The 69,758-nt window shown below is 38.3% G+C and overlaps 1 protein-coding gene across 1 annotated transcript; it reads right to left on the bottom strand.

The window, feature by feature from the left end:
- Positions 1–9,516: 9,516 nt before the first annotated feature.
- On the bottom strand, positions 9,517–51,561 carry MAP3K2 (mitogen-activated protein kinase kinase kinase 2; the record flags this gene model as incomplete). The annotated part of the gene is made up of 15 exons (XM_080689081.1): positions 51,448–51,561; positions 48,942–48,982; positions 46,786–46,885; positions 40,643–40,756; positions 40,092–40,179; positions 35,578–35,708; positions 33,170–33,249; positions 29,177–29,244; positions 28,932–29,024; positions 24,878–25,084; positions 21,505–21,653; positions 20,994–21,125; positions 18,263–18,392; positions 12,995–13,172; positions 9,517–9,742 (listed from the first exon to the last, which is right to left on the bottom strand). The coding sequence occupies exons 1-15, from the start codon at positions 51,538–51,540 to the stop codon at positions 9,517–9,519; spliced, it is 1,830 nt and encodes a 609-aa protein (XP_080545207.1). The 5' UTR covers positions 51,541–51,561.
- Between the last annotated feature and the right edge of the window lie 18,197 nt (positions 51,562–69,758).

Here is a 69,758-nt window from a genome sequence, read left to right as displayed (position 1 = left end):
AGACAGACAGATGGGAGGGAGGGAGGGACGGAGGAAGGGAGGGAGGGAAAGAGGAAATAAAAAACAGGGCTGTATAGCTCAGAGGTAGAATGCCCTTGGGTTACATCCCTAGTACCACAAAAACATTAAATAAATAAATGATCTCCAAAACCTTTGAGGGACCACTTCTTATATTCAGCAGGTAAACAGTAGGTCTGGTGTTCGTGTTTAATCACTATTAAGTTTGGATTTGGGTAACCATTATGTGCAGACAAAAATATACTAGAGCAAGCCATGCATGGTAGCTGATGCTCCTAATCCCAATACTTGGGAGGCTGAGACCGGAAGATTGCAGATTTGAGAACAGCCTTACAAATGTAGCAAGACCGTTTCAAAACCAAAAGGGCTGGGGTATAGCCTGGTGGAAGAATGCCCCTGGATTCAATACCTAGTACAAAACACACACATGGAACCTGAGTGGAACATTATAAGTTTAAAAACTGGAAAAGATACCGCTTAGTTTCTAGTGTCACTGATTCAAGCAAGAGGGGACATCTGCAAACACATTGTGTTTAAGAACATATTGAAACGTACCCATCACAATGGAAATAAATACCAGCTTTATTAACACTCAAAGTGCCATTCACTTATGGTCATCCCATAGTCCAGGTTGCTCAGAGTATGCCTTTGCACCACAATCTTTAAAAAAAAAAAAAGGAACTAAGTAAGAAAAAGTAATTTTTGTTGTGCTAATTATTGCAAGCCTTCATGCATGATAAATCTAAACAAAAATGTATACCAACAATATACAAATTTCCATATAAACAAAGTCATTGATCACTAACAAAATATAAACATGGTTTCTTTTATATTAGATTTTTAAAAGCTATTTACCAGCAAAAAAAAAATAAGTATATAATAAAACTCAAGAATTTTACACATTTTTACAAGCACAATTTGAATGAACAACACAAACTCAAAGTGTGCATATGTGGCACATACCACACCATATCTGGCTTCCGGTAGGTTCTAATTACACCAGTTCCTTTCAACATAATCATCTTAGTGACATTCAACTTCAACACTGGACTTTACTCTTAACAGCAATTTTACGTAGTACCGCATATTAAAAAAAGGTCTTTAAATACAATAATATCAAATTGGAAACCTAATTTCCAATTCTTTTTCTGCCAGTTACTTAAAACACAGTACAGTATAAAGACACAACAATGTATGTTTGGACATTTTTAAACCAATTTATAATCAATTACAGAGAATCACAATATGCCAATATAATGTTTATAAAGCCAGTCTGACCTTGCCCAGTAAGCGAAACAAAACAAAACAAAAAAAACCTCAAAGTTGAAGTCTCTGGGGGTAGAATAAAGGAAATATTCAAAAACAACAACAGGATTTGCCTAAAGCAACTGGAGATATAAAAATCTTGACATTTCTTCAAAACAATTTAGTTTCTCACATATTTTTTTCAGGAGCTCTGAAAATTCAAAGGCCATGTTAGTGGACAGTATGTTTTTGCTACTGCTCAAAGCCTGTTTTTCTCTTAGTTTGCATTTCACAGAACTGTTCAAAGAGAATTCAATGCTTCTCCTTCCAAGAGTATTTTAATTGATCTCTAAGTATAACTGTGTCCAATTCTGGAAATACAAATACATCTTAAATGGTTAGAAAGAAAATTAAAAAAATAGTTTTAATCAGCCAGCTGAAAATATATTCATATAGTAAATAATCTCTCAGAAAGCTCTTATATATAATTATCCTAACTAAATAGTACCCTTATAAAACAAGTTCATAAAAATGTAGAAATGAAATCAAAGGAAGAATTCACTGGGATATATACATGTGCCTACAAACAGAAAAGGCATCTCCATACAAACACACATCCTCTGCTACACCAAGTTACAAAGCATACTTTCAACTTAGTAATGGATTTTAGAATACATTATAAAAGTAGAAAGTAATGTTGAACTCCTGAGTTCTTCCACAAAGATAGAACCATTGATAAGTATACTTTGTAAAAGCAAGAAGGTCCATTTAAGTAAGTCAGCAGTGCAGTAACTGATAGCTACATCTTGAAAGAAGTTAAAACAAAGAAACACAGACAGTAGTTCAATGCACGCATTCATGATGTTCATACACTCAACAAATTATTGGTCAGAGTAGTAAAATCAGTGTACAAATGAAACATTTAAAAAAATGTGCAAAAAGTCAACCTGAATAGAAAACAAAAAACCCTTTATACATAATTATAAACTGTCCAGCATTCAACAGAGATTAAAAATGTTTACTGAGAGAAACCAATAGGATAAATATAAAGAATGTAATGGCTACATTTAAAAATGTACACTAAGTCAAAGGGTAAATTTACAAACTGGTAATCAGCGTTTTTAACAATTAAAAGTTTATTTTCAAATTTACCCAAGTTTATTTTTATTTACAATGAATAAGAAGAACCATGTGACATGTAAGAGGTGTCAGACATTAAAAGTATTTTTGGTATTAACTTTTTATAATATTTCAGAATGCAGGGTAGCAAATTTTAAAACAACAGCAATAGAAAAATGTAAACCTTTTACTTACTAATAAGATTGTATTAAAACAATAGTTTGCATTTAAATAAGTATTCCTATCCCTAGACACTGTACTTTTAATTGAAACAAGTATTGTAAAGGTTTGTCCCACTTTTCTTTTGCCCATAAGCCTTTCCAGCTCAAATGTTTCCACTATTGTATTCTTATTCCAGGTGGAAAAATTTCTTTGGAAAAATAAGAATATGTCAAATCCATTCTGGAGTCTAAGTATCTAATAGAGTTTAAAATGTAGTTTTATAGTCAGGCAAGGTGTCTCACACCTGTAATCCTAGTACTTGGGATGGCTGAGACAGGAGGATAGGGTTTGAGAACAGCCTCAGCAAGTAGTGAGACTCTCATCAACCTAGTGACCCTGTTTCCAAATAAGTAAAATTGGGTTGGAGGTGTAGCTCAAAGATACAATGCTTCTGGGTTCAATTCCCAGTATCACACAAAAAGTAATTTCATTACTTATATCTCCCCTCCAAGCAATTCTAATGCTAAAATTTTCACAAGTTACATATGGTTTTTAAAAAGAAGATCCAAAAATATATATAAATAAGTGAACACAAAAGTGCTTAGTCCTAAACTCTGCCCTTCTCAAGAGATTTAGAAATCCTTATTTGGGGACAAATTCTGCACATGTACTAAAGAGTGGACACTTCCTTAGGTTCCAAGATATTTATGGCACAAAGGAGACATCAGTTCATCACCTACTTTTCTTCACAGCTTTGCTGAAATGCCTCTCAATTCAACACAAGCTCATAAACGTTAAGACACTACAAAGAAAACACCACCAACCTGAGGCATTAGACGTCAACGTGTACCTACATGCATCTATGCTCAAGTGACAGTAATAAGATTGGCACGCATCTAAGCCTAGGTTTGTAATGTCTAGATAGCTCCTTAATAGAGTAAATTCCGCGTGTCTAAATGCAAACACTAAGCACCTGTCCTTTTCTTTGAAGGATAGATTGGGATATAAATTCTACTAATATGTGCTGTATCTTTTATACTATTAGCTTACAAGTGGACAGACTTAACAGTACTAATCATTTTGGCTATGTGTGCAGGGAATATAAAAGCTTTGGTTTAAAGTGATTATGATAATACAGATAGTGATACAAAGAAGAAGTCATCAGGCAGAGGGAATAATAGTATTCACTGACTTAATGTCTTTGTTATCAAAAAATACCATACCACTGTCCAGTAAAATGCACAAATATAAAAAATGAAGAATATAGGCAATGGATACAATGTATTTTCTTTATTCCAGCTGTGTCTTCTCCCTTGCCTTCCTGAAGCTCAACCTTGACCACTGTCATTTCCACTTATAAAATGATCTCTATGCTCCTGAGGGCTCACCTACAGATCTGAAAGGAGAGAACAGAGAGAGATGGGCGGCCCTGATTACCTCCCACACCTCTCATGGCATCCTGCCCAGACCATGGCACAAGTCAAGCAAAGCTACAGACAAGTATGGAGTAGGAACAGTGCATTCACAGCACACCTCCCTAGCTAACCAGAAAGAGGTAAAAGAGAATTTTCTTTTGAATACTTGGTAAGCTAAGGAAGATTGTTTAACTAATGTCTGGCAGAAATATGAAAAAGAATTATGTAAGATCAATTACTTTCTATTTAAGAATTATATATAAACTCATTATTATACACACAAATTGATTTTTTGCCTACTTTTAGCAACCAAGAGTTTGGCAATTTACAATAAATACCTTTGTTTAAAGTCACTTATACTAGCTACATATAAAACACGTACTGGCGTTCCTACTAGAGGATGATTATTCTCATCCATCATTAGCAGGTCTTCCGTTTTTGAGTTGTTCATCCAAGAACACAGATTGATCTAATTACTGAACATTCATACCTTTCCTTCCTTCCCACCCTTACCTCAACTTCAGAACACACACACACACACACACACACACACACACACACACACACACACTTTCACAGAAAAGTAAGCTAGAAATCTAGTCCAAATGTTAGTTAAAATCTAAGGATTAGAATTCACTATCCCTGTATTTCTTGCTCACTAACCCAAGTCTCATTGCCTCAACACCTGTAAACCGTTTAAATGACCTCTTTAGGGCAAGAACCACCACTCTGGCTATGAAATCACAACTGAACCAGGACATACACAGAACTTGAACGATGCCAATGTGACTGAAAATCAAGTAATCAACCCAGAAAACAATCATCTTTTGTGTTTCATTAGAATATTTCCTATGCTTATTTTAGGAATTCATGTCTAGTGTGCCTACATTGAAAAACACTAATGTTTCTTCACACACACACACATACACAAAAACACATACACATATAAAAAAAGGAGGTAGAAAAGGATAAGGGAGTAAGCAGGCATTAAGAAACATTTAACGGCCAATACATACTTTAAAGCCAAATGAACTTTTGAAACCTATTGATTTGGGGAAAATCTTCATGATTCGAATTTGTAACATAAAGTAAAATTAAGGCATACAGAGAAAAAGGCACTACTAAAATTAATAATTGTTTTACATTAACATTTAACTAATATTAAAATTCAAATAGATATAAATATTATATTTAAAACAAATGCCAAACTTAAAGATAATATGATCTTAAGAAACTGTCCTAATCTTAGCATAACTAACACTATTGGCAGAGTTCAATTTCTATCAAATGTTCTGGGTATTTTCACAAGTTAGATCCAAAATTTTTTTTTTCTTTTAAAAAAGTTGCAGGGGGAAAAAACACTATGTTATGGAATAAATGCCCCCTGACCCTGTCTGAGTGGAGGCTGTATTTTAGAGTAAGAGGGGTCCTGAGAAAGAGACTGTCTGACCTGGCAGGCAAAGGCCTCCAATTTGGGGATACTTTTACTTGAATCCCTGTTGTTTATGACATCTCAGTTTATATAGCCAATAATCATCCCACATTACTTTCCCCTTACTTCATAAAAAATAACCGTAACATTTTAAAATTACATCACTGCTGCTAGGCTTTCAGAGTTGGGGGTATGCCATAAAGTATGTAGTAACTGTTTGCCCATGTTCCTCCTAGACTGTGACCTCTATGTTAATTTAGGATCTGACACAGTAAGTCACAATTGTTGAATAAACAAATGAAAAAAAAATCACCTATCTTAAAGAAAATGGATGAATGTGTGCACTTCATTGACACTAGTGGTTTCATATCAAACTCTTGCTTCCCAGACTCCAAATGAAATTGTTAGCATAGAACTCTGCCCTCGGCCGGGAGTCTGCATCTGGCTTTCTCATACTGCTAAACTACCCAGATTTGTTTTGATTTTCTTAGTGATTTCACATGTAACAATCCATCTCAAACATTCTATAGATAAGACCTGACCTATGTCAGAGCTATAGTCAAAGAAAGCTACTCTAAAGAAGTATTTTCACCCCTTTTATATAGTTTCTATTGGGAATAAGGTAAGAACTCTCAAATGAAAGCCAATTCAATTTATTCTGAAATCAAAGTGTTCATTTCTTTTTAGAAATTATTTAGAAATTGTAGTTCAGCATGGGCATCAATATTCAATCTCTTACATAAATCATGTACGGGTGAGTATGCCTTTTAAGACCCTCTAAGGCAATGGTCTTAGTTGGTTTTTAAGTTAAAAACATGTTTTGTAAACAAGGAAAAGTGCTAAAATTTTTCAAGATATGCATCCCGAAAAATTTAAAGTCTGTATACCTTTAAGTATATTTTAAAGAATTACCAACCCATCACAATTTCCTTTAGTAATTACGATATTTCCCAACCTTTTTTATTCAATACATTTTGTTTGCAATATGAAAGATGTTCTATTTGGTCCAAGCCTAAATCATGTCACTTTGAATTTCTCAAGGCCTAAGTAGAAAGGTATTTTCTGAAAAGCACATATAAGCCTGCTAGTGAATCTTCTCCAGCACCAGGAGTCTGCCACTGTCAAAGCAGAATGCATTTTAAAGGCACAAAGTCAGCAGTCTGGCCATTTTCTAGCCTCATCAAAGAAATATTACAGTATAGAAGAATCAATTGTGCATTTTAAAAACAAAGTACATTTAAAATCATCTTTAAATATTCAAATTCCATTTGTTGATCCATACCATTATTAGAAGAAAAATGGAGTGTAATATTTAATTCTCCTGATAAAGATGTTTCTTCCCAAATATTTCTTTTATTAATTTACTTTTAGTCTTCCATACCCATACCCCCATTTCAAGTTTTCTTGTTTTAGTTGTGTGTGTGTGTGTGTGTGTGTGTGCGTGTGTGTGTACACACATATATATGTATATTAGCTTTTATTGTGGTTTTTGGTACCTTTACAACTTGTTTGAAATAAATTCACATCAGATTCTAAATAATAACTATTAAATAAGTCTATTTTTAAGTCTTTACACAAAGAACACTACTTTTCCACAGCTAATTTTTTAAAAATACAGTATAGGTCTTCTGTAGTAGTGTTTAAGAAGTAGTTTCTTTTCAGGTGCCCTCATTTTCAGTTACATTTGGAAAAGAAAAAGGAAACTTGTAAAAAGGCAAATAATCTTGATTTGAGTTCCACATTCTCTTCAGATTTCTCTCTAAGGAGCATTTGCCTTGTACTCTGCACTGCTGGTCACCCTAACAGACCAAAATTAAGCCAAAGAGCAAGCGCATGAGACAAAGAAATAAAGGGGAAACCACTGGTCTAGATACCATGATCTTGCTCTAGTAGAAAAGATGTCCTCAACTGTAAAAATATTTTTTTAAATGATAGTAAATCCACACCCTTGAGGATTACGTTTCTAGTATAATATTAGGCAGTTGATTTGCCAAAGTAAGAGGCACCTAATCTTGTTCTTTTTGTAAAATGCTTCCTTTGATTTTCAGAGTACAGGAGAAACATTAACTAACTTTGTGCTTTGACTTCTCAGAGTAGCTAGTGGAATTCCAAATATTCCTACAGGGGAATGCCAGGTAGGACCTTGATGCAGTAAGCCAAGATCTACCTCACTTCAAAACAAAGTCCCTAAATGAACATACCTGGTGGCAGAAAATAAAAGTATCTTAGTCCCATACAAATCCATGAAAGGCATTACATTTAGGGCTTCCTGAAAGAATAGTATTTTCTAGACCTTTAGAAATAAACTACTTAGCACTTGCTTTAAATATACTGAAAAAAAATTTTCGAGTAGCCAAATTACTAATTATCCTCATCTTCTTTAGTAGCACAATCCCTTTAGAGATAGTAGGATCTTTCCACATAATTACCATCCCTATTCTTAGTGGATACCTTATACTAGAAATAACTGACAGTGTGTTAGCATTCCAGTTGGTAGAAAGCACTTTATTTTAATATGCTTTGCCCACAATTATGAACTGGCTTTTAAGTAAATAATATACACCAATGCTGAGTTCAAAAGCCTTGGCATTTAAATTTGTTTTGTTTCTAGAAAGGAAGAATTACTGATTTGGCTGCAATATGTAGCTGGTAAGGAAGTGATTACTATTTGCTGTTTCTTGAGATCATTCACCCTTGGCTTAAACACAGTGGTATCTGCTCTTAGAAAACCTTCATTTTTAAATACACATTCTCTCTTTGAAACTCACTATTTGCACTTACTGCTTTGTAAATAGCTCTTTTCAGTACATAATTGGAAGCTGTCTTTACCTCAGACAATTTGGGGGTACAGGGATGCTATTCTTGGGTACCACAGTCTACTTAGTAGCACTCCTGGCTTGAACCCAAAAGATGCTAGTAGTATCTTCCCAGTTCTAACAACCTGAAATGTCTCCTGGTTGCCAAGCATCAACTGAAGTGAAGTGACCCCCAGCCCACTGCTGACAGCTTCGCTGTTCCACATGACAGGTTTTCCTGAAATGCCCTGGTATTCTGTGCTCCCAAGACCAAGGATGTCATGACACTAGATTTAGCACACAGATACCCCAGGCTGGACTCTTCATTTCAAAAGACTGTTACATATGGGAAATCAGGAGCTAGAAATAGGAAGATAGTACACATGATTTTTATTAATTCTCAGTTTCCTTAATTTTGGGACTTTCCCCCCTCAAACAAAGAACATAGTTTAAAATATGCTAAATAACACTCAGGTTGTTTTTTTTAATTATTTCTGCTTACTGGCAAACATGGTCTCTTCTATTGCTCACATATTTGATGAGAGCAATCTTCTGTCTTTTAGTTAGGTTTACTCACTGACTTCCCATATCTGCTTTTAAATAAAATAGTATCTTTTTTTTTCTTTTTAAGCAGAAAGCAATCTCTCAAAGTTTATAGATTCCAGTAACATGGATCTATTATAGTGTATTTGCTTACTATACTGTTTAGGATTAACAAATAAACATACCTCTTAGAGATTTGTATCTTCTATCAAGAATCCTACTGAGCAAAAAAGCTTGGTAGACAGAGGTTAGGATCTAAAGAATACAGATATGAGAAGAAATCTATATTCTTTAAGTTGAGTACCTACCCTAAACTCAGGTTTAGGGCTCAACCCCACAAATGAGGATCTATTTTAAATACCATCACTAAAAACTACAAATTGTACATCACTTTCTTCTTCTTGTCTTCCATATCTCCCTATAACCACTAATATGTCAGTGATACAGGGAAAGATTCTATAATCTTTAGGTATTCCAAATGATCTGTTTGTAGTAAGAAGAGAGACTGTGTACTAAAGTGCTTTATCTCTCTGAACCACATCAGTACATTATAAAAATTAAAAAGAAATACTTTCAAGTTCTTGTAAGGGAAAAAAAGGTTAAATATAAAAAATTTAGGTCACTATTATTATTAAACAAATTTAACCAAGAATCAAGAGAAATATTTTTCCCTCTTGTCTTTTTTCTCCCCCATCTCTCTTTCTTATAAAAAAAGAAAAGTGCAGTCAGAGAGTAGGTGAACGCACAGGCGGGAGCAGGGTGGAGGCACAGGAGAGGTTACTGGCTGCTAGTGATAATGCACAAACATGTGCCTCAAGAGTTCATCAGCTGAAGGTCTCAGTTTGGCCTCTACAAAAATCCTTTTGAGGAAGTCTCGGGTATACTCTGAGACGTGAGGTGGCAACTTTGGGTTTGTTGGCTGAGTGGCAATCTTAAAGATGGCAGCCATTGCTTCAAATTCAGCCCAAGGAGGCTTTTCGGTTAGCATTTCTACAACAGTACATGCTACACTCCTGAAAGGAAATAAAAAGAAATACATTACACAGAATAATATCAGGAGAGAAAGCTGATTAGACAGAAAACGAGAAACAAGTGAAATCTACATATATTTAAATATGACTTGATTTCAACCTCAGAGATTCATTAAAAGGTTCTACTTACATAAATTAATTACCACAATTTAAATATAAAAATTTAAAGTATAATTATCACTTAACTTATATAGTTACTCAAAGAACATTATTCACTTTGGTAACTATTTTATATAATTTTCTAACCTGACTTTAAATAAATAAATAAATATATATATGTGTGTGTGTGTGTGTGTGTGTGTGTGTGTGTGTGTGTGTGTGTTTTCATACATACATACATTTTTTTTATATTTTTGTGGTACTGGGGATTAAACCTAGGAGTATTCTATCTCTGAGCTACACCTCTAGTCCTATTTTATTCTTTATTTTGAAACAGGATCTCACTAAATTGCAGAGGTCCTCATTAGTCGCTGAGGCTGGCTGCGAACCTGTGATCCTACTGTCTCAGCCTCCCAAGTATATGCATGTGCCACCAAGCCTGGCTAAAAATAATTGTCTTCATGTTACAAAGTATACAAGCATAAGAAAGTGTCTGCCTTCAGGTACCTAAAATAAGTATTTATGAAGACTTTTTCTGGGTGGGAAGTTTGAATGAGCATTTTATGTTCTAATTAAAAATTATTAAGCAATTTAAGATTAAATGAATTTTTAAAACAATAAAAATAATTACTTTTCAACTTGTCCAGGGAAATAAGACAGTTATTAGATACGAAGATTTGAAGCTATACATGGTGGCACATGCCTATAATCCCAGTACTTAGGAGGCTAAGACTGAAGGATTGCAGGTTCACAGCCAGCCTAAGGCTCTCCACAACTTAGCACGACCCTATTTCAAAATAAAAATAAAGTCAAGAGTGGTGGTGCATGCTTGTAATCCTAGTACTTGGGAGACTGAGACAGGAGAATCACAGGTTCACAGCCAGCCTCAGCAACTTTTGAGGTCCTCTGCAATTTCGTGAGATCCTGTTTCAAAATAAAGAATACAAAAGGCCAATAGAAACATGAAAAGATGTTCTACATCATTGGCCATCAGGGAGATGCAAATCAAAACTACACTGAGATTCCATCTAACCCCAGTCAGAGTGGCAAGTATAAAGAAATCAAACAACAACAAATGCTGGCGAGGATGTGGGGAAAGAGGAACTCTTTTACACTGTTGGTGGGAGTGCAAACTAGTTCAGCCACTATGGAGATCTGTGTGGAGATTCCTAAGAAAGGTGGGAATAGATCCACCATACGATCCAGCTCTACCACTCCTGGGTATTTTTCCAAAAGGGTTGAATCCAGAGAACTATAGCAACATATGCATACCTATGTTCATAGCAGCACAATTTATAATAGCCAAAATATGGAACCAACCCAGGTCTCCATCAACAGATGAATAGATTGCAAAACTCTGGGAAATACACACAATGGAATTCTACGCAGCCATAAAGAACAAAATAATATCATTTGCAAGAAGATGGAAAGTCCTGGAGAGCATTATGTTAAGTGAGATCAGCCAAGCACAGAAGGAGAAGGTACCTATGTTCCCTCTAAAATGCCCAAACTAGGAAACATAGAGGATACCAGTGGGACTCCAGGTAATGGAGAAAAAATACCAGCAAAGCTTGAATGGAAAGATAGGAGAGGAGGAAGATTGAACTTGAATAATGAGGGTCTACATCTGAATATGTGTAAAATTATGAATATGGCATGGTTACCCTGGACAATCATTGGTGGGAGGGGGAAAGGGAAAACAGGGGCCGAGGTGGGGGGGCACCAAGTATAGTTTAAATGTATAACATTTATGTTCAAAAATAAATAAATAAATAAATAAATAAATAAATAAATAAATAAGAGGCAAAAAAAAGTATTATTCTGAAAAAAAAAAAAAGAAAGAATAAAATCAGCCAGGCTAAGTGGCACAGGTTTGTAATCTCACTTGGGAGGCTGAGACAGGAGAATGGCAGATTCGTATAGCCAGTTTCAGCTACATGAGGCTCTCAGCAATTTAGTGAGACCCTGTTTCCAAAAGTTACAAAATAGGGCTGGGGGTTAGCTCGGAGATAGAATACCCCTTGGTTCCATCTCCAGTTCCACAAAAGAAAAAAAAAATCAGGCTGAGGGTGTAGCTCAGAGATTGTAGAATACAATACCCCTGAGTTCAAGTCCCAGTACCACATATAATAAATAAATTAATTTAATTAAATAGTAACCCAGGCATGGTGGTGCATGCTTATAATCCAAGTACTTAGGAGGCTGTGACATGAGGATCAGAGGTTCAGAGCCAGCCTTAGCTACTTAGTGAGGTCCTCTACAACTTAGTGAGATCCTATTTCAAAAATAAAGAATAGCCGGGCATGGTGGCATACACTTGTTATCCCAGCATTTGGGAGGATCGCGGTTCACAGACAGCTTCAGCTACTTAGTGAGTCTCTTTGCAACTCAGTGAGACCCTGTTTAAAAATAAAGAATAAAAAATAGGGCTGGGGGTGTCGGTTGGAGGTAGAATGCCCCTGGGTTCCATCCCCAGTACTAAAAAAAGAGGAAGGGGAGAGGCAAAGAGGGGAGGAGAGAGAGGAGAGGAGAGGGGAGAAGAGAGGGGAGAGGGGAGAGGGAGGAGAGGGAGGAGAGGGAGGGGGGGAGAGAGAGAGAGAGGGAGGGAGGGAGGGAGGGAGGGAGGGAGGGAGGGAGGGAGAGGGAAAGGGAAATAGGGCTGGGATTGAGATTCAAAGGTAGAATGCCTCTGAGCTCAATCACAAGTACAAAAAAAAAAAAAACTGAAGAAGATAGGTTCAAGCACTCCAAATAGTCAATTATAAGCCTTAATAAGACATCATTAAGCCAGGCTTGGTGGCACATGCTTGTAATCCTAGCATTTGGGAGGCTGAGACAGGAGGATTGCTGTTCATGACAGCCTCAGCTACTTAGTGAGGCCCTTTGCAACTCAGAGAGACACTGTTTCAAAATAAAGAATAAAAAAATAGGGCTGGGGGTGTAGCTCAGAGGCAGAATGTTCCTAAGTTCCATCCCCAGTATCACACACAAAAAAGATATTGAATGGTGTTATCTGTTATAATTCATACATCCTATTTCAAAAGTTCGAAAATCATTTAATTCTGGCTAATTCCCATTCTGAGTAGAAATACCTAAATAGATACATTTTCAGGTATATCTCACAGGATAACCTACCAGATATCTGCTTTCCTGCCATAGCCTTCTCCACTGATGACTTCAGGGCTCATCCAGTATGGTGTGCCTGTGACAGACTTCATTCCTGTTCCCGAGAGACAGATGGTCTGAAGCCGTTTGCTGGCCCCAAAGTCTCCTAGCTTGACGTTGCCTGTTGAATCTCGCAGGATATTTGCACCTAAAAATAAGAATAAGCCTCATTTCGTTAATTTTACTGGCATTCTAGAATAGAGCACAAAAGAACAAGGGCAGAGAAATACTTAATGGATTCCTAAACCTGTCCCCCAACTGAGGCTGCTTTTCATCTTCAGAGCATAGTGCCAGTCACACAGAGCTCATAAGAATTTGCTGTGTGAACACTAAATTTTTAATCAGCAGTGTCTGTTTTAGGACCTAAGAAGGTGCTCCTACTAAAAAGCATAGGGTTGGGGACAGGCTACAAGTGAAGCTCAGCAAAGCACCAAGAAAACAGTAGCATGCTCATGGCCCCATTTCTCCATCATATAGAATAAAAAGCATGGTTGAAGATTATTTCCCTGAGAAGCCTGCTTCTCCTCAGGAACTTCCTAAGGGACCTTCAGAATCAAAAACTTCTCAGCCAGTTATGTTGGTTCACGCCTGCAATCCCAGTATCTGACAGGCTGGAAGATAACAGACATGAAGCTAGCTTCAGGAATTTAGTGAGGCTCTCAGCAACTCAGCAAGACCCTGTTTCCAAATAAAAAATAAAGTTGGCTGGGGGTGTAGCTCAGAGGTAGAATGCCTTTGGGTTCAATCCCCAGCACCCCCCTAAAAAAAAGTCTCTAGCACTTTCCCCTCATGGTACTTAAATATTAGTTACCCTGTTTTTGCTGTTTTGAGTGGAAATGGGGATTGTACCCAGGGGCTTTCTACCTCTGAGCTATACTCCTATCCCTATTTTATTTTTAAAATTTTCTTTTTCTGTGTGTGTGGTACTAAGGATGGAACCCAGGGGCCTTCGACCTCTGGGTCTCCCAGACCTATTTTTATATTTTATTTGGAAACAGGGTCTCACTAAATTTCTGAGGCTGGCTTCAAACCTATGTGAACCTTCTGTCTCAGCCTCCCAAGTACTGAAATTACAAGTGTGCACCACCTTGCCCAGCTATTTTTAAAATTTCAAACAGGGTCTTACTAAGTTGCTGAGGACCTTGCTAAGTTTGCTGGGGCTAGCTTCAAACTTGTGTTCCTCCTGTCTCCGCCTCCCAAGTACTGGGATTACAGGTATAAACCAACATGCCCAGCTGTTATATTGTACTTTAAAGTTTTTCTTAATATTAAATTTTGTCTTATATTAAAATTATATTTCTCAATTTCTATCTATCTATCTCTATATTTTTTTGGTACTGGGGATTGAACCCAGGGCATTCTATCTCTGAGCTACACCCCCAGCCCTATTTTTGGTTTTGGGTTTTTTTTTTTTGTGTGTGTGTGTGTGTGTGTGTGTGTGTGTGGTACTGGAGGTAGAACCCAGGGGCATTCTACCTCTGAGTTATACCCCCAGCCTTATTTTTTATTCTTTATTTTGAAACCAGATCTCACTGAGTGCAAAGGGCCTCACTAAGTAGTTGAGGCTGTCCGTGAATCCTCCTGTGTCAGTCTCCCAAATGCTGGAATTACAAGCTTGCAATATGCTCGGCTTCCTCCAGCTCTATTTTTTATTTTTTATTTTGAAACAGGGACTCTCTAAGTGGTAGAGACCTCACTAAGTAGCCGAGGCTGGCCAAAACCTGTGATCCTCCTGTCTAAGCCTCCAAGTAGTGGGATTACAGACAGACGCCACCACAGCCAGCTTCTATCTATATTTTAAATGTACTTTAATTAAGCTTTGAGGTTTTCATCCATTTTAATTTTTCATTAACTGTTATGAACTTCTTATTTTGGACAGTCTCTTTTTTATGTGTGTGTGTGTGGTAATGGGTATTGAACACAGGGGTATTCTACCTTGAGCTATACCTCCAGAGTCTCACGAGGTTGTTGAAAGTCTCACTTAAGTTGCTGAGACTGGTCTCAAACCTGCAATCTTTGTTTTGACCTCACAAGTACTGGGATTACAGGCACGCACTACCACACCTGGGCACTATCTTAGGTGATAGTAATAGCTGTTAATATTCAGTGTCTACATGAGTTGACAAATGATTGCAACACATACTATCCTATCATTCCTTCTTCATTTGTTAGCCAAAATACTTCTATAAAGCAAGTGTCTTTTCACCCACTATTTGGTCTTCAATGGTATAGTTTGTTAAACAAACAAACAGAAGCATATGCTTTTGAAATAACAAGTTGGTTCACTAGCAACAATGATCAACTCCCCCCGCCCCCAATATTGTAGACTAAGCCCTGGGATGCCCTACCACCTATACCCCTGTTCCTTTTTATTTTTTATTTTGAGACAGAGACTTGCTAAATTGCCATGGCTATCCTTGCAGTCCTCCTGCTTCAGCCTCATAAGTAGCTGGGATTACAGGTATGCACTACTATGCCCAGCTAATCAGTTCATTTTTGTCCTGGATTTTTTTTTTTTTCGGGTCTAGGGATGAAGTCCAGGAGCATTTGACCTGAGCTACACCCCCTGCCCTATTTTTTTTATTCTTTATTTTGAAACAGGGTCTCACTAAGTTGCAGAGGGCCTCACTAAATTGTGATCTTCCTGTTTTAGCCTCCTAAGTACTGGGATTATGCCCGGTTTATCTGCCCTATAATGTTTTTTTTTTTTTGGGGGGGGGTTGTGTGTGTGTGTGTGTGTGTGTGTGTGTGTGTGTGTGTGTGTGTGTGTTTTTATGGTGGTACTGGGGTTCCTGGAAGCCCTTCTACGTCCGGGCTACACTCCCAGACCTATTTTTTTATATTTTTATTTGGAAACAGGGTCTCTTAAGCCAGCAAGGCTGGCTCCGAACCAGCACAATCCTCCTGTCTCCGCCTCCCAAGCGTAGGGATTACAAGCGTGTGCCACCACACCCGGCTATATATATATATATTTTTTTTTATTTGGAAACAGGATCTCCTAAGCCAGCAAGCCTGGCTATGAACCTGAGTTCGATCCTCCTGTCTCCGCTTCCCAAGCACGGGGATTGTAAGTGTGCGCCACCACACCCAACAGAAAGAATCCTTAATAAAGTAATTTCTCTGAGTTCTTTATTTATCAGGGAACGGGGTGTGTGTGTGTGTGTGCATGCGTGTCTGGGGACTGAACCCAAGGGCATTCCACCTCCGAGTTATCAGGGAAGGGTGTGTGTGTGTGTGTGTGTGTGTGTGTGTGTGTGTGTCTGTCTGGGGATTGAACCCAAGGGCATTCCACCTCCAAGTTATACCCCCAGCCTTTTTAATTTATTTTCTGTTTTCAAACAGGGTCTTGTAGGTTGTTGAGAGTCTCATTGCTTTGTTGAGACTGTTCCCGAATCTGTAATACTCCTATCTTAACCCCCCAAGTACTGGGATTACAAGCGTGCGCCACCATGCTCAGTATGTTGATTGGGTTTTACACTTAACTCCTGAGGTCTTGCTAAAACTGAAAGAATATGGGGCACATCCTCATCCTCTCACATTCAACCTTGTTCTGGGTACATGTGATCTGCCTCAGGCATGCTGCAGATCTACTATATCACCAGAAACTGGTTAGGAACGTTCTCTTTGGCCTAAATATGGCCCAGAGTCAGAATGTGCCACACCACAGGGAGGAAGCAGAAAGCCAGCAAGACTAATGAAGACGGTAGTTATACACACATACTTACATTTACTAAACTAATATTTTTATTGCTTGACTGACTGATAAACTCAGTTTTTACAGACTCAGACCTCCAGGTATGCTTCACAGTATATTTTAAAGCAATCTCAAAATTTATGCAACCTTACCACTCACTTTTGTGGTTTAGACAACTTTAATTACATGTGATCTTTAAAAACAGCTGAGTTAGGTTTTTTGTTTGTTTGTTTGTTTAGGGTTTTTCTTTCAGTACTGTGAATTGAACCCAGAGGTATTCTACTTCCAAGCTACACCCCCAGCCCAATTATTTATTTATTTATTTATTTTTGCAGTACTGGGGATTAAACCCAGGGACATTCTACTTCTGAGCTAAACCCCCAGGACTATTTTTTATTCTTTATTTTGAAACAAGGGCTTGGCAGTGAACCACAATCCTCCTTTCTCCGCCTCCCAAGTACAAGGATTACAAGTGTGTGCTACCATGTCTAATAGCTAAGTTTTTTGTTGTTGTTGTTGTTGTTGTTGTTGTTGTTTTATTTAAAAAGCTATTTTAACTGAGTTGGGAGTTCATCAAAACTCAGTCTTGGGCTCTTTTTATCCCTATAAATGAGACATTTATTTATTTATTTATTTATTTTATTCTGGAACCCTTCTACCTCTGGGCTACACTCCCAGACCTATTTTATATTTTATTTGGAAACAGGGAACCTGCACAATCCTCCTGTCTCTGCCTCCCAAGTGCAGGGATTACAAGTGTGCGCCACCACGCCCAGCTAAATAAGCCATTTATAATGACATCCTTTTTCTTTCCTTTTTTTGGTGATACTGGGGATGAAACCCAGAAATCTTTTACTTCTAGGCTACATGCCCAGCCCTGTTTTATTTTTTATTTGGAAACAATCTCACTAAGTTGCAGAGGTCCTCGCTACGTTCCTGAGGCTGGCTTCAAACCTGTGATTCTCCTGTCTCAGCCTCCCAAATACTGGGATTACAGGCATGCAACACCATGCCCAGCTTTCCTTGACTTTAAACATGATCTCAACATCAAATACATCAATATATATAATTTTAAGTGCTTCCTAGGTACTAGGCACCATTCTAAGTAAATTATGCACATCAGCTCATTTAATCCTTATAAGAATTCTCATGTAAAAGAATCTGTGGCATAGAGAAATTAGGTGAACTGTCCACAGAGTCATAGAATCAGGGGAATTGAACCCAGGGCCTCACACATGCTAGGTGCAGGTTCCTAGTTTCCAAATAAAATATAAAATAGGTCAGGGAGTGTAGCCCAGGGCCTCATCCCCAGTCCTTGAATTCTACTGAGTCCATGAGCCTATACAATGGAGCTATTCATTTGTAGACCTAAATATCATGATGAATCTGAGGACAGTGACAAAGTCCATGAGAAACAGAACTGTGTCCCTGTGATATTTTAGAGGTGGATGATTAACTTAAATGTCACATGTCTTAGCCATGTCACTTGTTTCATTCACACAAAGAACTGTGTACTTAAAAGTAAAAGAAACCTCATTACTTACCTTTGATATCTCTATGGACAATCATATTACTGTGCAAATAATGGACACCCTCCAGAATCTGACGTGTATATTTCCTGGTCACATTCTCAGTAAGAGCTCCATATGCTTTTAATTGGTCCTTAATTGAACCCTATGATAAAAGAAAACAAAAACTATGGTTTGAATAAAAACTGTATTAAATATTTTCAAGAAAGTCCTAGAGTTCATGATTAGGAATTTAGAGTTGGAGAGGGCAGGAATTCTTAGTAAAGATATAACATGCCATGCAATGGAACATAAACGTCCTTTATGTTCCCTGACTATAAATGTGAGAGTAAGTGCCTAGCTGAGAGAAGCTATCAAAACTACATTTTCACTGATGTCCTTGTTGCTATGACTATGTTGGTTCCAACTGCCTCCTATTCCTTACAACCCTGTTTATAAAAATTCCACAGTACTTGCATCTTGCTATTTTTGCCCTAAATATGTTTTTGTTTTCCTAACTATCCATCTAAGAATATCCTACTTGAATTTTACTTATTTTGTTCTTACTCTGTTTTTAAAACTGTATTAATGCCAGGGATGATGGTGTACACTTGTAATCTCAGTACTTAGTAGGCTGAGACAAGACAGCCTCAGCAAGTAGTGAAACTATCATCAACCTACAGAGACACTATTTCAAAACTAAAATAGAGCTGGGGGTGTAGCTCAGAGATGAAATGCCCCTGAGTTAAGTCCCCAGTACCCAAAAAACAGAATAAAGTAAAACTGTGTTTATTGACTAATTTATTTCTCTGGAGAAAAAAGGGTTATGATTAGAAAATCACAACATGAAAGAATTTCAGTTTTTACTTCATTCAAATCCTAGTTAAAAACATGAGAAAATATCTTAAAGGGGGAATTTCAAATTTTAAATGTGCTTTTTAGGCCAGAATAAGGTGCTTCTTTCTGAGGATGTTGAAACAGTCTGAAGTAAGACATAGGCATTTAAATTTTGAGAAAGTTTTCCTAGCGATTCCAATGTTTAGGTCTGATTAATTATTATCATTTTAATAGCTGGTACTAAAGCTTCCCGGGGGGGAAATATATCCCAATATTTTTGCTTTTCCTTAAATGTTGGGAAACTATGTACTGTCTGTTTGGCCATTTTCTGTTTCCACTGTTCATGAGTGTTCGCTGCAGAGGAGCAGGATCTCCTGATGGGATGCAACAGAAAGTGCAGAGCTTCATCTGTGATGTTATCACATGAAAAAGAGTGAACTGTAGCTGGGTGTGGAAGCACACACCTGGAATCCTAGTGCTTGGGAGGCTGAGACAGGAGGACCACATGTTTAAGGACAACCTCAGTAATGTAAAGACTCTCAGTAACCTACTGAGACCCTGTTTGAAAACAAAAAATAAAAAGGGCTGGGGGTGTAGCTCAGAGGTAGAAAGTCCCGAGATTCAATCTCCAGTAACACACACACACACACACACACACACACACACACACACACACACACACACACGGAGTAAACTGAGATCTTGAGATCTAACTTATTCGAGTTTAGATCTAATTTAGAGTTTTATTCAAAATAAAAGAATAAAGGAACAAATTAAACAACATCCACAAGGGCACAATTAGAGAAACCCATGAGACTGGCCTGGTGAAAGAATAGGTATCCTGGTTTTATTATAAATCTACATGTAAAAATGAACTGCTGTAAGGCCAGGCGTGGTGGCGCACGCTTGTAATCCCAGCATTCGGGAGGCTGAGACCGGAGGATCGCGGTTCGCGGAAGCCTCAGCTACTTAGTGAGGCCCTCAGCAACTTAGTGAGACCCGGTTTCAAAATAAAAACTAAAAAATAGGGCAAGGGGTGTAGCTCGGAGGTCGAATGAATGCCCCTGGGTTCCATCCCCAGATCCGCAAAAAAAAAAAAAAAACTTCTGTAGATAACAGAGTTCAGAGACATTGCAACTAGATGTAATGTACAGTTCTAAACTGGAATCTATTTTTTGTGTGTGTGTGCATGTATAATACTGGGGATTGAACCCAGGGGCAGTCTACCTCTGAGCTATACCCCTAGTCCTATTTTATTCTTTGTTTTTATTTTGAAACAGAGTCTCATGAAGTTGCAAAGGATCCCAGGAAGTAGCTGAGTCTGGCCACAAATCTGCAATTCTCCTGCCTCAGCCTCCCATGTACTGGGATTGCTAGAGTACGCCACCGTACCAGACTAGAACCTGGTTTTGATAAATCAGCTACAGTGGACTTTAGAGAACTTAAGGATGTGATGATGGACTGCTATGATACCTGTAATCTACTTTGGACTATTTCAACATTAATGAATTTTTAAAAACAAAGATTTCCTGAAGGGGACAGAAAATATTACCCAGTTCTATATTAAAATGTTTCTAAAATATCCTCAACTAGGGTTAACATTTTATAGCCAAAGTTTTGCTTACTTTTCTCAACTAGGACTTTTAACTTTTAACTAGAGTACCTATTTTTAAAAAGATATATTAGAAGTTGGGTGTGATGGCGTAAGCTTGTAATCCCAGTACTTGGGAGGCTGAGACAGGAGGATCACAGGTTTGAAGCCAGCCTCAACAACTTAGTGAGGCTCTCTGCAACTTACTGAGATGCTGTTTCCAAGTAAGAAATAAAATCAGGCTGAGGGTTTAGGTCAGAGGTAGAATGCCTCTTGGTTCAATCGCAGTACCACAAAAAAAAAAAAAAAAAAAAAAAAATTAAAGTTATATTAGCTTACCCCTGGCATATATTCCATAAATATGGAAAGTGTTTTTTCCTGGGGATCCCTCAAACAGCCATAATACTGAACAATTCGCTCATGCAGCAAGTTTTTCAACAACTGAATTTCACACTCAAGTGCATTTACTTCCTGAAAGACAGAATTCACTGTTAAGTGTTTACAATACTATTTAGAAGCAAATAATTCTAGCTTCATAAGGACTATCATGGTGACTGCATGCTGAAATCTTTCCTTCCCAAGAAATAAACACTTAAAAATCTCTAACTAGAAATTTTTGTTAAGAGTCCCAGTAGTATGTTAAAGCAGCACTAAAAGTGGACTAGAAATATAACTTTACGTACTAAAAAGAAATATCCACAGTACAAACTAGATAATCATATCTAATCACTAGTTGTTTTGCAAATCATTTGTTAAGGAAAAACCATAAATTCTGCTGCATGTTATATTGCCTTTTTTAGTAAAAATGCTTTTTATAATGTGACAAAATAGTTTGTGCAGTGGCTTTTACCTTGCTGGTCTCAGGGCTATCAGGGTCAAACTGAACTTGCTTAACAGCCAATTCTCTTCCTGTATCAACATCGTAACAAAGGTACACCCTGCCAAAGGCTCCCTGGCCAAGCAGTTTGCCCAACCTCCAGTTGGTCGGAGCTCGAGGTGCTGAAAAAGAAAACTTTCTTAAAATGGAATAGTCAGATGGCACAAGAATGGTTAAGGACTTTTTGAGTGTGCTGTGTGTGTATATCCTTAATTGAACATGCTTGAATATAAGAGAAAATCATAACTAAACTCTCAATTGTCACTATCTTTCAAAATTTTTCTCTTTAGCCAGTCTTCTAAGAATTTTAAAGCCTAATGACATTCCTAACCATGACTCATTTTTTCCAATGAGATTTTTTCCCCAACTGCAAATGTGACAGCATCACTCAATCTAAGATGCAACTGATTATAAGATGCAACAATGCATCTAATCTTTACTGATGCAGTACCTGTAATGATTTTTTATGCTTCTGCTTGCCAGGTAGAAAGCTGGAAAGAGCATCATTCCCATCCTAACAACAAAAGAAACCCAGCGAAAGCACTGGCTCCCTCATGAAGGACACAGACTCCTATTAGCACCTAAGAAAAACTCATTTTTTGTGCCATTTTTAACAAGTGTAGGCTGGTCTGAGAGTGCTGAGCCTCAGGAGATCCTGATATAAGGTGGGTTCACCTCTAGTCTTTTTTTGGACCTTCTCTGTGAATTCATAGGAGACCAGAGAAAGCTTCCTTGGCAGTAGAGGCCCAGAGAAGGGAAGGACCCACTGTTGTGGGAAAGGTAGAAAGCCTCTTCCACACCCTTCTCCTCTAAGAAATAAGAGCTTTAAGGTAGGTATAGTGGGCATGCTAGTAATCCCAGTACTTGGGAGGCTGAGACAGCCTCATCAAGTAGGGAGTCTCTCATCAACCTAGCAAGACACTGTTTCAAAATAAAAATAAAAAATAGAAGCTGAGCATGGTGGCACACACTTGTAATTTCAGTACTTGGAAGACTGAGACAGGAGTATTGCAACTTGCAGCCAGCCTCAGCTGCTTAGTGAGCCCCTCCACAACTTAGTGAGATCTTATTTCAAAATAAAGAATAAAAAATAGGGCTGGGAGTGTAGCTCAGAGGTAAAATGCCCCTGGGCTCAATCCCCAGTACCGCAAAAATAAATAAATAAATAAATAAATAAATAAATAAATAAATAAATAAATAAATAAATAAATAAGTAAAGCTATGAGTATAGCTCAGAGGTAGCATGTCTCCGAGTTCAATTTCCAGAAGGAAAAAAAAAAAAAGCTTTAAACTGAGGAAAAGGGAGCAAACCCTGTCACCTAGAAAGGGATAGAGGAACCAACTGTGGCTCTGACCATTAGAGTCCTCCTCTGAAAGATGGGCAGAATCAGTGGAGAAGCCCATCTCTGAAAACCAGAGAAACAGAACCTACCCAAGACTGAAGCTGGACAGAGCAGCAGAGACCCCTCCAGAAGACAATGGAGATATAGCCTTAAAGTGATAAAATTAAAAAAAAAAACTATACCCACAATCCTACACAAAGAAAAAATAAAGCCTTTGAAAATGAAGGAAAAGCTGGGCACCCATCTGTAATCTCAGTACTTGGGAGACCGAACAGAAGGACTGCAAGTTCAAGGACAGCCTTGCCCAGGCTGGTCTCAAACTTGCAATTCTCCACTCTCAGCCTTCCTAGTAGCTGGGATTACTAGTGCGCCCCACCATACCTAGCTAATACCTTTTTTTTTGGTATTGGAGATTGAATCTAGGGACATTCTTTCTCCATACTACACCCCCAGCCCTATGTTACTGTTTATCTTGAAATATGCTCTTGCTAAGTTGCTGAGGCTGGCCTCAAACCTGTGATCCTTTTGTTTCAGCTTCACAAGTACTGGGATTACAGGTGTGTGCCACCAGGCCAGCTTTAAATGTAATTGTTCAGTGAAGAAAATCTGATACTTGACTCAATCCTGGATCTATATAAAGAATTATAGAAATAAACTAAATGTTTATTAAAATATATAAAAGGTTTTCTCTTACTTTTGATCACTTGAAAAGGTATCTGTCTAAAGCAAAAACAATAAGCAATGCAGTATGAAGTTATTATAGATGTATAAGTAAAAAGTAAGACAACACTAGGATAATAGAGAGGAACTCAGAGTATACAAATTTTACTGCAATAAATATCTTCAAGCATGAATCTCTGGATAAATAGTTCACACGAGAAGGTCCAAATACTCTGCCTTCTGGCCTTATTTGCCACTGCAGTCCATTCCCACTAGGATATCCCCCATGTTGGCAAAATCACCTACTCATTTTCAAAACATACCATGACCACCTGGACGTTATACCTCCTTAACTAGTGAATTTCTACTAATGTTTAAGATCTAGACTAAATGCTATACTATGATTATTTTTCCATGTACCACTCTCATTAGACTACATCTGAAACATTACATTTAAAATCCCAAGTAGCATAGGTAGAATGGGATAGATGAAAAAATGACTAGTTGGTATAAATTTCCTAACAAAAGTGAAGGACAAGCCAGGTGAGGTGGTGCATGCTTGTAGTCCCAGTACTTGGTAGGCTGAGACAGAAGGATCGTGGTTTGTGGACAGCCTCAACTACTTAGTGAGGCCCTCCACAATTCAGTGAGACTCTGTTTCAAAATAAAGAATAAAAAATAGGGCTGGGGGTGTAGCTCAGAGGTAGAATGTCTCTGGGTTCAATCCTACTACTGCAAAAAAAAAAAAAAAAAAAAGTGAAGAGCAAAATTATCTGAAGTAATTAGCAATAATATGGGGCTGGAACCCAGGGGCATTTGACCTCTGAGCTACACCCCTGCCCTATATTTCATTCTTTATTTTGAAACAGGGTCTCACTAAGTTGTGGAAGGCCTCACTAAGTAGCTGAGGCTGTCCGCGAACTGCAATCCTCCGGTCTCAGCCTCCCAAATGCTGGGATTACAAGCATGTGCCACCACACCTGGCAGCAATAATATTCTTAAACATGACATTCTGGCCATCTTTAGAAACACCATTATCACTTTTTTGTTTGTTTTGCTTTGTGATACTGGGGACTGAACCCTGGGGCCTTCTACCTCTGAGTTATATCTCTAGCCCTTTGTTTTGTTTTTTAACCCAATCTCAGTTGCGCTTGGTTACTGAGAGGCTCACAAAGGTGTTAAGGCTGTCTCCCAAGCCTACAATCAAGGCCTCCCAAGACCTATCTCAGCTTCCCAAGTACTGGGAGTACAGTATGTTAGTATCTGGCTTCACTGGGCATTTATTCCTTTTAATATTATAAAATTCTGTTATACATTTCACTATGACAATTTCTATTACTTACAACGGCTGGGTGGGCTGATGTCCATGACAGTCAGAGTAGGATTGTCTATGTCACTTCCCCTTCTTCTTATTCGACTGTCATCATACTCTGGTGTAAAGATGCTGCTTCCACTACTAGTGCTTAAGGAGTGATCAGTAGGACTGAAACTCACAGGAGACCGAAAATTGGTCCCCTGGGTCCTTCTAGCTCTTGGAAAAGTTTTACGACCTACAAAATAAAAATAGAATTAATTTACTCTTTTCATTTATATGCTATACTTTAAAAAAAAATCTTTAAAATTTGTAATGCAGGGAACAGAAATCTGTGACTAGGACAAGAAACTTAAATGGCAATGATTTTAGGGGAGGAAAACTAGGATCTGAACAAAAACTCAAATAGACTTTTATGGGAAATGCACATATATGCAGACAAACATGGTAGGTACAAAATAGAAATCCTTCCCTTTTGAATAAAAAACACTTTATGCCAGGTGTGGTGTCACATGCTTATAATTCCAGGACTTGGAAGGCAGAGACAGAAGGTTGCAGGTTCAAGGCCAGCCTTAGCAAGTAGTGAGATTCCCATTAACCTAGTAAGTGCTGTTTCAAAATAAAAGTAAAATTGAAGTGGGTGTAGCTCAGAGTTACAGTACCCCTGGGTTCAACCCCCAGTGCACACACACAAAAAAATTTAAATAATAAAAAGCACTTATTTTCACTTTCAATGATCCCCCCCTCCCGTGGCACTGAAGATTGAGCCCTGAGATATTCTACCTCCAAAATCAATGCTTAGCCCAATTTTTTTTTAATTTTCAAACAGGGTCTCGCTAGGTTGATGAGAGTCTCACTACTTACTGAGGCTGTCCTCAAATGTGTGATCCTCCTGTCTAAACCTAAGTAAAGAGATTACAAACATGCACCACCACACCCAACTTTAATAATGACTTTATAAGACAAAACAAGCTGGGTGTGGTGCCACACACTTATAATCTCAGTACTTGGGAGGCTGAGTCAAGAGGATCACAAGTTCACAGCCAGCCTCAGGTACTTAGTGAGGCCCTCTGTGAGTTAGTGAGATCTTGTTTCAAAAATTAAGCCGGGTGTGGTGGCACATGCTTGTAATCTCAACATTTGGGAGGCTGAGACAGGAGGAACATGGTTCACAGTCAGCCTCAGATACGTAGTAAGGACCTTTGCAACTCAATGAGACCTTGTTCAAAATAAAGAATAAAAAATAGGGCTGGGGTTGTAGCTCAGAGGTAGAGTGCCCCTGGGTTCCATCCCCAGTACCCCCACACACACAAGATACACACACACACACACACACACACACACACACACACACAAGTCAGGTGGCACATGGTTGTGATCCCAGTACTTGAGAGGCTGAGACAGAAATATCATAAGTACACAAGAATTTCATCAAGTAGTGAGATTCTCATCAACCTAGATATCCTATTTCAAAATAAAAATAGTATAGGGCTAGGAATATAGCTCAGAGGTAGAATGTCCCTGGGTTCAACCCCCAGTACCACATACCAAAAAATTATGTGTGTTTGTATGTATGTATATATATGTATATGTCTGTATGTATATATGTATATATTTTGTATATGTACATATACATATACATATGTATATATATTTGACAAGCCAGGTATAATAGCACACATCTATAATCCCAGTTCTTGGAAGGCTGAGACAAGATTGCAGGTTGGAACCCAGTCCTGCCTCAGCAACTTAGCAAGACCCTATTTCAAAATAAAAAATAAGAACAAGGACTGATCTAGCTCAGAGGCAGAATGTCCCTGGATTTAATCCCCATTACTAAACAAAACAAAAAATAGATAATTTACACCTAGCATTTTTTCCCTAAAGAGACAATGCAAGTATATATTTCATCATCAAGGAGTAATTTTCTAATTAAAATAACTTATTTTATTATTTACTTATTATTTTTGGTGCTAGAGATTGAATCCAGGAGCATTCTACCTCCAAGCTATACCCCCAGCCCTACTTTATTCTTTATTTTAAAACAGGATCGGCCGGCCGTGGTAGCACACGCTTGTAATCCACACGCTTGGGAGGCGGAGTCAGGAGGATCGCGCAGGTTTGAAGCCAGCCGCGCTGGCGTAAGAGACCCTGTTTCAAAAATATAAAATAGGTCTGGGAGTGTAACCCGGAGGTAGAAGGGTTTCCAGGAACCCCAGTACCACTAAAAAAAAAAAAACAAAAAACAGGATCTCACTAAGTTTCAGAGGGCCTTACAAATTGCTGAGGCTGGCTTTGAAACTAGGATCCTCCTGTATCAGCCTCCCGACTACTGGAATTACAAGTGTGTGACACCATACCCAGCTTGTTTTATTACTTTATTTTTTATTATTATTATTTTCTGTGTATGTGTGTGGTACTGTGATTGAAAGCCAGGGGCACTGTATCTCTAAGATTCAACCCCAGGCCAATTTTTTACTTTTTATTTTGAAACAGGGTCTCACTATGTTTCAAAGGGCCTCACAAGTTGCTGAGGCTGACTGCAAACCTGCGATCCTCCTGTCTCAGCCTTCCAAGTACTGGGATTATAAGTGTGCGCCACAACACCCAGCTTAGCTTCAAATCATTTTAAGTTACTTCTTTTAAGGGAAAGATGAGGTAAGTGGAAATATCGCTAAAATATTAGTTTTAGTTATGACCCAATTTCTTCAATAAAGTTTTCTTTTTAACCAGAAAACTATCTGATTCAAGAACAAATTTATTTCTAAGGTAGTACACAAGTAAGAGATCTTTTCAATTTGTATGTGTTTTTATTGGGGTGGTTTTTGTGTGTGTGGTACTAGGGATTGAGCCCAGGGACGTTCTACCTCCAAGCTACATTCCCAGCCCTATTTTAATGTTGAAACAGGGTCTCACTAGATTGATGACAGTCTCACTACTTCCTGAGGCTGTCCTCAAACCTGGGATCCTCCTGTATTAGCCTCACAAGTACTGGGATTACAAGCCTTTACAACCACAACCAGCTGGGTTTGTATTTTGTTTTATTTTGTCTTTTCCTTTTGGTACTAGGATTGAAGACAGGGCCATTTTACCACTGAGCTACACCCTAGTCCTTATTCCAGCACATCCAGCTCGTTCGTTCGTTCCTTCCTTCCTTCCTTCCTTCCTTCCTTCCTTCCTTCCTTTACTTTTTGTGGTACTGGGGGTAGAACTCAGGGGCTTTATACCTCTGGGCTACACTCCCAGACTTATTTTATGTTTTATTTGGAAATAGGGTCTCACTAAGTTGCTGAGAGCCTCACTAAGTAGCTAAGGCTAGCTTCGAATCTGCGGGATCCTCCAGTCTCAGCCTCCCAAGTACTGGGATTACAAACTGCACCACCACGCCCGCTCTTTTTTCTTTTTGAAAATAGGGTTTTAGCTGGGCGTAGTGGCCCACACTTGTAATCCCAGCATTCGGGAGGCTGAGACCAAAGGATTGCCATGCATGAACAGCCTTAGCTATTTAGTGAGGCCTCTGCAACTTAGTGAGACCCTGTTTCAAAATAAAAAATAGAAAATAGGGCAGGGGGTGTAGCTCAAAGGTTGAATGTCCCTGGGTTCCATCACCAGACTCACACACACACACACACACACACAAAAAAAAAAAAAAAAAAAAAAAAAAAACAGGGTTTTAAACTGGGCACAGTGGTGCATGCCTATAATCCCAGTACTTGGGAGGCTGAGACAGGAGGATCAAAGGTTTGCAGCCAGCCTCAGCAACTTGTGAGGCCCTCTGCAACTTAGTGAGACCCTGTTTCAAAATAAGATATAAAAAAAATTAGAGCTGGGGGTATAGCTCAGAAGTAGAATAACCCTGAGTTCATTCCCTAGTACCACACACACACACACACACACACACACACACACAAAAAAAAAAAAAAGAACAGTCTTGTCTTGCTAAATTGCTTGGGCTGACTTTAAACTTTTAATCTTCCTAACTCAAGACTCTTGAATTACTAGGATTACAGGTATGTGCCACCACACCAGATTATATTTGACATTTTCAAAAAACTGTTATTGTGGTCTAACAATTAGAAACTTACCATCATTATATTCTTGATGATGATATGAAACATGATACCTTCTTGGATATGTTCCTCCTTTTCCAAATTTCTCAAAGATAGGGTTATCATAGTCTGAAAACATAAGAAAGCAATGTTACAAAAGGATCAAGTAATTTCATTGATGAAAAACACAATCACTAATTTTTTATTTTTCAAATACCTCCCTCCCAACCAAATCATTACTGTCATAAACATTTTAAAATATAGAATTTACATAGTCTAACCTGAAAACTCCTGATGATTATCTGGGTAGCTCTGTGCCCTAGGCATTCGTGATTTTGGATAGCTCTCTCTATAAATAGAAAATGTCATATTAAATTAAGAGATAAGGTATGTAAATAAAACACATAAAATATCTTTAAGCAAAGCCAGGCGTGGTGGCGCATGCTTAAAATCCCAGCATTCAGGAGGCTGAGACAGGAGAATCGTGGTTTGCAGCCAGCCTCAGCTATTTAGTGAGGTCCTTTGCAACTCAGTGAGACCCTGTGTCAAAATAAAAAAATAAAAAATAGGGCTGGAGGTGTATCTCGGAGGTAAAATGCCCCTGGGTTCCATCCCCAGTAATGCAACAAAAAAAAGCTTTAAACAATATGTGTGTGTGTGTGTGTGTGTGTGTGTGTGTGTGTGTGTGTGTGTGTGTGTACACATAGAGAGAAGCTCACTCTGAAACAGTAACATAATTTTAAGGAAAGAAAAAAAGAGATAAAAAGTCTTCCTATATTGCTGAGGCTGTCCTTGAACCCAAGCACTGGATACAGGTGTTTGCTACCATACCTGGCTTGAGATATTTCATCTATCTATCTATCTATCTATTTATGTATGTATATATGTATTGCGGTACTGGGGATGGAACACAGGGGCATTCTACCTCTGAACTATACCACCAGCCCTGTTTTTTATTCTTTATTTTGAAACAGAGTCTCACTAAGTTGTAAAGGGCCTTACTAATTGGCTGAGACTGATCACAAACCTGTGATCCTCCTGTTTCAGTCTCCAAAGTACTGGGATTACAAGCATGCACCACCATGTCCGGCTTATTTTTTATTTTGAAAATAGATTTCACTAGGTTAGTTGCAGAGACTTGCTTTGAACCTGCAGTCTTCCTATCTCAGCCTCCCAAGTGCTGGAATTATAGGCATGTACCACTGCACCCAGCTAGAATTTATAATAGGGATTTTGGGGGGTGTTATATCAGGGCCATTCTACCTCCAAGCTATACACCCAGACATTTTTTTCATTTTTTACATTTTGAAAGAGGTTCTCCCTAAATTGCTAAGGCTGGCCTCAAACCTGAGATCCTCAGCCTCTGAGTACTGAAAAGTTCTACCTTGAGGTAGATACTGACACGAACAGGGATAGATGAATCAAAGAAAAATAACTATAAATTCCCTACTTGTTTTTCAGGATTTGTTTTCTTTTTTTCTTTTTTTGTGGTACCGGGGATTGAACCCAGGAACGTTTTACCTCTGTGCTATATCCTCAGTCCTATTTTATTCTTTTTATTTCGAAACAGAGTCTTAAAGCTGGGCGTGGTGGCGCACGCTTATAATCCTAGCATTTGGGAGGCTGAGACAGGAGGATCACAGTTCGAGGACAACCTCAGCTACTATTTAGTGAGGCCCTTTGCAACTCAGTGAGACCCTGTTTCAAAATAAAGAATAAAGCCGGGCATGGTGGCGCACGCCTGTAATTCCCGCGCTTGGGAGGCGGAGACCGGAGGATCGCGCAGGTTCAAAGACAGCTGCGCTGGCTTAAGAGACCGTTTCCAAATAAAAATATAAAATAGATCTGGGAATGTAGCCCAAAGGTATAAGGGCTGGGTGTATTCATTTCAAGTCACCCCCTCATGCCATTTTGGCATGGGGCTGTACTTCTATTTTCTGTATTTCTATCTTTTAATAAACTTAGGGGGAAAAAAAGGTATAAGGGCTTCCAGGAACCCAGTACCACCAAAAAAAAAAAAAAAAAAAGAAAAAAGAAAAAAAGAAAAGAAAAGAAAAAAGAAAATAATTAAAAAAAATAGGGGTGGGGGTGTAGCTCAGAGGAGGTAGAATGCCCCTAGGTTCAATCCCCAGTACCGTAAAAAAAAAAAAAAAAGAAAGAAAGAAAAGAAAAGAAACAGAGTCTTGCTAAGTTGCTGAAGCTGGCCTTAAAACCTACATTCCTCCTGTCTCAGCCTCCCAAGTACTGAAATTACAAACATGCACCACCAGGCTCAGCAGGATTTGCTTTCATACAGCATTATGTTAAGACAAATAGGCCAGACTCTGAAAGTCAGGGGTCATGAGCTTTCTCTCATATGTGAAAGCTAGAGAGAAAAAAGGGGGAGGAAGAGGGGATCTCAAAAATACAAGGAAGACCATAAGAGGGGGCTAGGGGCAGGAAGGAGGAAAGGGAATAGAGGTACTGGGGAATGAAACTGATGTATATATACAGAAACATCACAATGAATCCCACTATTACAGAATATTATAATGCACCAATAAAAATTGTCTTTAGAAAAGAATTTGCAGCCTGGCAATAGTGGCTCACACTTGTAATCCCAGTACTTGGGAGGTTGAGACAGGAAGATAGCAAGTTCAGAGCCAGCCTCAGCAACTTGGAGAGGTACTGAGCAAATTAGTGAGACCGTATTTCCAAATAAGAAATAAAACTGGGTGGGGGTGTAGCGTAGAGTAGAATGTTTCTGGGTTCAACCCCCGGTACAAACAAACAAACAAATAAATAAATAAATTTGTTAGCTATGTATGGTGGTGCACACCTGAATCTTAGCACTTGGGAGGCTGAAACAGGAGGACTGCAAGTTCAAGGCCAGCCTCAGCAACTTAGTAGGACACTTTCAAACTTTTAAAAAAATAATAAGAGGCTGGGACATATCTTGGAGGTAGAATGACCCTGGGATCAATCCTCAGAATCACCCCCCATACACAAAAGCATTGCTTTCACAGGGCTAGGGATGTAGCTCAGAAGTAACACTATTACTTGTCTAGCATGCATAAGACCCTGGGTTCTATCCCCAAACCCCCACACACACGTGGGCATGTATACTTTCATAAGCCTGGCATGAATGCATATGCCTGTAATTAATCCTAGTATTAGGGAGGCTGAGACAGGAGAATTAGGAGGATGAGGCCAGCCTCATCAACTCAACAAGACTCTGTTTTAAAAAAAAAAAAAGGACTAGGGGTACAGGGGTATAGCTCAGAGGTATAAGATTGTCCCTGGGTCTAATTTCCAATGACCCACACACACAAAAAAGAAAGCTTTCACAAAGCAATTTCAGAGATTAAACTGGCAATCACTTTAATACTGACTCTGTGCTTCCAAGTGACTACCAAGAACAATGTCCTACTGTAACAGGAGAGTGGGCACTGGTAACAGACTCAGTGGCACAGCATTTGCCTGGCATGCATGAAGGCCCTGGTTCCATCTCAAGCACTTCAGAGAGAAAACAAAAGAAGAAAAAAACAAGAAAAAGAAAATAAAAATTCAGATGCACCTTGATCCTTCTCATATTCCTGAACAACTATTTCCCAAAAGAAAAGTATTTAAATTTATGAAATGTCAGCCAACACACTGCACCACAATTACCAAGAATATAAGTTTTTCTAATTTTGTGCCAAAATAAGTATAATTCTGAACAGGTAAAGAAATTCAAGAACTCTCTAAAACCAAACATATTAATAAAAATGTTGATAACTGTTTCATGTAACACAGTTTTAAAAATAAACACATACAAATTTTAATTTTGTATTTATCTTCAAATACACAATTCTGACAAGCAGAAATATTCAGAAATATTATAATCAGATTTTTTTCTTCAGTACTGGGGATGAAACCCAGGGGCATTCTACCTCCAAACTAAACCTCCAGCCCTATATTTTATTCTTTACTTTGAAACAGGGTCTCAGTGAGTTGCAAAGGGCCTCACTAAGTAGCTGAGGCTGGCTACAAACCAAGATCCTCCTGTCTCAGCCTCCCAAATGCTGGGATTACAAGCATGCGCCACCACGCCTGGCTATCAAATATCATTTAAATTAATAAAGATTGAGTCTCCTGAAGTTAAAGGACTACCTGCATTATGGAGAATTTCATTTGCCATCAGTTTAGACAAGTATTAATTAACTATATTCCTCTGGATGTAGCACAAATGAATTATTAGTAATCCTCCATGTGCATATGCATATTTATACATATGTATTAAAAAACAACATTACCCATCCAAAGGACTATCGAGTGATGGACAACTTCCTGAGCCAGAATTTTCAGGGCTGCTTAAAGATAATGGATCCAGCATCTAAGAAAACAAAAGTTCACCATGATTATGATATAACAAAAAGTTATCTTTTTAAAAATATGCTTCTTTGAGGTACAATTAATATAACATAAAACTACCCCCTCCACTTTTTTGTAATACTGGACACTGGACACTCAACCCGGAGCATTTTACCTCAAGCTATAGCGTCAACCCTTTTTTTTTAAATTTCAAAACAGGTCTTGATAAGTTGCTAAGGCTGGCCTTGAACCTGCAGTCATCCTGTCTCAATCTCCCAAGTACTGAGATTATAGGCATGCGCCACTACATGTGGCTAAACGAACCCAATATAAAGTATATAATTCGGTGACTCTTGTATGCTGAGAGCTATGCAACCCTCACCACAATTTGTGAACACTTCAGTACTTCCAAAAGAAACCCCATACCCAACAGCACTCTTCAGAGTTATTTATTTTTAAACATCTCACATGAGTAAGCCATGACTTCAAATTTTTCTAAGAAAAGAGAATAGGTTATTAAAATAATTAGAACCTAAAATATTTCAGATAGTTTTGTTGACTAGAAACTGAATGATAGTCCCACCCAATTTGAAAGCAATGATCAGTTGCTATACGGCTATACATTATTAGAAAATGTAAACTACCAGCCAGAAAACAGTGGTGCGTGCCTGCAATCACAATATTTGGGACTTGGCTGAGACAGGAGAATTTCTAGTCCATGGCCAGTCTCAGCAACTTAGTGAGACCCTGTTTCAAAATAAAAAAGGCCTGAGGGTGCAGCTTGGAGACAGAATACCTTTGAGTACAATCTCCAATAGCAAAAAGAAAGAAAGAAAGAGAGAGAGAGAGAGAGAGAGAAAGAGGGAGGGAGGGAGGGAGGGAGGGAGCGAGGGAGGGAGGGAGGGAGGGAGGGAGGGAGGAAGGAAAATTACAGCAATAGTGTGAACACCGAATGCAATGTTAAGGAAATAATAGCAACTCCATGATACATTTTATTTTATTTTTATTTTTTATTTTTGGTGGTCCTGGGAATGAACCCCAGAGGCTTTCTACCTCCAGGCTATACTCCCAGACCTACTTTTTATATCTTATTTGGAAACAGGGTTTCACTAAGTTGCTGAGAGCCTCACTAAATAGCTGAGGCTGGCTTCGAACCTGCGCGATCCTCCTGTTTCAGCCTCCCAAGTGCGGGGATTACAAGCATGTGCCTGGCCATGATACATTTTAATACTACAGAAATGAAACTCTTTTTTAAATGTTATAAAAAGTGCACAAACTTCAGCTTCATAAAATTAAATATTTATAATTCCACTCTAGCTTTCAAGTGTAATTTTAAAAGTGTGAATGTGAGTTCATCCTGAGATTTCAACATATGCATTCATTCATACATTTGTGGATGAGCAATATAAGAAAACCAGCCTTCCTCTAGTAGTGTTTGTTAAACACCAACACATAAAGACCCAAGTACATTAAGGACACTTTCCAATATTTTATATTATTTTTCTCACTTATAAAATAAAAAATGGCCAGGCATGGTGGCACATGCTTGTGATCCCAGTACTCAGGAGGCTGAGACAGGACGATTGCAGGTTCCAGGCTAGCCTTAGCAATTTAGTGAGACCCCGTTTCAAAATAAAGAATAAGCCAGACATGGTGGCGCACACTTGTAATCCCCACGCTTGGGAGGCTGAGACAGGAGGATCACACAGGTTCGAAGCCAGCCTCAGCTACTTAGTGAGACCCTATTTCCAAATAAAATATTTAAAAAAAAAAAAAAAAAAAGGTCTGGGAGTTAGCCCGGAGGTAGAAAGCCCCTGGGTTCCACCCCAGTACCACCCAAAAATAAAAAATAAAAAATAAAGAATAAAATAAGTGGTGTACACTTGTAATCCCAGTATTTAGGAGGCTGAGACAGGAGAATCATAAGTTTGAGGCCAGCCTCTGCTACTTAGTGAGGCCCTCCACTAGTGAAACCCTGCTTCAAAATAAAGAATAAAAAATAGGGCTGAGGGTATAGCTTGGAGGTAGAATGCCCCTACCATCCATCCCCAATACTGAAAAAAAAGGAAAGAAAGAAAGAAAGAAAGAAAGAAAGAAAGAAAGAAAGAAAGAAAGAAAGGAAGGAAGGAAGGAAGGAGGGAGGGAGGGAGAAAGGGAATAAAATAGACCTGGGGATATAGCTCAGATGCAGAATGCCTCTGGGTTCCATCCCTAGTACCCTACACATACACAAAAATAAGATGCAGGGTTAGAGAACAAACATACACATACCAGGTACTTGCTAAATCATACCAACCCTGACCAACATCCCTTCAAATAAAATGAAAAATAAAATCCAACTTCAGCTTACTTGGTCCATGCTCTCTGGAATGAACTCTCCTTCACTGTTGATGCTAGTAAATGACCCATTCCGGGCAACCTGGTGTAATTCATCTGGAATGTATCCTGGAGGAGGGGAACTTCTATCTCTAGTAGGGGGACCTCAAAGGAGAAAAAGTATGATTTCATAAGTATCAATAAGAAAATCAACTTTCATTTTGGTGAAATAGGCTATATTTATAAATTACATAAAAATAATTTTAGCAAGTGGAATTCAATTTATTGAAACTTATCAGAATACCTATGTTTGTAAAACTTTAAATGTTAAGCCGGGCGTGGTGGCGCACACTTGTAATCCCCGCACTTGGGAGGTTGAGACAGGAGGATCGCACAGGTTCGAAGCCAGCCTCAGCTACTTAGGCTCTCAGCAACTTAGTGAGACCCTGTTTCCAAATAAAAATATAAAATAGGTCTGGGAGTATAGCCCAGAGGCAGAAAAGCCCCTGGGTTCCACCCCCAGTACCACACACAAAAAAAACCCTTCAAATGTTTTTATTGCCCTTTTATACTCACAGCCTACTATAGTTGGTAACCTACCTATAATACTCATTTATAAACTCATCAGGTCATATGTTCTTCTGTAGACAACTGCATCATGGGTTCATAACACATGACAGAATCTTAGATAAATGTCTTAGATAGATGCTTCTGAACTTCCAAAGACAACTCACATATGTCAACTTGCATCCTAATTTGTGGGAAGATTTAAGATGTAGTGAGAGAATACAAGCCCTGCAGTCAGTACTCACTTTACATCCTGGTTCCAGTTACTCACCAGCTAAGTGTTTGGGGGAAGTTATCTAATCATCATGAACCTGTTTCCTCCTCTGTAAACATGGGATTAAGTCCCTTTTTTTGTAAGGATGTTGTGAGGATAAAATTATTATTCATAATGAAGATATGCTATGCATATCTGACTTCTTTATATTCTTTCCTTTTCTTAATTTTTAGAAACCTAAAATAAGATTCTTAGTCATTTAGCCCTTATTAGGGTGTTTTAAATTTGGAATCTTAAGTTTTATTTTTGGATACTTAAAATTAGGCTTTGGGAAAAGCCATATTTCTAGAACTTAAGATTCTTTTTTCTTTTTTTGTGGGTCTGGAGATGAAACCCAGGAGCATTTGCCCTCCAAACTATACCCGCTCCCTATTTTTATTTATTTATTTATTTATTTATTTATTTATTTATTTATTTATTTATTTTTTGCAGGTCTGGGGACAGAACCCAGAGGCATTTGACCTCTTAGCTACACTCCCACTCTATTTTTTATTCTTTATTTTGAAACAGGGTCTCACTAAGTTGCGGAGGGCTTCACTAAGTAGCTGAGGCTGTCAGCGAACCATGATTTTCGGGTCTCAGCCTCCCAAATGCTGGGATTACAAGCATTAAATTTCTTCGTAGTAACACATGATAGATTAGTTGTTGTTGTTGTTGTTGTGTGTGTGTGTGTGTGTGTGTGTGTGTGTGTGTGTGTGTGTGTGTGTGTTACCAGGGATGGAATCCAGGGGTATTCTACCTCTGAGCTATACCTCCAGCCTTATTTTTTATTCTTTATTTTGAAACAGGGTCTCACTAAATTGCGGAGGGCCTTACTAAGTAGTAGCTGAAGCTGGCCATGAACCAGGATCCTCCTGTCTCACCCTCCCAAGTACTGGGATTACAAGCGTGTGCTGCCACTCCCAGCTGCTTAATAGCAATTTTTGTAAGACAATAATCTGCCTGATTTTTACCTGGCTCTGTGGAAATTATACTATGTTTGTTTATTTATTGTGGTACTGGGAATTGAACCCAGGAACACTCTACCTCTGGGCTAGACCCCCAGTCTGATTTCTTATTTTTTATTTTGAAATGGTCTCACTAAATTGTAGAATAAGACTAAGACATTCAGTACAATTCTAACTCAAAACAATTTACAAGGTCAATTTAGCTAATGAATTTAGCTTGTTCTGCTGAATGGAACTCAAGTGAATTTGCTGGGTTTCTTATTTTATTTATTTGTTTATTTTCTGTAGTGCTAGGGATAAAACCAAAGGGCATTCTACCTCTGAGCTACACCTCTGGCATGAGTTTATTCTTTCATTTTTGAAACAGGGTCTCACTAAGTGGTAGAGAGCCACACTAAGTTGCTGAGCCTGGCTCTGAATCTGGGATATTCCTGTCTCAGCCTCCCCATTACTGGGATTACAAGCATAGATTATTTATTTATTTATTTATTTATTTATTTATTTATTTATTTATTTATTTTGCAGTACTGGCAGTGGAACTCGGGGGCATTCTGATCTACACTCCCAGCCCTATTTTTTTATTCTTTATTTTGAAAATGGGTCTCACTGAGCTGCAAAGAGCCTCACTAAGTATCTGAAGCTGTCCGCAAACTGCAATCCTTAGGTCTCAGCCTCCAGAATGCTGAGATTACAAGCATGCACCACCACGCCCAGCTAGATTTTTTTTTTAAATGATAGATACTATAAAAAAAGGTACAGTAAATAGTAGTTGTGCTTTCCAGTTTGAAAAATAAAATGTACTTTGCAAGTGTGTTTTCAACTTATTGCTAGAATTTCATGATTTAAGGACAAGAACAAATTTATTAGTGTCAGATTTTTTTTTTCCCCAGTACTGGGGATGGAACCTCTGAGGTATACCCCCAGCCCTATTTTTATTCTTTATTTGGAAACAGCATCTCACATTGCAGAGAGCCTCACTGAGAAGCTATGAATTTTTTTTTTTTTTTTTTTTTTTTTTTTTTTTTTTTTTTGGTGGTACTGGAGGTGGAACCCAGAGGCTTTCTACCTCTGGGCTATACTCCCAGCAGACCCATTTTATATTTTATTTGGAAACAGGGTCTCACTAAGTTGCTGATAGCCTCACTAAGTAGCTGAGGCTGGCTTCGAACCTATATGATCCTCCTGTCTCAGCCTCCCAAGCATGGGGATTACAAGCGTGTGCCACCATACCCGGCTCGAAGCTATGAATTTTAATCCTCCTGTCTCAGCCTCCCAAGTACTGGGATTACAAGCATGTGCCAACACGCCCGGCCCAAACAAATCTTTTATTTGTCCCTTCTCCTACTTCCTCCCTATTCATCTTTCTCTTCTCTTCTATTTCTCCCTTCAAATTCATGCCTCATACATGATCTCATCTTTAATGACCATATGCTCTGACCTGTTGAAAACATTTTTATCAGTGTTTTTTTTTTTTAGCAATTAAATACTTTTAACTTACAAATGTAGATTAATGCTGAGCATGGTGGCACACGCTTATAATCCCAGCATTCAGGAGGCTGAGACTGGAGGATCACAGTTCAAGGACAGCCTCAGCTATTTAGTGAGGCCCTCCACAACTTAGTGAGACCCTATTTCAAGAAAAAGAATAAAAAATAGGGCAGGGGGTGTAGTTCAGAAGGCGAATTCCCCTGGGTTCCATCCCTAGACCCGGGGGGGGGGGCACTGTAGATTAACAATATACAAATTGAAGAAGACACAGAACTGGGGAGTTAAGAGCATTCCTAACCAGCCATGTCTTGCTAAGAAAGTTGCCTTTCATTACAACACATAGGATCTTTATTTCTTTATGTCATAACCTTAATTACAGAGATGCATTGTTATGGTAAGTGAAAAGTGAATGCTAAGAAAATCATAATAAAGCTGGGCATGGTGGCATACGCTTGTAATCTCAGTATTTGGGAAGCTGAGACATGAGGACCACAGATTCAAAGTCAGCCTCAGCAATTTAGCAAGGCTCTCAGCACTATTGACACTCTCTTTCCAATAAGAAATAAAATTGGGCTCAGCATGTAGCTCAAAGGTAGAATGTCTCTGGGTTCAATCCCCAGTACCAAAAAAGTCATAATAAAGCATAATCTGGAAATTCTAGGTAATCTTTATTTTGACAGCATTCTTAGCAATAGCTAGACCTCTAGGAAGAAAAACTTATAACTTAGAATGTAGTATATAATTTTAATATACTACAATTACTTTATTTTTTTTCCTTTATTGATACAAGTAAAACCTTTTTTTTTTCTTTTGTACTAGAGATTGAACCCAGAGGCATTCTACCTCCAATCTATGTCCCATCCCAATTTTATTTCTTTATTTGGAAACAGGGTCTCACTAGGTTTCTAAGAGCCCCACTACATTGTGGAGGCTGAATTTGAACCTATGATCCTCCTGTCTCAGTCTTCCAAGTACTAGGATTACATATGTCACCACACCCAGCTCAAGTAAAACCTCTTCAATTTTTATTTGAATTTGTTAGACAAAGAATTAAAATTAGACACTGCCAATCCTATAATATGTGAAATTTATTTCCAGGTGATATCAGATTCTATAAAGTAGTTAACTTAGATAAATTATAGAAAGTATACAAACAGGGTGTGATTTATCAGGAATATGTTTAGGCTTTGCTCTACATATTTTGCCCTATTAAAAGATGGGAAAGAAATTGGGAAACAACTCATTTTGTGATTCAGACATTAGCTTTCTTACCTATTATAGAAAGCCGCTTTTTCCTCTCTGCTCCAAATACTGCGTTATCCAAATCTTCTAGTGATGGTAATGGTTCTAAATTAGTAACCTATAAAGGAAAAAAGACAATTAATACAATTTTCCTATGACTTTAAACAGAATCCTTTCCCTAGAAATTTAGCTATTTTATATTGTTAGTGGGCCTTATCGATTCTTCTACTCAGAAATTTTAATCCTGTCAAGCTCAGTGGCCAGTGCCTATGATCCCAGGAGTTTGAGATCAACATAAGCAACATAGTATGATTTTGTCTCCAAGAAAAAAAAGGACATGTTAATCCTAACATAGTTCTTCCAAAGGTATCAATTTCTCTTAGTTTCCTATGTACATTATTCTAATTTTTAATTTTAATTATGTTGTTTTTAAGAACAAGGATATTAAACTCTAGCAACTAAAGTATATAAATTTGCATTAACCATATTTAAAATATATCAATATTTAAAATATACACAATATAACTGCATCATATCTTGGCCTTTAGAGGGTAAGTCCCATAATTCTTACTGAAAAATACCTGTGTACTTCCATTTATTACAAGTAATATCTTGAGGCTCTTCATATGAACACTACGATCCAGCAGTTCCACAGCTTTGTCCAAGTCATCTTGGGTAGTTAATGGAATTACCAACTAAACAAAGAGGAATAGAAGAAATCATGCTGCCATTTCACCAGGTCAACTTCTATGAGTATCTATATTACTAGGGAATTACAAATCTCAAAATACTTTGCTCTTTGTTGCTATAATCAAAGTCTGAATAAGTATATGTATCGAGACAACTTTGCTCTCCCCATCCTACCACTACAAATGAGTATTTTAAATTTCTGCTTTATTAATCATTACAGTCTTCTAATAAGTATAAAGATTAATTTTCAAGCTGGGCATGATGGCACATGCCTGTCATTCCAGTACTTGAGAGGCTGAGACAGAAGGATCACAGGTTTGAGGACAGCCTCCGCATGCAGTGGGACTCTCATCAACCTAGTGAGATCCTGTTTCAAAATAAAAATTTTAAAAAAAAAGGGACTGGGGTATAGCTTGAAGGTTGAATGCCTCCAAGTTCAATCCCCAGTACCACCAAAAAAGATTAATTTTCTAGGACATTTTCTAGGACATTCCCATAATACTGCTAAATTTAAGTTACAATATAGTTATCCCAAAACAACATAAAGGGGTATACATACAAGCTATATAAAATAAAAGTTGGCCAAGTGTGGTGGCACACCTGTAATCTCAGTACTGTTAAAATGTCAATGGCAAGCTGAGCATGGTGGCGCACACTTGTAATCTCAGTACTTGGGAGGCTGAGACAGGAGGCCTGAGCAAATTTGAAGTCAGCCTCAGCTGCTTAGTGAGGCTCTCAGCAACTTAGCAAGACCCTGTTTCCAAATAAAATATAAAATAGGCTGGGGGTGTAGCCTGGAGGCAGGAGGTCTCTGGGCTTCATCCCCAGTACCAATCAATCAATCATAGTCAATGACTGGGTATGATTTCACACATTTGTAATCCCAGTACTTAAGAGGCCAAGACAAGAAGATTGCAAGTTCAACCAGCCTTAGCAATTCAGCAATAAATAAAATAGGGCTGGGCGTGTAGCTTGGAGGTAGAACGTCACTGGGTTCCACCCACAGCACCAAAAAATAATAATAATTAATTAATTTTAAAGGTACTTTTTATCTGCATAGATAAAACTCTTAGTTCTCTTTCCAATAGTAACCACAGAGTCACACTCTCATACCAAATGTATGAGACACAATAAATCTTGAGTATTGGTTACTGCTGTCATGGAGGTGGTACTAAGTAGCAACAAATCTACAACCTGTAGTCTACCTGGGGTTCATCTTCCTGACCTGACCACTTACATTCTAAAACAAATACGCTTAATGGGCCATCCAGCTCACAGTAAATTCTGCATGTGGAATCTGCTCTCATCATGGATGAGATATTATAGAGGACAGAGGCACCTGAGAGGTCTGTGGGGAAAAAAATGATTTACACAATTTAAGGAAACCCAAATAATCATTTTCTTAAAAAAAAAAAAAAGTCAAGTTGGGGAAGAAAAACATATACATTTTTTTTGTTGTTGGTACTGGGGATAGAACTCAGAGGCATCTACCCCTAAGATAACCCCCAGCCCTCTTTTATTTTGTTTTGAAACTGCGTCCAACTAAGTTGCAGAGAGCCTCATTAAGTTGCTGAGGTTGACTGTGAACCTGCAGCCCTCCTGTCTCAGCATCTCAAATACTGAGATTATAACTATGCACCAGCACACCCAACTAAAAGAGTAATTTTTAAAGAAGGAAAAGAGAAAGGAAAAAAGTCAGGTTAGTAGTTTAAGAAGACTAGAAATAATATCAAAGTACATTCAAGTTTACTGAAATAAGACAGAGTAAAAACAAGTGAACACTTCCACACTTGTTTACTAGCTCTCTGATAAGTACAGCATTTGGCCATTCAGATTGAAGGCCTCCTTAAGATTGGGATCCTCTACATTGTAAGTCTTTTGAGGACAAGGATCCCCTCCAACACAAATATATACACATGCCAGCAGAGCACAACAAAGAGCAGACACTTGGAAAATAGCATTGAATAAGCTCAGAACTGAAAGCACAATCTACACCCAAACCCCCTAGCTGGCATGCTATGCACTCACCCCATGCAGATTTATGAATAAAGGTCTTTGTTTAATAAAGGCTGCTAGGCACACATGTAAACCAGAATTAATATGAAGTCCATCATACATCTTGCTTATATTTACTTAGTCTGTTCTTAAAACTTCATTTCCTATTTCCGTTTGTAGCTAACTTTATACTACTACAAGTTATCCACTAACTGGGTCCACTTTTTTCCCCCTGTGAGAATTTCTTTCTAATAAAGGAATATTCACTTATCACAGAACAAGTCTGACCTACTAATTTACTTAAATTTCTTTCATTTTACTACCAATTATGAACCTTACTTAAACATTTTGCTCCTTTCTTCAATATTCTATAGTCCTGATGAGACTCTCTCCCACATCCTAAGGTCACCTACTATAAACTGTTAAATGAAGACAATGTCATAAATATGCCTCAACTTATCTAAATTATATGAAATAAATCACACAATGTTTTCTTGCTTGGTGAATTCATTCCAGCCTCATTGTGAAATCTATTCCCCTTCAGCTGATTTTTGGTAAATCAGTTGTATTTTATAAGTTATTTATGTAAAGGAACTAAAAATTAAGTCTAACACATTAAATAGAACTTAAAAGAAGTGAATTTCCTGACTTTAAATAATTAAGTATGAGAACAGCCCATAGGAATGAAGCTAGAAAATCCTTCCTTTGCCTAAATACCTCCGAAATGCAAGCAATCCCAGCTTAAATTTCCTAGCTGTTTCAATTCTCGCAAACTGAATATTTATAGAATAATTTTTCATTTTGAAAATAGAAATGTATTATGCTAGACAAAATAACTACAAAGAAGTGAGATAATACAGTGTTGACTTTGCTTATCCAAAGGTTCACAAAACGAATACCTCTTATAAGAGTTTCCCTACTACCACCAACACCCAGCATCCTACATTTGGTTTGGGACACTATGTCATGATGTGAATCAGGACTGGTTAACTCAGAGAATCAGATTCTCATAGAACCTCAAGCTTTAAAAAATCTTAAATGTAATCTCAGCCTAATGACACCTCTACCACAGTCCTGCCAAGAGGTCACTCTCATTATATAACGCCAGCACCATTCACAGTAATCCTTCAGAAAGCATTAGAAGAATCAGCTAAAAATGGAACTTTTCAATTTTGGGAAAATGAAAAAATAACTAAAACCATGGATGAGTTAGCTTAATGTGAATCCTCAAGAAACTCCAGAAAAAAAACTATATACAAATGCTGGGGGAAATCAGGGAAAAGAAGGGGGGAAAAACCCACAATTGTAGGACTTAGCATGGGTGAAATATGGACAAATGTCAAACTAATCTCATTTTGTGTTTGGAGGTGGGAGAGTACTGGGGGTAGAACCCAGAGGCTTTCTACCTCTGGTCTACACTACCAGACCTATTTTATATTTTATTTGGAAACAGGGTCTCACTAACTTGCTGAGAGTCTCACTAAGTAGCTGAGGCTGGCTTCGAACCTGTGTGATCCTCCTGTCTCAGTTTCCCAAGAACTGGGATTACAAATGTGCGTCACCACGCCAGGCTACATTTTTCTTGATATACATACTAGGCAGGTACACCAAGACAAGAGTGAAGTCTTAATGTATCTCAGCATTTGAAAGTTTTCAGCCAGGCGTGGTGGTGCACGCTTGTAATCCCAGCATTCGGGAGGCTGCGACCGGAGGATCATGGTTGGCGGAAAGCCTCAGTACTTAGTGAGGCGCTCCGCAACTCAGTGAGACCCGGTTTCAAAAATAAAGAATAAAAAATAGGACAGGGGGTATAGCTCGGAGGTCAAATGCCCCTGGGTTCCATCCCCAGACCTGCAAAAAAAAAGAGAAAGTTTTCCATAAACCAGGTATGGTGGCACATGCTTGTAATCCCAGTACCTAAAGAGGCTGAGACAGGAGGATCACAGGTTCGAGACCAGCCTCCACGAGTTAGAGAGACCCTGTTTCCAAACAAAAAATAAAATCAGGCTGGGGAGTGTAACTCTGAGGTAGAATGTCTCTGGGTTCAATCCCCAGTACTACAAAAAAAGAAAGTTTTCCATTAAAAAAATTGAGATCCTCCCCCAGAAAATATGATATGTCCTGGTTCCTCTGGAAAAATATTATGATACTAAAGATTCAAATTCAGGATTTTTATTTATTTTTTTCTTTTTGCAGTACCGAGGATGGAACCCAGGGGCATTCTACCTCCAAGCTACACCCCTAGCCTATTATTTTTTTTATTCTTTATTTTGAAACAGGGTTTCACTGAGTTGCAAAGGGCCTAAGTAGCTGAGACTGTCTTTGAACTGTGATGCTCCTGTCTCAGCTTCCCAAATGCTAGGTTTACAAGTGTGAACCACCACACCCGGCTCTCAAGTTCAGGATTTTTATATGGGGAAATAATACTAGGAAACACTGATAGGGGAATGGGGAGGGAGGTCCAGGAAGCATATATTATCCTGCAAGTTAGCACTTTGGGCCAGTAAAGTCCATCCTTCTCCTCTAAGCACCTCAGCCCCTGGAGCCAAGCCAGAAACATCTAACATCATTCCTACTGTAGATGAGCAGAGCAGGAAAACTTTGTAATCAGTTTTTCTCATATTTCATGAAGTAAAGTCAGGATTCTAGAAAGCCCACCCAGTCCCAGAGGCTGGCACCTGCAAATCAGACTAACATGTACAGAAATAAAAAGCCAAAATAGGGCTGGGCGATAAGATATGCCTATAGCTAACTGAAAACCCAAAGAGTAATTAAACACTAAAATTTCAAGGCATTGCTATAAATAATCATATATTTTATTTAGAGATATTGTTTGTTTGTTTATTTGTTTGTTTGTGGTACTGGGGATGAAACCCAAGGACATTTTACCTCTGAGCTACATCCCCAGCCCTATTTTTTACTCTTTATTTTGAAATAGAGTCCCACTGAATTGCAGAGGGCCTCATTAAGCTGAGGCTGTCCACGAACCACGATCCTCCTGTCTTAGCCTCCCAAATACTGGGATTACAAGTGTGCACCACCATGCCCGGCTAAAATATTGTTTCGGTTACAGAACTTAACTTTCTCAAATTATTTTCCTCTCTGAGCCCTAAGTTCTTTCTTTAGGCAAGCATTGCTCCAATATCTGCATTGAATTTAGCTTTAAATTAACAATGACCTCATTTAAAACCTGCTACTTTGGAGTGCTCTATCTGCACAGTGGCAAGGCAGCTGTACTGTGCTTTCCTTTCAGCGAGCCTGATGGAGCTCTCTGCTGTCACGCTGACCCACTGGCACTTCCCATGCCTGAACACACAATGAACAGGCCCTCGGTCCGCACTGCCTTTGAGCTGTTTTCTGCTCAGCCATATTCTTCCCTCAAACTGTGCAGGATTTCACATTAAATCTCAATGTAAGTATCACCCCTGAATATCTATCACCCTTAAATACTACAAATAGACCTTCATTCACTATCAGAACACATTTCCTTTAAAGAACCCCACATATTTAAACAACTCTATTTTTAAACAATCCTCTGCTCCTACTCTAAGTTTCTAATGAACAGCCACTTGTTCTTCCATGGCAGAGCAGGCCCTCAGGGTTACAAATACCAACTTCTAATTGTGTCCTAACCTACACTAAAATAATTCTTTAAGTTTTAACTAAATTAACTGACTACCAAAGCTCTATTGTCTATAGATAAAGATAATATGAGAGGATAAGACAGTTCAACAATAAAGTAACAGAATAAAATCTAAAAATATAAGCCAATGCATATAAAACATAACTAAATAATACATGTATTTCCTCCTAGCATAAGTTTTGATTCAATTATTTGCCCAACAGTGCCTGCTATTTTTCCACAATGGCAGAAATTCATTTTAATCATTTAATCATTTAAAATTGACAAATTTACCTGTGATATTTGTCCGACATCCCGTATTCTTACTAATCACTAAGTAAAAACCCAGCAATCCTATAAGCAACCTTATACTACTTCCCATATAAGGAATACTAAAAGTTGCACGGACATGTTTACCTCATTATTGGTATAATGTAGGTCCATGGACTGTCCAAAGGCAATTTTGGCCTTAGATCTCAGATCTTCCAGTTTCACTGGTCTGGAGAACTGAAGAATTCTATATAGACAGAATTTTAAGATACTTTATTTTCTTAGGTATAATTAGATAATGTATTTACAATAGTTAGTTCTTTTAGATACAAAATTATGTAAAACCTATATATGTTGTCATTTTTTTGTGTGTGTGTGGTACCTAGAAGCATTCTACCTTCAAATCATCATTCAGCCCAATTTTATTTCTTATTTGGAAACAGGGTCTCCCTAGATTAATGAAAGTCTCTGTCTTGCTGAGGCTGTTCTCAAACCTGTGATCCTCCTGTCTCAGCCTCCCAAGTACTGGGATTGCAGGTATGTACCATCATACCCAGCTCCATTCCTCCCCTGCTCCCCGTGGTACTGAGGATTGAACTGAAGGTATACATAGGCAAAACTGGCTTAAAAAAATTATCCTATAGCCGGGCGTGGTGGCGCACGCTTGTAATCCCAGCATTTGGGAGGCTGAAACTGGAGTATCGTGGTTCGCAGAAAGCCTCAGCTACTTAGTGAGGACCTCTGCAACTCAGTGAGACCCTGTTTTGAAATAAAGAATAAAAAATTGGGCAGGGAGTATAGATCAGAGGTCAAACAACTCTGGGTTCCATCCCCAGACCCGAGGGAAAAAAAAAAGGGAAGAATGTTTTTTTTTAATAAATGGGAAAATATCCATGAAATTGTGTGTGTGTATGTGTGTGTGTTCGTGTTTTAGTTACTAGGGACTGAACCCAGGGGCATTCCCACTCTGAACTATATCCCGAGCCCTTTTTATTGTTTATTTTGAAACAGGCTTTTGCCAACCTCAAATCTGCAATCCTGTCTCAAATCTTCCAAGTACTGGTATTACAGGCATGTACCACCATGCCCAGCTCATAGAAGAATCCTTTTTCCTTTTGGTACTGGGGATTAAACCCAGAGGTACTCTACCTCCAAGTTACAACCCCAACCCTATTTTATTTTTATTTGAAATAGGGTCTTACTCGGTTGATGAGAGCCTTACTACTTGCTAAAGCTGTCCTCAAACAATGTGATCCTCCTGTCTCAGCCACCCAAGAACTGGGATTACAAGCATGTACCATGCCTGACTTCATAATATATATATATATTTTGTTGTTGTTGTTGTTGTTTGTTTGTTTGTTTGGTGGTAATGGGGATGGAACCCAGGAGCATTCTACCTCCAAGCTACACACCCAGCCCTATTTTTTACTCTTTATTTTGAAACCAGGTCTCACTGAGTTGCAGAGGGCTTAAGTAGCTGAGGCTGTCCTTGAACCACAATCCTCTGGTCTCAGCCTCCCAAATGATGGGATTACAATGTGGGCTACCACGCCCGGCTCATAAAAGAATCTTAAATAGGAAAGAAGACTGGATGTACTGTCTGATACATTTCATTTTTTCATTAGCTCTGTAAAACATGCTTATAGCTTCAAGTTATATGACTTGTGATCCATTTTAAAGTCCTTACGACTAACAGGCATCTTATTAATATTAATAAGACACCAATACTAGAAACACAATCCCATCTTTTCCACCTCCTATTCGGTCACGTTGGCGATTTTATTGTCAACCATCGGCACCACTACTTCTGCATTGAGATACAGATACTAGGTGGAGGGTTAGGCTTCTGTCTCTACTTGCAGCCACCATTCCAAATCACCTTCCTAAACATTATCAACAAAATATATCTCATACACTGAGGTCTCTGAAGAATAATTAAAATTGTAACATTAGGTCCATCTAGATAATTTCTATACAGTATCTGGAGGGATGATACAATTATAAAAAGAACTACAATTTACCCTGAGTGAAAATAAAAGGTAATAAGGGCTGCATTCATTGCACAGTGACTTTATTTAGTTCCTAACATTGCAAAGCAAAAACATTACTCAAGTCTAATGTTCTGTCTGATTTTGATAGAATCAAGTCTAGTAAGCACAAGTCACATACCACCAAAGGACTATTCTATTCTCAGTTTATAAGCCATGAAACTTCACTCAATTCTGGAAGAAACCTTTAATAGCTTAGTTAGAATGCACATTTTATTAAATGATTTAATTAACATGTAATGTTTCCTTCCTTACCTTTTTTCTCCTCTATGTTCAAATTTGACTCGGATATCATTCTGTAATGAGATAACAAATCAGAAACCAGATAAAATGTTACTTTTTTTAAATATGTGTGTGGTACTGGGGTTTAAACGCAGGAGCACTCTAATACTGAGCTGCATTATCGGCCTTTTTTATTTATTTAATTTTTATTTTCAGACAGAGTCTCACTAAATCGCTCAAGCTGGCCTAAACCTTCTGATCCTCATTCCTCAGCCTCTTGAGTCACTGGGATTACAGATGTGAGCCACCACACCCAGAAAATGTCTAGAATTTCTAAATCACTTTTTTTCTTAGCCACTCATTTAACATAGAGCAGAAAAGAAGAGAGTTCCTTTTCGGGGCCAGCTCCAATCACCCAATAGTGTCTGTCAAAAGGTTGAATTGAGAATTATGTTGTTGAAACCAGACACAATCAGAAAGAGCTCCAAGATATATTAATGAAGACATCAGGAATAAGAGACATATTCTGATCCTGTTTTAGGAAAATATAGAATACTGTATCTTAGCTCCCCCACCCCACTCAATTTGTGGGTAAATGTCCCAAGACACTCCATCCCCAGCATATAATTTTTCTCTCCCTCATGACAATCTTTCTCTTCTCTTAACCATTATACCATCATCTTATATATAGGATATCTATAAAAACCTATAATATTGTTGTATTTACTTATTTATTTATTTAATTTATTGTGGTACTGGGATGGAACCCAGAGGCTCTTCTACCTCTGGGCTATACTCCCAGACTATTTTATATTTTCTTTGGAAACAGGGTCTCACTAAGTTGCTGAGTGCCTCACTAAGTAGCTGAGGCTGGCTTCAAACTTGAGCAATCCTCCTGTCTCAGCCTCCTAAGTGCTGGGATTAAAAGCGTGCTCCACCATGCTTGGCTAAAATTGTCCAATTTAGCCAGGCGTGGTGGTACACACTTGTAATAACCATTCTTGGGAGGTTAAGACAAGAGGATTAGATTCAAACCCAGCCTCCCCAACTGAGCAAGGCTCTTAGCAACTTAATGAGACCTGTTTTCAAATAAGAAATAAAATCCGAGCCAGATGTGGTGGCATACCCTCGTAATCTCAGTACTTGGAGGCTGAGACAAGAGGATGGAGGTTCGTAGCCAGCCTCAGCTACTTAGTAAGGCCCTCCACAATTTGGTGAGACCCTGTTTCCAAATAAAGAATAAAAAACAGGGCTGGGGTATAGCTTGGAGGTAGAATGACCCTGGGTTCAATCCCCAGTGCTGAAAAAAAAGTAAAAAAGAACACAAGACTGTGATACTGTAACCAAAACAGTGAATCTTGTAACTGACACAAGTGACTAGCAAGTGGGTGACATACACATAGAGGATCCTAGGCAGGAGGGAGCACAACAGCACAAGATGTCATCATGCTGATCAGAAGAATATGCAATCAAAACTCAGGAACTGTACTTCTGAAATTTCCCATGTAACATATTTGGATCTCAGTTGGCCATGGGTAACTCAAACTGTATAAAGTAAAAGCGTGAATAAGAGGAAGCTACTGCCTTTCCACTTTTTGTGTGTGTATGTGTGGTACTGGGAATTGAACCCAGGGGCCTTCTACCTCTGGGCTACACTCCCAGATCTATTTTATTTTTACTTGAAGCAGGGGTCTCACTAAGTTGCTGGGGCTGGCTTCAAACCTGTGATCCTCCTGTCTCAGCCTCTTCCCAAGTACTGGGATTACAAGTGTGTGCCAGCATGCCCAGCCCTATTTCTACTTTTTTTTTTTTTTTTGGTGGTACTGGGGTTCCTGGAAGCCCTTCTACCTCCGGGCTACACTCCCAGACCTATTTTTTTATACTTTTTTATTTAGAAACAGGGTCTCTTAAGCCAGCACATGCGGCTGGCTTCGAACCTGCGCGATCCTCCTGTCTCCGCCTCCCAAGCGCGGGGATTACAAGCGTGCGCCACCACGCCTGGCCTATTTCTACTTTTAAAACTGAGTGTCACAAATTAATTACACTTATAAGAATCAAAATAACCCTCCACAGGCATGGTGGCATACGTTTGCAATCCCAGTACTTGGGAGGCTGAGACAGGAGGATTCAGATTCAAGGCCAGTCTCAACAACCTAGCAAGACCCAGTTTCAAAATAAAAATAAAATAGGGTTCGGGGTATGTCTGGAAAGTGGAATGCCCCTGGGTTCAATTCCAGTACGCCCCCCCCCCACAAAAAAAGAATGTAACATGTTAAAAAAAAATAGTCCTCTATAAGGATTATAAAATAAAGTAATTCATACAGAACAAAATATACTTATTAAAATATCATCAAGAGCTGGGCATGGTGGTACAAGCCCAGCTAAGGCAAGCTAAGACAGGAGGATCACAGGCCAAGGACAGCCTCAGGAAGTAGTGAGACTCTTGTCAACCTCACAAGACCCGGTTTCCAAATCAGATATAAAATCAGGCTGGGGGTGTAACTCAAGGGTAGAATATATATATCTTTGACACAAATACCTGTTTTTTTGGTGATGAAGATTTTGCTTTTCTCGTTTCCTGTAAGGATAATGCTGGTCGACTGGCCTTATGAAGAACAGCCAGATCTTGCATGATTGAGTTCAAAGCTTGCTGATCATCTAGGCATTTTTTTAAAAAACAGAGAATTATAATTCTAACATATATTTATCACAGACACTAAATAAAATTTATAATGAAAGTTAACATAAAAATGCATTAGTTTAACACAAAAAAATGCATCCAGAACTTTTTTCTTTTCTTTTCTTTTTCTTTTTTTCTTTTTTTCTTTTTTTCTTTCTTTCTTTTTTTTTTTTTTTTTTGCAGTACAGGGATGGAGCCGAGGGGCATTCTACCTCCGAGCTACACCCCCAATACCCCCTTTTTTGAGGTACTGGAGATGGAAACCAGGGACATCCTGCCTCCAAGCTACACCCTCAGCCCTATTTTTTATTCTTTATTTTGAAACAGGGTCTCACTGAATTGCAAAGATCCTTACTAAGTAGCTGAGGCTGTCCTCGAACTGCGATCCTCCACTATCAGCCTCTCAAATGCTAGGATTACAAGCATGGGCCACCATGAACCCAGGACATTCTACCTCCTCAGCCCTATTTTTTATTCTTTATTTTGAAACAGGGTCTCACTGAGTTGCAAAGGGCCTCATTAAGTAGCTGAGGCTGTCTGCGAACCACAAACCTCCTGTGTCTGCCTCCCAAACACTGGGATTACAAGTACATGCCACCACACCCAGCTCATTCATTCATTTATTTATTATTTATTCATTCATTCATTCATTTGCAGGACTGAGGATTGACCCACAGGCATTCTAGCTCCAAGCTATACCTTAACCTTTTTTTTTTTTTTTTTTTTTTGGTGGTGGTACTGGGGGTAGAACCCAAGTGGCTTTCTACCTCTGGGCTATACTCCCAGACCTATTTTATATTTTATTTGGAAACAGGGTCTCACTAAGTTACTGAGAGCCTCATTAAGTAGCTGAGACTGGCTTCGAACTTGTGTGATCCTCCTGTCTCTGCCTCCCAAGCACGGGGATTACAAGCATGAGCCATCACGCCCGGCTCAGCCCTATTTCTTATTCTTTATTTGGGAACAGAGTCTCATCAAGTTGTGGCGGGCCTCACTAAGCTAAGGCTGGTCATTAACCTGCAATCCTCCTGTTTCAGTCTCCCAAGTACTAGAATTATGAGGGTGCACCACCACACCTGGCTCTATTTTTTGTTTTGAAATAGGATCTCGCTAGGTTGCTGAGAAACTGGCTATATTTCCTAGGGTTGTCCTCTAACCTGAGATCCTCCTGTCTCACCTCAAAAAACTGGATTACTAGTATGCACCACCACATCCATCTTATTCTGATTCTTATAATGATATATTATCTTAGGGTATGAGTCAAAATCCTTGTTAAAATGCTAAAATTCTTTGCTATGACTCTTAAAACATGAAGACATCTTGAAATTTTAATAAAAACAGGTGGGAAGAAACAACTTATATCAGGATCACCTTTAGCATTTACATTCAAAACGCATTCTTCATTATATATTCTCTTGCCATGTTTAACAGTCAGAAACAAAGAAAAGCTTCACCTGAAGAGACTGGCCTACTTTGGAAGGGTTCTCTCAAGCTTCATCCTAAGATCTGATAAGATTACCAATGGTGACAACTTAAAAGGTAAGTAACACCCTAAGCAAAATTCATTCCTTACAGAGTACTGAGTCTAAAAAACGAGGGGAAGAATCTAGAACCATGAACTTTTAGTATCTTCCAAACACAGAGAAAATTTCTTTTTGAAATTATGTTTCAGTCATGTCATTTATGAACTCTTTGGAAGACTTTGGGAACAACTTAGTTGATTTAATTAGTAAATCAATGTCAACTAATGATTGTGTGTGGGAGGTACCAAGGATTGAAATCAGGGCATTCTATCTCTGAGCCAGATCCCCCAGCCCTATTTTATTTCTTATTTGGAAACAGGGTCTCACTAGGTTGATGAGAGTCTCACTACTTGCTGAGGCTGTCCTCGAACCTACAATTCTCCTGTCACAGCCTCCCAAATACTGGGATTACAGGCGTGTGCCACCACACCTGGCTTATTAATGATTATTAACAACTAGCAAATCAAGTGGTCAAAAAGTTTACAGTACACATATTAAAATGCAGCCATTTTGGTAAGTAATAATTCAAGCTCCTGGAGTAGAATAATTAAAATATACTATACCCTGTAAGGGAAATCATTAAAAATAATCTGATGCCAGGCATGGTAGCATGCCACTGTAATATGTGAGAGGCTAAAACAGAAGGATTGCAGGTTCCAGGCCAGCTTCAACAATTTAGCTAGATCCTGTTTTAAAATATAAATAAAAAGGGTTTGAGTTGTAGCTTGGAGGTCAAATACTCCTGGATTAATTCCTAGTACCAAAAAATATTAATAATAATCTGACAATTCAAAAGTCCCAACAGTCTTTCAAACACACATTAGAGCTAACTTCTCTAATTTACTATTCATTAATGTTAATAATATCAATATATTCTATGGTAAAATTATTTCCATATTAATTTTTTTTCTTTGGTCATGGTACTGGGGAATTGAACCTGGAGCATTCTCCTTCCAACCTAACAGGGTCTCATTAAATTGCTGAAGCTGGCCTTGAACCTGCAATACTCCTGTTTCAGCCTCCCTAGTACTGGGATTACATAATTATGTGCCACTATGCCTGGGGTGCATATTAAATTTAAAAGTAATGACTTTAACAGTTCTAGTAATAAATTCCAGGTTAAGAGAAAAATTTACAATCCTTTACAAAGTTTCCTTTGCAAAATAAAACTTAGTCATGTTAGATTGGCTAAACAGGTAAATGAGTCAATCAGATACGTGCCAGATTATGCCAATTTTTTCTTTCACTCTGAATAAGGTCAGATGATCTCAAAATCATTTGAGCCAGGCATCATGGCACACACTTGTAATCCCAGCATTCGGGAGGCTGAGACTGGAGGATGGCGGTTTGTGGACAGCCTCAGCTACTTAGTGAGGCCCTCTGCAACTCAGTGAGACCCTGTTTCAAAAATAAAGAATAAGCCGGGCGTGGTGGTGCATGCTTGTAATCCCTGTGCTTGGGAGGCGGAGACAGGAGGATCGCACTGGTTTGGAGCCAGCCTCGCTGGCTTAGGAGACCCTGTTTCCAAATAAAAAAATATAAAATAGGTCTGGGAGTGTAGCCCGGGCGTATAAGGGCTTCCAGGAACCCCAGTGCCACCAAAAATAAAATAAATTAAAGAATAAAAAATGGGGCTGGAGGTGTAGCTTGGAGGTAGAATGACCCTGGGTTCCATTCCCAGTACCACAAAAAAATAAATAAAATCATTTGATATCACCTTTTGAGTGTGTGTGTGTGTGTGTCTTTGTCTGTGTATAGTGCTAGGGATTCAACCCAGAGGCATTTTACCTCTGAGCTACTTCCCTAGATCTATTTTTTATTTGAAAACGGTGTCTCGCTAAGTTGCTGAGGCTCTCACTAACTTGCTGAGGCTGGCTTCAAACCTGTGATCCTCCTGCCTCCGCCTCCCAAGTACTGCTCAACTTGAGTGACCTTAAGAAATGTAAAATGTTCAATTCTACACTGGTGAGAATGACACTCTAATACTTTACCATATCTATGCTGCTTTAATTATTTTGTTAGAAAAAATTAGCCCTTGATTTTAGATATTAAATATACTAAGTATCACAATGGTCAAATAAATGAGTGAGCTTTAACTAAAACCACTTATCATATTTACATATACTTATTTTCTTGTTAAGCAAAAGAGAATACTATTTTCTATCACATATGTGAAAAGGGACAAGTTCATTGAATAAAAGTTCAAATCTAGCCGGGCGTGGTGACGCATGCTTGTAATCCCAGCATTCGAGAGGCTGAGGTAGGAGGATTACGGTTTGCAGACAGCCTCGGCTATTTAGTGAGGCCCTCTATAACTTAGTGAGACCCTGTTTCAAAATAAAGAATAAAAAATAGAGCAGGGAGTGTAGCTCGGAGGTAGAATGCCCCTGGAGTTCCATCCCCAGACCCGCAAAAAAAAAAAAAAGTTCAAATCTTAGGAAGATGACATACAAAACAAAGGTTCTAAGTTTGTTCTATTGCTGGCTTGAAGAATCACATGATAGTTAAGTACTCAGTAGGAAACTTACTTTCAAGAGACTGAAAAGACATGAGCTAATAAGCTCCTAAAAGATTAAGCACAGTATGAACATGCTTCAGCTTAGAATAAGCACTATTCCAACAATTCTTAGACTGTTTTGCTCTATTAAGAATCTTGGCCAGGCTTGGTGGTGCACACCTGTAATCCCAGTACTTGGGGATTCAAGACAGGAAGTGCACAGGTTCAAGGACAATCAGTAAGCAGTGAGACTCTCATCAACCTAGCAAGACCCTGTTTAAAAATAAAAGATAACTGGGCGTGGTGGCACACGCTTGTAATCCCTGCACTTGGGAGGCTGAGACAGGAGGATCACACAGGTTCGAAGCCAGCTACTTGGTGAGGCTCTCGGCAACTTAGTGAGACCCTATTTCCAAATAAAATATAAAATAGGTCTGGGAGTATAGCCCGGAGGTAAAAAGCCTCTGGGTTCCACCCCCCAGTACCACACAAAAATAAAAATAAAAGATAAAATAAGGCTAGAGGTGTAGCTCGGAGGTCTAATACGTCTAGGTTCTATCCCCAATACAGAAGAAGAAGAAGAAGAAGAAGAAGAAGAAGAAGAAGAAGAAGAAGAAGAAGGAGGAGGAGGAGGAGGAGGAGGAGGAGGAGGAGGAGGAGGAGGAGGAGGAGGAGGAACATCATCATCATCATCATCATCACTATCCTTGTGATCACAGGGCACTAGGGCAGATACAGATTGTAAGTATCATCAGGATCACGAGTTGACCCAACAGGCAGCGAAAATGTCCAGAAAAGCCCAGACTGACAAATGAGCACAAAAGAGTAGCTGTGGCTAAAAGAGAGGACATCAAATGAACACAAAACCAAAAAATATGTGGGAGATAATCATTTTTTTTAGTACTAGGGACTGAACCCAGGGGCAATATACCTCTAAGCTATAACCCTAGCCCTATTTTTTATTCTTTATTTTGAAACAGGGTCTCACTAAGTTGCAGAGAGCCTCACTAAGTAGCTTAGGCTGGTGTGAACCTGTGATCCTCCGGTCTCAGCCTCCTAAGTACTGGGATTACAAGCGTGCACCACCATGCCTGGCTGGGAAATAATTTCAAATAAATTATTTTTAAATAATGTTGAGTTAGATACTTCATATACTTATTCATTAATATTTGAAAGAAAATAATTATGAGAGAACATTATCAAAAATTTAAATATCTGTGATTCCCACTGTGTGTGTGTGTGTGTGTGTGTGTGTGTGTGTGTGTGTGTGTGTGTGTGTGTGTGGTTACTGAGGATTGAACCCAAGGGCATTCTACTTCCAAGATAAACCACAAGCCCTTTTTATTTTCTTGTTCTGAAACTGGGTCTTGCTAAGGTTTCTGGAAGTCTCACTATTTTGCTGAGGTTATCCTTGAACCTACAATTCTCCTGTCTTGGCCTACCAAGTACTGGGGATGCCCAGCACACAATGCTCAGTCACAGCTTTCTGTGATTACCCTTATGTATGTGTTAAGCAATTATTATTCTTTGCCTTGTTGCTGGAGTACAATATTAATTGAGAAAGAGAATGTCAATCAAACTGAGCAAACTGAGGTTAAGAGCAAAAAAATGAAAAGCAGAGAGGAGTTCAGTAAAAGTACATCCAATTGGGAGATAGAGAAGAAGCTAACAGAGTGGAGTGTTTGGATTATGCAAGGGCACTGCATTAATGGCCACGAGAGAGAGAGAGGGAGAGGAACTGTAAAAGGAGAAAGGTGATGCTTTGGTCTACACAGTTGCCACAAGTGCACACACCCAAAATACACTAGATACCTCCACTAAACAACAGGGCAAGCTTAAACCCTGCTGTGTGTGTGTGTGTGTGTGTGTGTGTGTGTGTGTGTGTGTGTGTGTGTGTGTGTGTAAATATATTTGTTCATATATGCAAGTCATTAAAAAAAGTGTGACACACCGGGTGTGGTGGCGCACGCTTGTAATCCCTGTGCTTGGGAGGTGAAGACAGGAGGATCGCTCAGCTTTGAAGTCAGCCTCGCTGGCTTAAGAGACTGTTTCAAAATTTTTAAAAAAAGCATAAAATAGGTCTGGGAGTGTAGCCCGGAGGTAGAAGGGCTTCCAGGAACCCCAGTACCACCAAAAGGGAAAAAAAAAAAAGTGTGACAAAGACATGTTGGCATGCAAATCTTAGAGTTAAAATACTAGGTTTAGTCTGACTTTAAAACCTTAGTATCCAAGTGTTCAGTCTACTTTTTCCAAGTTTGGTTAGGGCAAGCCATTTGCTGCACTTCTTTCTAGTATCTCCCTCTCTAATCCCTGCCTCACAATGGAACCCTTCATACCAAGGAGAAAAGGGGAAGGGGGGGACAAAAACTGAATACCAGCAATCCATTCCTATACCTAAATCTCCCTTTAAATTAAAATTATGATACCACAAAATGTTAACAAGAGTTATAAACATATCTCTAAGCATCAGTGATTTGTTGCACTACTTGGCTATAAAATGTTATCATTTATTTCTCTATTACAATCAGACTCTAAGCAAATCATAATACAACTGAACAGTTTATTTTGAATGTCCCTACTGTGTGACATAAGATAGTAATTCCAAAACTGTAACAACACAAAAAGCATTTTAATTGAAAATCTATTAAGTAAATAAACATTTCATAAAACTGCTATATCAAAAATTTACTTATAAAAAGGTTTAACATAACACGTAATAGAGAAAATTTTTTCACCCACCCTATCCTTTAATGATAACTGAAATATGTGTTTAATTTGAACTCACCCATCATGGCAACCAGTTCAATAATTTGCAAATCAGGAAAATGATTCTCCCATCAGCATTCTTTATTGCCTTAGGTGGTAAAAAAAATATATACATTAATAATAAGAAATAGGGAGACCACCACAAAAACAATGGTATAAATAACACTAAGGAGCTATATACAATATGAATACTTTACACATTTATCAGGGGAGGTACTTTATACTTGGAACTGATTATGTAGGTACCCTTGCCTAACGCACCAAACTTCCAGACTCCCAAAAGAAAAGTATTCAACATAAATCATAGTATTTGTACAAACAGCTTAAACACAATGACCCATGGTCAGTTATCAGTAAGGGAGGCTGGAGCCCTTCTAAAAGCCAACTTCTCAACTCAATAGTCTAAATTTCTACCTAAAAAATTAGAAAAGGAAGAACAATTTAAACCCAACACAAACTGAAGAAAAGAAATAATATGGAGTTGGGTAGAAAGAAGTGAACTAAAAAACAGACATACCATAGAAATAAATCAATAAAATAAAAATCTGTTCTTTAACTAGATCAACAGTACTGACAAAATCTAAGCTAGACTAACCAAGTAAATAAGAAAGACAAAAATAATTAAATTCAAGCAGTAAGGAGGGAGTCTGCTCGCTTTGGCAGCATATATACAGAAATTGGAACAAGACAGTGAAGATTCACATGGTCCCTGCAAAGGGTGACATGCAAATTCCTAAAGCAGTCCATATTTTACCAACACAGGACCAGCCAGGGGCACCCCCTTATTTCTGTTTTACATATAAAGACTCTCAGCTTGTTGAGATTCAAGTTTAATAAAAATCATGGAAAGTGTCTCACAAAGACTCTTCATAAGTGTGAGTAGAAATTTTTTTGAGCTTATTTTAGTTACAGGTTCCATTTATTTTTTTAATGTTTAGGTAATCTTTTCCATCTTTCCCAAATCCTAATTCTGTGGATTCATTAGTGTTCTTGAACCAATGCTTTCTCATGTCTCAATTCTTTGTATATGCACTGTTTTCAGATGTATTAAACAAAAACCCTTCACAAAATAGATAAAAATAAGCAAAATAAAGAATGAGCCTATCAACCTGACAGAAATAAGAATTCTTAAGGCATTCTATGAACTGTATGTTAATATATTAGATCACCTAAGTGAAGCTAAAATTCATCCTTTGTGTGTTTGTGTGTGGTACAGAGGACTGAACCCAGGGGCATTCTACTTCCAAGCTTAACCCTCAACCCTATTTCTTATTCTTTATTTTGAAACAGGGTTTCACTAAGTTGCAGAGGGCCTCACTAAGTAGCTGAGGTTGACTGCGAACCAACCTGCAATCCTCTTGTCTCAGCCTCCCAAGTACTGAGATTACAAACAAGCATGTACTGACACGCCCAGCTCCCCAGCCATTTTAGTGTGTGTGTGTGGGGGGGGGGGGGATTAGGGACTGAACCCAGGGACAGTCTACCTTCAAGCTACACACTCAGCCCAATTATTCTGTATTCTTTATTATGAAACAGGGTCTCACTAAGTTGCAGGGAGCCTAAGTAGCCGAGGCTGGCCGTGAACCTGTGATTCTCCTTTCTCAAACTCCCAAGTACTGGGATTACAAGTATGTGCCACCATGCTGGGCTTTATTCTTTATTTTGCAATAGGGTCTTACGAAGATAAGAGCCTGGCTACTTGCTCAGGCTCCAACCTGGGATCCTCCCATCTCAGCCTGCCAAGTCCTGGGATTACAAACATGTGACACCGTGCCTGGCTCCCTTTTACTCTTTCTTTTCTTTTCTTTCTTTCTTTCTTTCTTTCTTTCTTTCTTTCTTTCCTTTCTTTCTTTTTTTTTTTTCTTTTTGGTCCTGGGGATTGAACCCAGGACCATTCTATGCATTCTATGTCTGAGCTACACCCCTATCCCTATTTTACTTTTATTTTGAAAGAGTGTCTAAATACTTGCTGAGGATATCCTCAAATGTGTGATCGTCCTGTTTCAGCCTCCAAGTACTAGGATTACAAGTGTGCGCCACCACATCTGGCTTTCCATTCCTTATTTCTCACTCCAGTAAACTTTTTTCATAATACTAAATGTCACTCCAGTTAACTTTTTGGGGAAATAGCTAATGTGAGAAATTTTCCTACTATACATATTCTTTGTGACACCAAGTGGCTGATGAGGTTTCCCATTCAAATTGTTCAAAGTTTTTTACTAAAAAATACAAAATTTGACTAATCTCAGAATAAAGTACTATGAAAACGAAAAGTTAGCCACGTGTGGTAACACCTGTAATCATGGTACTTGGGAGACCAAGACAGGAGGATCACAGGTTCAAGGACAGCCTCAGCAATGTATCAAGACTATTAGCAACCTAGTGAGACCTTGCTTAAAAAAATTTTTTTAATAAATAAAAAGGGCTGAGGTATGTGAAGCTCAGAGATAGAATCCCCCTGGGTTGAATACCCTGTACCACAATTAAAAAAGAAATGTTTGCCAACTACATAAATCAGCAGTATTACTTTACTACTTTTAGGAAAAACAATCAAAATTCACCAAGCTACAACAGCTAAGTCAAAGAAACATAAATGTAACCAAAATGAATCAAGGTTTCATTTCTATAAAAGAGTTATTATGGTACATTTAACAATATCCTGAGGCTAAAATGGGCAAAACCATAAAAAGATACAAACTAAGTGGGTGACAAAAAGAAAATACAAGGTAAATGACATCAGTAAATGAAAGATCTTACCTATAACATCATCTATAGTCTAACTTGGTTGACTATGCTCCAACTGTCTGAGGATAAATTATTCTACTGCATGCCACATTTTCTATATACCATACTTTCAATTCATCCCCAGTACCTACTCTGTCAGCATGGCCCTCTCCTTATAACATAAGCTTTGACTGCTTTTATCCTTGAAGCTTGAACCTAGCTGGCCCACACTCACCCAACACATAAACATATAATAAACACATGTGTGCACAGGGAAACCTCTGGAATTAAACACTATACTCCTCTGGGGAAGGATCTGAGAAAGAGGTTTGCTTTCTGAATATTTACATATATATATATATATATATATATATATATATATATATATATATATATTCAGAAAGAATTATTGATATAGCGGTACTTAAGCTTATGAATATTTAGGTAATCTATGAAAAAATGATAGGTTTGATACATGCTCAAAAGATTTATCTCAGCTGGGCATGGTGGCACACACTTGTAATCCCAGCATTTGGGAGGCTAAGACATGAGGATCGCAGTTCGTGGGCAGCCTCAGCTATTTAGTGATGAGGACCTTTGCAACTCAGTGAGACCCTGTTTCAAAATAAAGAATAAAAAATAAGCTGGGAGTGTAGCTCGGAAATAGAATGCTCCTGGATTCCAGCCCCAATACCGGAAAAAAAAAAAAAAGATTTATCTCAGGTAAGGGCCAAATTGGTTATAATGAAGAGCCTGAAATACTCAAGAGAGTCAGGGAAATAATGCATATTTTTATTTTATTTTATTTAGAGGAACCAGGGGTTGAACTAAGAGGGTACACTAGCAAGAAACTACATCCCCAGTCTTTTTTGTTTCTTTTTTTCTGTGTGTGTGTGCGTGTGTGTGTCTGTGTGTGTGTGTGTGTGTGTGTGTGTGTTTATGGACTGGAGATTAAACCCAGGGGTGCTGTAACTCTAGGCTACTCCTCAAGCACTATTTTATTTTGAAGTGGCCTAGAATTTATAATCCTCCTGTCTCCGCCTCCCAAGTCCTAGCTTTAGAGGCATAGGACACTGCACCTGACTTTTTTTTTCTTAGTACTAGGAGTTGAACCCATAGGCATTCAACCTCCAAGTTATACCCCCAGTCTAATTTTCTTTCTTATTTGGAAACAGGGTCTCACTAAGTTGTGGAAGGTCTTGCTAAATTGCAGAGGCTAGCTTCGAACCTGCGATCATCCGATTTCCGCCTCCCAAGTACTGGGATTACAGATAGGTGCCACCATGCCTGGCTAACCTGACTTCTATTAAAAAAAATATCTTTTTGTCGGGCATGGTGGCTCACTCTTGTAATCCCCATGCTTGGGAGGCGGAGACAGGAGAATCGCGCAGGTTCAAAGCCAGCCACGCTGGCTTAAGAGACCCTGTTTCCAAATAAGTATAAAAATAGGTCTGGGAGTGTAGCCCGGAGTAGAAGGGTTTCCAGGAACCCCAGTACCACAAAAAAAAATATATATATATATATATATATATATATTTTTTTTTTTAAATATATATATATTTTTCAGTGCTGGGAATTGAATCAGGGCTAGGCCTATACTCTACCACTGAGCTTACATTCCCAGTCCTTATATCTTCTATCTTCTCTAAACACCTCCTGAATGTTGTTCAAGATTTAATCACACCTCAAGTCTAGAACAGTACATATTCCAAAACCAAACAAGACTTACAACTTTTTTTTTTTTTTTTTTTTGCAGGTCTGGGGATGGAACCCAGAGGCATCTGACCTCTGAGCTACACCCCTACCCTATTTTTTTATTCTTTATTTTGAAACTGGGTCTCACTAAGTTGCAGAGGGCCTCACTAAGTAGCTGAGGCTGTTCGCGAACCACGATACTCCGGTCTCAGCCTCCCGAATGCTGGGATTACAAGCGTGAACCACCACACCCAGCTACTCTTTTTTTTTCTGATCAACTTCAATCTGTTTTATGTTACTGATGGTAGCCAAATGAATTAGAGAATATTTCAAACCTGTAGAAAATGACAGGACATTTTTCTACCTACTTTTTCTTTTTTCTTTTCTCTTCTCTCTTTCTTTTTTTTTTTTTTTTTTTTTGGTGTGTGTGTGTGGTACCAGGGGGGTGGAACCCATGGGCTTTTCTACCTCTGGGCTATACTCCCAGACCTATTTTATACTTTATTTGGAAACAGGATCTCACTGAGTTGCTGAGAGCCTCACTAAGTAGCTGAGGCTGGCTTCTAACCTATGTGATCCTCCTGTCTCAGTCTCCCAAGTGCTGGGATTACAAGTGTGCACCACCATGCCCAGCTCTCTACCTACTTTTTAATGAATAACTTACATAACTTTCATACATTTTACATAACAACCAAACAAATTAAGACATAGATGTTACCACCTCCCAAGAAAAATTCTCTGAATGCCTTCCCAGTCAATTCACCCTTTCCCTGATGGGTAGCCATTACCTTGACATTTATTACCACAGACTAGATTTGCCTATTTTCAGATGCCATTACCTTGACATTTATTACCACAGACTAGACTTGCCTATTTTCAGACATATCCTCTGTATTTACTGTCACTCAATTTTATTATATCTCAAATTCTTTTACTTTGTTTGTATCTGTATTTTGTTCATTTTCACTCATGTATAATAGTTCATTCTGTTAATATACATTATTAGCCAGGTGTGATGGCACACACTTGTAATCCCAGTACTAGGGAGGCTGAGACAGGAGGATCACAGATTTGAGACCATCCTCAGCTACTTAGTGAGGCTCTCAGCAACTTTGTGAGAAAGACCCTGTTTCAAAATTAAAGAATAAAAAATAGGGCTTAGAGTATAGCTCAGAGATAGAATGCCCCTGGGTTCAATCCTGATTACTACAAAAAAAAAAAATATATATATATATATATATATACACACACACACACACACACATATATATACACATACATACATACATACACACACATACACACACTATATATACTATATATAACCACTATATATATACCATATATATATATATATATATATATATATATATATAAAATCAATTTACCCCTTTCACTACCAATGAAAATAAAACTATAGTTTTGGATATTACAAATAAAGCTATTATTAATTTCCCTATCTGCCTTTTGGCAAACATAAATACAAATTTCTGTCATCTATTATTTTTTTTATTTTTTATTTTTTTGGTGGTACTGGGGGTGGAAACCAAAGGCTTTCTACCTCCGGGCTATAATTCCCAGACCTTTTTTATATGTTATTTGGAAACAGGGTCTCACTAAGTTGCTGAGAGCCTCACTAAGCAGCTGAGGCTGGCTTCGAACCCATGCGATCCTCCTGTCTCAGCCTCCCAAGTGCGGGGATTACAAGCATGCACCACCACGCCCGGCTCACATTTCTGTCATTTATACACTCAGACATTGCTAAGTCTCCATGGCATACATATTTTAAAATTTTGGAGAGAAAAGCCAACATACTTTTTTCAAAGTAGGTATATCAATTTATTTATTCCCAGCAGCAGTATAAAAGTTCTAGTTTATGGTGGTGTACCCTTGTAATCCCAGTACTTGAGAGGCTGAGGCTGGAGGATCACAGGTTTAATGACAGCCTCAGCAAATAGTGAGATTCTCATCAACCTAATGAGACCCTATTTCAAAATAAAAATTAAATAGGGAGGGGAGTGTAGCTCAGAAGTAGAATATCCCTGGGTTCAATCCCCAGTACCACAAATAAATAAATAAATAAATAAATAAATAAATAAATAAATAAATAAAATGTTTTTTTGTTAATGTTTTTTCATTTCTCATAGCTGTTGTTGTTAGTGGTGGTAGTAGTGCTGGGGATGGAATTCCTCCAAGCGATACCCCCTGGCCCTTATTATTTTTTATTTTGAAATAGAGTCTCACTGAGTTCCTGAAGGTGGCCAAACCTCCAGTCTCAGCCTCCCAAGTACTGGGATTACAGATGTGTGCCGTCTCACCTGGCTTGTTTTATGTGGCAAATCAAATTTGTTATTTTACATTTTCTTTAGGAAGCAAAAGATGGTCAATGGACATTTTAGAGAAATAAAGAAACTTGGGTTCAGCAGCAGGTGTCTGTGGCCCTATGCCATTACAAACTCATTTCTGTTTATGAAATGAAGATAGAAGAGATATATCACAGCTATCTTTAAGTACTAACCAAGTTCATACACACACACAAACACACACAGCTGGCACTGAGATCCTTAATAAATGTTATTTCCATCTCTTCCTCCAAATAGCTCAAGGTTAAAGGCAAATTAACTCTAAATGGCAAATTCTGAATTTTCTCCTTTTTTAGATATTACACAGAAACAATATATTTATAATTTGTAACAGATTCCTTTCTTACTCATCCACATTTTCTCTTTCAGTGGATCATGTTCTCTACAATAATAAAGAAAAAAGCAGTGGTTAAGAGCTTGGAATTGGAGCCAAACTGCTTGGCTCTGAAATCTTCATCTGGCGCTTACCAAGTATGTGACCTAGGCAAATGACTTTATATCTCTTTGCCTAGTTTCCTAACCTGTAATATAGACATTTATAGAATAACACCATCTCAGATAGATTGCTATGGGAATTAAACAAGTTAATGCTTTTCAAGTGCTTAGGAGAGTCTTTGGAATATATTATTAAACAAATTTTGTTAAACAAAATTCAGTTGATATACTTGTTACATTTGACTGCATCCTCAAAAAGAGCATGCTTAACATTAGAAAGCATGCAGCCAGCCTGCCATGGCGGAGCACCTTGTAATCCCAGCACCTGGGAGGCTGAGACAGGAGGACCTCACTCAGAACTTAGTAAGGCCTTCTGCAACTCAGTGAAACCCTGCTTCATTAGGGAGGTGGAGCCCAGAGGATAGTGGTTCATGGACAGTTCAGCTTTAGCCAGGCCCTTTGCAACTCAGTGAGACCCTGTTTCAAAAATTAAAAAAAACAGGCCGGGCATGGTGGCGCACTGTTGTAATCCCAGCATTTGGGAGGCTGAGACAGGAAGATCCAGGTACAAGGACAGCCTCAGCTACTTAGTGAGACCCTTTGCAACTCAGTGAGACCCTGTATCAAAATAAAGACTAAAATATAGGGCTTGGGGTGTAGCTCAGTTAGAATGCTTCTGGGTTCCATCCCCAGTACCGCAAAAAAATAAAAAATAAAAAATAAAAAATAAAAAATAAAAAAAACGCTTGGTATCAGACAAATGAAACTGTTATGTGAGATTATCATTGTTAATTTTGGATAAATTGCTATAATACTAGATGTCAACCACTAAGCTAAGCATGGGAAGGAGGGATGGGGAGGGAACGGGGTGGGGATCGGGTAGGGGCTAATTGGACGATGTGTGCATGTATGTCTACAAAAGTATTTTTTTATCCCATTATGATGTGTGAATACAGTGCACCAATAAAAAAATAAATTAAAAAAATAAAATAAAATAAACAAAAAACAAAGGGCCAAGTGACATTCAGAGGCAAACCAATTAGAATCACTCCAGACTTCCCAAACCAAGTCATGAGAGCCAGAAGGGCTTGGAGTAACATATTCCAAACTCTGAAAGAAAACAACTTCCAGCCAAAAATTTCCTACCCAGCAAAACTTTCTATCAAATTAGATGGGGAAATAAGAAGCTTCCATGACAAACAGAAACTGAAGGAATTTATATCTTCAAAACCAGCACTAGAGAAAATACTCAAAGAGATTAACTACAAAGAAGAAATAGGTAACACACACCATAACCAGAGAAACAAGAGTTTCCATCCAACAGACAACTAAGACTGGTTATCTGTGGAGATTCATTATTTATGTTAGTCTTTTACCTATCTCTAAATGGTATTGTTTGCCTTTATTGTTGTTAATTTTTAGGATTTCTAGTTGGAATATTAATATACCTTCAGATATAGCATTTGGAAATATTTTATCCCATTCTATTAGTAACTGTTAACTCTGTTTACATTGTCTTTGGATATACAATTTTTTTTTATTTTTTAGGGAGTTTGTATACTCTTCTGTTGCCTGTGCCATTGAAATCATATCCAAGAAATCACTGCCAATTTCAATGTTGTGAGGTTTTATGACCCATATTTTTCCTAAAAGTTTATAGTCTTAAGATTTATATTTAGGTCTTTTATCTATTTTGAGTTAATATTTGTATATGGGATTAGGTAAGGGTCCAACTTTATTCTTTTCCATGTAATTATTATGTTTCAACAATATTTAGTTAAAAGATTATTATTTCCACCACCAAATGTTCGTGGAAACCTTGTCAAAAATAACTTGACAATATAGGGAAGAATTTAGCTCTAGGCTTTTATTTAACTCCAATGGTTTATATGTCTGCCTTTAGAATAGTACTACACTGTTTCAATTATTGTAGCTTTATATGGTTTGAAATCAGAAAATATACATCTTCTAGCTTTGTTCTTTTTCAAGATCGTTTTGGGTATCTAGAGTCCATATTCCATATTAGGATAGAGTTTTTTTTCTGAAAAATAAATATATAAATATATGATAGTTTCACCTAAAAAAAATAGAAAAAAAAATTCTCTGGTAAGAAAGAAAGTAAAAAGAAATATTGAAATGTTATCTTTAAGTCATCAAAAGCTTGGTATCAGACAAATGAAACTGTTATGTGAGATTATCATTTTTAATTTTGGATAAATTGCTATAATACTAGATGTCAACCACTAAGCCAAGCATGGGAGGGAGGGATGGGGAGAGAATGGGGTGGGGATCGGGTGGGGGCTGACTGGGCGATGTGTGCATGTATGTCTATAAAAGTTTGTATCCCACTATGATGTATGAATACAGTGCACCAATAAAAAAAAATTTAAAAAAAGCAGAAAAGAAAAGCACTTCTTATATATACCAAAAAAAAAAAAAGAAAAAAAAAAGAAAGAAAGAATAAAAAATTAGGTCTAGGGGTGTCACTCAGAGCAGCATACTGCCTCTGGTTCCATCCCCAGTACCGCAAAACATAAAATAAGTTATTGAAGAAACTGTTTCTAATTGATCTCACTGCCATTCTAAATACTTTCCAACCCATTTCTAGATAGATCTCCCACTTAGCCAATTTGGAATTTATGTATTATTTGATCAAATTGAGGCTTTTGTTTATTTACTTCCTGTTCTCATCAGACTAGGCTGACATGTAGGTATGCTTCATTCCAAGAAGCTTAAGACCAATAGTACCATTGCCATCAGTACTTAATTCAATATGGCTTCAACCCCATGTGCTACCTCCAAGCTACATCCCCAGCCTTATTTTATTTTTTTTGAGACAGGGTCTCACTAAGTTGCTAAAGCTGGTGGAGAACCTGTGATCCTTCTGTCTCAGCCTCTCAACTACTGGGATTACAGGCATGTACCACTATAACTGGCTCCCGATTATTTTAAATTCAGGATTAAATTTGTTTTCATTGAGGCATAACCTACATGCAAAAAGCTGTTCTTTTTTTTTTTTTAAGAACCCAGGGGCATTCTATCTCCGAGCAACACTCCCAGCCCTATTTTTTATTCTTTATTTGGAAACAAGGTCTCACTAAGTTGCAAAGGGCCTCACTAAGTAGCTGAGGCTGGCTTTGAGCCTGTGCAATCCTCCTGTCTCAGCCTACCAAATGCTGGGATTACAAGCGTAAGCCACCACTCCCGGCTCAAAAAGCTGTTCATATTTAATGTATACAACTTAATTAATGGGAGATAAGTATATAACCATGAAGCCAGCAGCAAAATATATGCCCAAACCAGACGTGGTGGCACACTCCTGTAATCCCAGTACTTGGAAGGCTAAAACAGGAGGATCCCAGGTTGGAGACCAGCCCCAGCAACACAGCATGACTCTCAGCAACCTAGCAAGCCCTTATTTCAAAATAAAAAATAAAAGAGCTCAGTTGTATCTTGGAGATAGAATGTTCCTGGGTTCAATCCCCAGTGCCGTGCATAGACGTGCATGTATGCACACACATACACATATATATACATACATACATACATACATACACATATGTATGTATGTTCTGAGTAATCTCAGTGAGGTTGAAACAGTAGAATAGCAGCTTTACGGACAGCCTCAGCAGTTAGTGAGGACCTCTGCAACTTAGTAAGACCCTGTTTCAAAGTAAAGAATAAAATGGGGCCTTGGGGGTATAGCTCAGAGGTAGAATGCTCCTGGATTCAATCTCCAGTACTGCAAAAAAAAAAAAAAGAAGGAGGAGGAGGAAAGTAGCCAGGCATGGTGATGCACACCTGTGATAAGGCTGAGACAGGAGGGTCACAGGTTGGAGGACAGCCTCAGCAATAACAGGACTCACAGTAACCCAGACCCTGATTCAAAATAAAAAGAGAAACAAACAAACAAACAAAAACTGGGTATGTAGCTCAGAGGTTGAATACCCTGGGTATAATCCCCAGTACCACAAAAATAAAAAGAAATTTGGAAAGTGATCTGAAAGAACAAAGGCTAGCAAAAATCGATACATATGATAAACTCAAATATCGTTATAAAACAAGAAAATCCTTAATTTGGGGAACTGATAGAACAGAATGAAATTACAATATTGAACAATTTTAGCACATAAGGTAAAAGAGAATGATGAAACTATTCACCCACAA

This window comes from Muscardinus avellanarius, assembly GCF_963383645.1.
Source record: "Muscardinus avellanarius genome assembly, chromosome: 2".
NCBI lineage: Eukaryota > Metazoa > Chordata > Mammalia > Rodentia > Gliridae > Muscardinus > Muscardinus avellanarius.
The sequence above is the reverse complement of the archived record's forward strand: the minus strand, read 5'-3'. Positions and strand labels throughout refer to the sequence as shown.